Source organism: Mus caroli, unplaced genomic scaffold, assembly GCF_978045245.1.
Source record: "Mus caroli unplaced genomic scaffold, Mus_caroli_1 scaffold_11, whole genome shotgun sequence".
In the NCBI taxonomy this organism is placed as follows: domain Eukaryota; kingdom Metazoa; phylum Chordata; class Mammalia; order Rodentia; family Muridae; genus Mus; species Mus caroli.
This window is the reverse complement of record NW_028227266.1, coordinates 69,648,053-69,720,141: the sequence shown is the minus strand read 5'-3', so window position 1 is coordinate 69,720,141 and position 72,089 is coordinate 69,648,053. Positions and strand designations below refer to the sequence as shown.

Here is a 72,089-nt window from a genome sequence, read left to right as displayed (position 1 = left end):
AATGGAGAGGAAGGAAGGAGGAGGAAGAGCGAAGAAGAAGAAGGCAAGGTAAAAAATATAAGTCACAGCTGGTTCTCCTCCAGTACCTCCTCCTCCCCCTCCCCCTCCCCCTCCTCCTCCCCCCTCCTCCCCCTCTTCTTCCTCCTCCTCCTCCCCCTCTCCCCCTCCTCCTCCTCCTCCTCCTCCTGTACATATCATCTTCCAACATTATGAAAGCTAGCCCCATAGTGGATGAAGCTGACAGGTCAGCACAGGCTTGATTTCTCATGTTCTGTGGCTCATGTGTGTTGTGTCATCGGCAACAAAGTCAAGTTCTGGAAGGTAACTGTGGTGGTTTGAATATGCTTGGCCCATGGGAAGTGACACTATTAGAAGGTGTGGCCTTGTTGGAGGAAGTGTGTCCACTGTGAGCCAGGTTTTGATGGTCTCCTAGTACTCAAGATCTGCCCAGTGCAGAAGAAAGTCCCCTCCTGACTGCCTTTGGATCAAGATGTAGGTCTCTCGGCTCCTCCGGCACCATGTCTGCCTGCACTGCCATGCTTCCTATCATGATAATAGACTGAACCTCTGAAACTGTAAGCCAGCCCCAATTAAATGTTTGCCTTTATACGAACTACCTTAGTCATGGTGTCTCTTCACAGCAATGAAACTCTAACTAATGTAGTAGTCAAGAGCACTGGCAATAGCCTTAATGGTTAGAGATCTATGTGACTTCCTTTGTCAACAGCTCCAAAGGAGGTCACCCATTCCTATGGTGTCTAGTAGGGCATTGTCACCCTGTTATACAGTAAATCCACTAATCTCTTGGTGTGTGTGTGTGTGTGTGTGTGTGTATGTGTGTGTTAAGTTTCTATAGTAGTAGGTTTCCAATATACCACTGCCAGAAGCCAGCAGTGTGAAGTGAATTCATGCTTCATGCAGTAAATGATTTTGAAACCACCATACGATGGACTTTTGCTAAAATGAAGTACAATGTGAAAAGCCTGACTTCCATGTTGGCAGATCAGCCAACCCTCAGATAAAAATGACCTAAGACTGAGCAGGTACAGATGTCTATCTTATTACCACCTAAACAAATGCAGGATACCAGGGTACTGTGATTATATTGGTAATTAGGAGTGCTCCGGAGAAGACTCAAGGTATTTGGAAGAATGTGGGTAAATTATAAGAAGATATTATGGGCTATCTTGTTTCTCTCACTCTTGCCATGATAAAATTAATCTGACCAAAGAAACGTTTTAGGAGAGGAAAAGGCTTAATTCATCTTACACTTCTAAGTCACAGTGCATTACTAAGAGAAGTGAATGCTGAATCCAATGGTGGAATGCTGCTTGCTGGATTATTCTCTAGCTCATACTTAGCTTGCTTTCATCTACTTCCTAGGATCACCTGCCTAGGGATAGTGCCACCCACCATGAGCTGGGCTCTTCTGCATCAATTAACAATCAATACAATCCCCCATAGGCAAATCTGAGCTAGGCAATTTCCAAGTAGAACCTTTCCTCTCAGGCAACACTAGGCCACATCAAATTGACAACTAAAGTTAATCAGGACAGGAGTAGTGGTGGAGCCACCAGCTCAAGCCGAACAGTCCTCTGAGCAGGGAGTGAGGATGGTTATAGGAAAGGCAGAAAGAAGATGCAAAGTCAAGAGTTAGACATGGGAGGCCTGCAGGCCAACACCACAACAGCCTCGAGTTTATTTTTCTTAGCCTTTTTATACTTCACAGTACCGTGGAAAGCCTAGCCATGAGTTAACAGAAACAATTGCTGAGATATGCATGAGACATCTGTTCTCATCCACAGGCCTCCCTGTTATTTCCATCAAGGTCAATAGAATCTTTAGCCTCCTCCATATGACCCTCAAGTGCACCTCCTCTTATTGTTCCATGCCTCATCAGGCCAGGAAATCTGCCAACAGACCCTGACCCACCTTGACTCTTCCTGGCAGGCAGACTGCTCTCTCTCTCCCCTCTCTCCCCTCTCTCCCCTCTCTCCCCTCTCTCCCCTCTCTCCCCTCTCTCCCCTCTCTCCCCTCTCTCCCCTCTCTCCCCTCTCTCCCCTCTCTCCCCTCTCTCCCCTCTCTCCCCTCTCTCCCCTCTCTCCCATCTCTCCCATCTCTCCCATCTCACCTCTCACCTCTCCCTGCTTTTGCAAAAAAAGGCTAACAGCTCCTAACAGCAGAGAGGATATATTCTAGAGCCAATCCCCTGAGGATTCCATGAAATGACTATAGCAATAAAAACCAATAACACTAATGTCCACCATAGACAAAGCATCTATGCTTGCTCGCCATGGTGAGATGTAGCCTTGCTGAGAAGCAGAAGGAGGGAACTCATTCTCACACTGGGATCTTATGACACTAGAGGCGAGGGGTTGACACTCACTCTTTTTCTCCTTTGCTTGAACTGAAAGTAGAGCCACTGCCTGTGTAGACTCCCAGAAGCCTCCTTTGCTATTAGAGCTATACACACAGCCAATACCATCCACACAGGGTGCCATCCCCTGGCTCTGAGCCCCAGCAGCTCCAGTCTCTCACAAGCTTCTTAAGGCCAGTAAGCATCCACAATAACTGGCATGTGTCCACCTCTCTCTTCTTTTTCACAGCGTGGCCTCTGGTGGAATGCTGCTTGGATTCCTTTATTCCTTAGATATCACATTTCCAGGCAATTCTCTTAAATTAGAATCTGGAGGGCTGGTGAGACAGCTTGACAGTTGAGTTCTTGCAGCTTTTGTAGAGGACCCAAGTTTGGTTCCTAGCACCCATGTTAGGTGGCTCAGAACAGCCTATAACTCCAGCTTTAGAGACTTGCTGCCTTCTTCTGCCCTCCATGTGCACTGCACTGACATGCACATGTCTTACCCCACCTTCTCACCCAAATACATAATATTTAAATGTAGTAAGGAGCTGAAAGGTGGCTCAGTGTTTGAGAGTCCATGACCTTCTTCTAGAGCATCCAAATACAGTTCCCTGCACATATCAGGATGCTCACAGCTCCCTGTAGTTTGAGCTCCAGGGGTATCCAACATCTCTGTTAGGCATCTGCATTCACATATATGTATCTCCCCATCCCAAAATGTATATAATTTTAAATTAACAAAATTTTAATAAAAATAAATGGTAAAAATATAAACTCCAGCTCTTCCTCAGAACTTTAAAGCTTCCATCATTGTGTTCAGTGCCAAGATTGATACAATGGAATGCTGAAATCAAAATCACATGAAAAACCAAACAACAGCTTGGGACAATAGTGGTAGACACAATATTAAACCAACCTGGGTGTTCAACAACAGAGGAATGGATAGCAAAAATATGGTGTGTATATACAGTGGAGTTTTCTTTGGCCACAAAGAAGAATCAAGTCATGTCGTCTATAGGAAATGAGTATGTATTTTCCACATTCCTGAAGATGATCACATTAATGAATCAAGCCAGACTCAGAAAGGCCAGATGTTTTCTCTCTAGGATCTGTGGATTCTACCTAGATTTTTATATAAGCTAATTTCTGTATGTCTGTCATGGAAGTAGAAGTGAAACTGCCTAGGGGGACACAGGGGACGGATGGGAGGGACAAGAAAAAAAAAGAGAGGTGTGATAGTCTGGATTGTCAACTTGATGGGATTTAGAATCACCATAGAAACAAACTCTGGGTATCTTTGGAGAGAGTTTCTGGATGGGTTAACTGAGGTAAGAATATCCACCTAGGTGTGCCCTCAGCCTCAGCCTCTCAGCCTCTCAGCCTCTCAGCCTCTCAGCCTCTCAGCCTCTCAGCCTCTCAGCCTCTCAGCCTCTCAGCCTCTCAGCCTCTCAGCCTCTCAGCCTCTCAGCCTCTCAGCCTCTCAGCCTCTCAGCCTCTCAGCCTCTCAGCCTCAGCCTCAATGGGTGGCACCATTTCCTAGGCAGGGTGTTCTGAGCTGTGTAAAAGCAGAGAAATCAAGGTGAGTACAAGCAAGCAGGCAAGTGCATGCACCAGGTCTCAGCTCAGAGGATTTTATTGCACAACAGAAATGAAGCGAGAGCCCCTGCCTACCTATCCTGGGCCAATGATCTTCATTAAACCTGCCAAGTCAAATGTCAGTCTTAACCACATACACCCTTCAAGACACACCAGAAACAATGATTAACCATGGACCAGGGCATGCTTTGTCCCCGTTCTGTTTATATATAAATTAACCAACACAGGTGCTAAAGATTGGGAAAAGGGTCTTTTTCTATTTTTATTTTTCCACTAGACACCCTTCCATATTATTCATTTAAAGCACATTTGTGCTTTATGAGAAGTAATATTTTTGATGTCAATAACCCCTTGCTCTGGGCAGAGATCTTGAAAGGCAATTTTCCTTATCTTCCCTTGATAAGGATTGAGCAATCTCTATAGAATCAGGACTTGGGAAGCATGGGTTCATTAAGCTTTTCAGAACGTGCATCCTTCAGTCTCATCCTGCCTACCCCCTGAGGAGAGGATACAATTAAAAGGCGTGATTGCACATGCTCCTTAAGCTGTTAATATTTCACAAGTCTCTATACGTTTCTATGTCATTTCTATGTATGCCATAGTAAGCCATGTGGAGGCCACAGAGACCCAGAAAATAAAGTTCCTGCCAGCAAGGAATTAACAGTCTTCCCTAGGCAAGCAGACAGGATGACACCACAAAGCCATTTACAGTACATTATCCCAGACTGGAAGGGACCAGAAAGGCAAGGCCGATTACTCTTCATTCATTTCAGCCCCACTGGGCCCCACAGGTAATAAGACCTTGATAAATATGTGTTAATGGAGGGATGGATCAATGGCCTGACAGCCCCTAATTCAGAGGCCAGCCACAGTGGTGACTGTGTGTGCTGAAAGCATCAGACAAGCAGAGGCGAGGAACTGGCTGAATTTAACCAAGGCACTGAGGCGGGTCTGAGCGTGTCACTGACTCTTCCAGAAGGGAAGGTGAGTATGCCATTTTGGAGAAGGGCATGAGGACCAGACAAGAAATGATTCCTCTAAGTGAGAAGAGATTGAAGCAGCTTTCCTGAAAGTAGAGAAGTGAGAAGAAGGCTCTGGGGACCAGGGATGCTCATAGCTTGACCCCATGTGGCAACTGAGCATTCACAGGAAGCAATGGAAAGGAAGTCTTAGAGGGAGAGAGAGAGAGAGAGAGAGAGAGAGAGAGAGAGAGAGAGAGAGATCTGATATCGGATTATCTATCAGTTCAGGAGTTCTAGCCGCAGGCCCTGATGTGTTTCCCTACAGAAAAATTCCAGTTTTCTACGAATCAGAATCAGCTGGAAAATATGTGAGTTGGAGGGTCCCCATTCCTAGGACAGTGCAGTGTTTTATATTAGGAAAGACAGTAAGTTTCATAAGTCACAAAGGGCAAGTTACTTTCTCTGAGCTTCAACACTGTGAAGTCGGCCACAAACAGTATCTTCTCCCTTCCTTTCTCTTTCTTTCTTTCTTTCTTTCTTTCTTTCTTTCTTTCTTTCTTTCTTTCTTTCTTTCTTTCTTTCTTTCTTCCTTCCTTCCTTCCTTCCTTCCTTCCTTCCTTCCTTCCTTCCTTCCTTCTTTCTTTCTTTCTTTCTTTCTTTCTTTCTTTCTTTCTTTCTTTCTCTCACTCTTCTTCTCCTTCCTCTTCCTCTTGTTTTTCTTCTCCTTCCTCTTCCTCCTCCTCCCCCTCACCCACTCCTTCTTCTTCTTTTAGTTTGTTTTTGAAACAGAGTATCCCTATGTGTCCCTGCCTGTCCTTGAAATCTTTTCATAGATCAGGCTGGTCTTAAACTCACAGAGATCTGCCTGCCTCTGCCTCTGCCTCTCTGCCTCTGCCTCTGCCTCTCTGCCTCTCTGCCTCTCTGCCTCTCTGCCTCTCTGCCTCTCTGCCTCTCTGCCTCTCTGCCTCTCTGCCTCTCTCTCTGCCTCTCTGCCTCTCTGCCTCTCTGCCTCTCTGCCTCTCTGCCTCTCTGCCTCTCTGCCTCTCTGCCTCTCTGCCTCTCTGCCTCTCTGCCTCTCTGCCTCTCTGCCTCTCTGCCTCTCTGCCTCTCTGCCTCTCTGCCTCTCTGCCTCTGCCTCTGCCTCCTGAGTGCTGGGACTAAAGGTATGCACTACTACACTCAGCACTGAAAGAATTCTGAGGTGAGACTCCTGCCTAGTAGCACTCAGTGTTAGGGGATCTGAGAGATCAGATATCTCTGAGTGGAGGTATTAGCTTTGATTTAGCCTTGAAAATCAACAAGGTTTCAATAAGTAGAAATGGGTAGACCAGACCACCCCAGGTAGGTGCAAATCCCCAGGGGAAGACTGTGCATAAGGACTCATAGGGATTTTTACTTGGGTGCTGTGTCTAAAAATTGGTAGATGGGACATCCTGTTGTGTCAGTTCCAGGCAATGCAAGACCTTGCATTGCAATCAGTGGGGAGGTGTGAAAGGCTCAAGCAGGAGAGATTGGTGCAGAAGAGCCAGGGTTCTCTGGCACATCTTGGGAGAAGGCTGATAAGGACACGCTGCATGGGGAATACTCTTGCCCAGCCCTCTGAGAAACTCAATATGGATCTTTGCCAATGCGTACATATTCTGCAGAAGACAAGGAAGAGACGAACTTCATGGGACTTATCTTTCACAACTGGCTTCAAAGAGAAGATGGGGTGACAAAGATGAGCTTGGAGTCTGGAGCCAAGGTAATGATTGGAATGACAACTCATAGGTCACGGGGGGGGGGATATCAATACTTTCACCTAATCATTCACTAAGCAGGGGAATTGCCTGACGGAAGTGCAGCTCAACTCAGAGCCCAGATGTGAGATAGTCTTGGGAGTGGGGAAAGCTGATTGGTCCCTGAATGTTCTTCCCAGATTCTGAGATCCTTATCACTCTGGTAGCCTCATCTCCCCATCGGGTATCCAGAGCCCAGGGCCACAGCTAAATGTCCTATATCCCCACAGGCTGGTATGGTTGCAGCCATAGTGGCAATGTTAAGTGCCAGTCCTCAGCTGTAGGAGGTGGGTCAGGTGGTCTCATGAGACCTGTGCAGTAGATGGGATAAAGGTAAGTCTTTACCAGGGGACTTTCTGTCTGAGAGTCTTTGTTGTTAATGCCAACCAAGAGAGTGAAAGTGCCTAGGTAAGGCACTGGATGGAGAGTCCTTGTGAGTCCCTGCCCTCTGAGACCTCTGAGGGCATATGCAAATTCCCCTCTGCTTCTCTTTTCAGGTGATTCTGAACACATGGACTGTTTGCTTATCACATAAAACTCTGTCACAATCTGTGAGGACATCTGAGCTCACGAACAAGGTGAGTGAGGCATTGGGTGAATATTCCAGACACTTGAAAGTGTTCTTGGGCTAAATTGTTTCTCCTCCTCCTCCTCCTCCTCCTCTTTCTCCTCCTCCTCTTTCTCCTCCTCCTCTCCAAAGAAGTTATATGAAATGCTAACATAGGTAAACCAATTCCAAAATTTGATCTGATCCAGTTCATCTTTTGGTTGTCTTGAAGTAAAACATACCTGTGTAATAATAGTTCCTTTTGCCGGGCGTGGTGGCGCACGCCTTTAATCCCAGCACTCGGGAGGCAGAGGCAGGCGGATTTCTGAGTTCGAGGCCAGCCTGGTCTACAAAGTGAGTGCCAGGACAGCCAGGGCTATGCAGAGAAACCCTGTCTCGAAAAACCAAAATAATAATAATAATAATAATAATAATAATAATAATAGTTCCTTTTAAACTCGGCATGACCCAGCATGACTATATTACTTTATTGATTCCAGTATGTTTTAAAAATAAACATCATTGTCATCCCTATCATCATCATCATCATTGTCATCATCATTAGTGTGCGTGTGTGTGTGTGTGTGTGTATGTGTGTATGCCTATGCATGCATGACATACTGCCCATGTGATCAGAGGACAACTATTAAGAGTCTGTTCTCTCCTTCTACCTTGTGGGTTTTAGGGAGTAGACTCAGGTCTTCATGCTTGAAGGCAACCCAGTCTTTACCTGCTGAGCTATCTTGTGAACTTCCAATGCTTCCACCAAATTTTAAACCACTGGATCATGGGTGCATAGGTGGAAGAACAGACTCAGTAATGCTTTTTCATTGGGAATGCAAGAGTCATTCAACATTTCTTCCCACTAATTCTAATTCTGTGAAGCTTTTTGGATAGAGTTTAAGTTTCTGCCTTCCTATTCAAGAGGTGTGTCTATTTAATAATGAATGCATCTGTTGTAACACTGTAGAAGCCATATGTATCCATCATAAATGTGAGAGCCATCAAAGATGTCAGAGGCTCCATGTAAATAAAATTTATTCTTACAGTTCCACGGCTGGGGACTTAGTGATGCTTTCAAAGTTCCGATAAAGGTCTTGAAAGAAAGTGAACATAGTAAGACCATATTGTAAGACATTTTCAGGGATTCAGGCTTGGGGGGTCTTCTTCAGAACCTGGGTACTGTTGATTTTATATGCTGGCGTCAGGGATAAAACTAAGAGTGGACTTAAAGACTTTAAATGCCCAGGTCCTCACCATAATTCTGTTTACCTGATGAGGTGGGAAAGTCATGAGAGAGTCACAGGGCTGTTCCTTTTTCAGAGGAAAAAAAATGTTGCATGAATTCAAGCAGAAAGAGGTTGTTTGGGGGAAGCCTAGGAGAAAGTTGAAAGAAAGAGTTAACCAGAATAACTGTAAGGAAATCAACAACCCAAAGAAGGAAATGGAGGAGAATGAGGAGGAAGAGGAGGAGAAGGAGAAAGAGAAGGAGAAGGACAGGAGGAGGGGGGGAGGAGGAGGAGGAGGGAAGACTGATTAAAGGATAAATCAGAAAACATAAAATATCTGAAATCACTAGCAAACATGAAGTCCAATGTCAAAAGAAAAGGCAACATAAAAGTTAAAGTGTCCTTTCTAAGCAAAATATGAAAATTGGAAATATTAAAAATATAAATTAAAATCATTACAATGAGTTTTCCAGAAGAGGATGCTAAAAGCACAAATAGATCAGAAGGGTGCCAGAAACAGTTTAACAAAAACAGAGCATCTATTAATTAAGGCTGTTATCCAGTTAACATCTGTCATGGGAAAGTGAAGATAATGGAGAGAAGCGACATCTTTAAACAACAGAGGAAAGCCTCTCAGAATGGAAATATCAAACAAGGAACTAGGAAGCGCTTCCTGGCACTGAGTGAGGAGCAGAGCAGCTACCCATGAAAGAGAAGAAGCTGCTGATGCCAAGCTGCTCAAACCACAGTGGATGTCAACAGAAATCAGTAGGCAGTGGCCTTTGAAGACAGATGTATACCTCGCCACACTTTTGAGCAAATGTGATTGATCTAAACAAAGGCATCTTGAAAACATGCTACTTGGGGCTGTACTCCATCAAACATGAATGAGAACAGTTTAGAAAATGAGAGGCACGGGGTCCAGGAAACTGTGGGCATAGAAATGTCAGGACGATGGCCTTTGGAAGAGAGCAGATGCTGAGATGAAGATTGGGTTAGGGTGGGTGGGGATGACCCCCGACCAGAGAAAAACTAGGGTTTGGCCATCGCAGCTGGCAAGGCTTAATAAACTCCAGACAAGGTTATTGGTGTATCCTTCTTTGTCTAGAAAAGAAAGAAAGGAGGGAGGAGGGAAGGTGGGAGACAGATGAGTAAAAGATGAGAAATGTAGGAAGCCCAGAGACTGGCGAGGGTCCAGCACTTTGTTCCTCCCTGTGGGATACAAGGACTCATTGATCGTAATGATGCAAGTGGCTTTTTGTGGCTACTGCTTTTTTTAAAGGTCTTTTTAATTTATTTTATGTATATGGATGTTTTGCCTGCATGTAAGTCTGTGTACTATGCGAGTGCCTAGTGCCTGTGGACTCCAGAAGAGGGCCTCAGGTACTCTTCAAGTCAACCAGAGAGAAGCAGGGAAGCCTTTGTTACAAACGCTGTTTTGGCTGGGTACAAATTCTACAAACATTGACAATGGAAGTCAAAGCTGTGGATCACAACTGCTGCTCTAGATTGATTCTGTAGGTTTGCTTAGATTTTCCATGAAAATGAAATTGCCGAGGGAAAGCCTAAAGCCACCGGTGAGCAATGGGAAGCGTTGAAATCCTAAGTCTGATAAATGTGGAAATTTATTAAGTGCATCAAATCTCACAGAAGAGAAGTGGGCTGTGTCTTGAAAAGGTAAAAGGTGAACAGGAAGGACATAATGGAACAAACAAGAAATAGGCATGTATGCATCGGGTTGAAATGAAAAGTAACAGCAGTGGCAGACTTTAAAGCGTGAGTACAAAACATCCAGGAAACAAAAGGTAGGGACCGACCGTTGGTCCAGGTGATGTAAATCTTCATCGGTCACAGCAGGGAAGCAGTGGAGCATCCTAGAGCTGACGAAATGAAGAAATATCAGGCTCACTACAGCATTAGGAATAATGAAGTATGCTGTAGCAGAAGCTCTGATAAGGAAAAGACCTCCTTAGAAGAGGCTGAGGGCATGGGAGGGGCCAACTAGGACAGCAATGCTTTCTACCCTGTGCTTGTTTAGGCTCATTACTGTATTGTTGTGTATATTAATTCTGTCAATAATATTTTAATCAGGTTGTGTGTGTGTGTGTACCATATATATGTCTAGAGGCCATAAGAGGGTGATGGATCCCCTGAAGTTGGTATTATGGATAGTGCTGGTGACTGAGCCCAGATCCTTTGCAAGTATAGCAATTGCTCTTAACTGCTAAGTCCTTTCTCCATACCCTTACTGCAGTTTGTTGTTGCTGTTATCATTGTTTGTTTTGGGGGTTTTGAGGGAGGCATCATCTCATTGGCCAGGCTTCTTGATCCTCCAATCCAGTATTCCAGGTGCTGGGATTGCATGCATGTGCCACCTCACCAGATTACAGCTTTTATTTATTTATTTATTTATTTATTTATTTATTTATTTATTTGGCAGAAAGCAGCATGTTACACAGTGCTCTTGTGGCGATCAGAGGACCACTTTGTGAAATCAGCTCTCTCCTAACACCTTCCCATGAAATCCAGGGATGCAACCCAGGCCCCCAGGCTTGCATGGTGAGTGCTTCATCATCCAAGCCATCTTGCCAGCCCAAATGCCATTTATTAAGCATCTATCAAGTCCCAGACACTGGTCCAAATGCCTCACTTGGAATGTTATTTTTCACTCCTAAACTCTGCAAGCCCAACATTACCTTCATTTTACGATGTGGAAATGAATTTCAGGAGATGAAAGATAAGAAAATGTCTAAGGACAATAGAATTGCACCCTAGGTCTGGCTGTCTCTAGAAGCTTGACCTCTAACAAGGCTCGGACTAAATCATCATTGGAATGAATGATCATGAGTAAATACATTCATACAAAGCTCAAAACTAAATGCCAGTTATGTAGGCCCATGCCTCAAAATGTTCTATACTATTTTACTGCAAATATCATCATCTAGATACAAAACGCTTTAGGCTCATAAACTCATGTCACCCGAAATAACTAGAAGAGTTTTGTGAAGTAATAAATAAGGTCTGCTGGAAGCCAAGAGGGAAAATTTAAATTCTCAGAAGTAAGTGAAGAGCTTCTGTCTGGTTGTAGAACAAATTGAAATAGTTTGCGCTGATGAAACACCAGCAGTAAATAGAGAGAGAGGTGGCCTCAACCCATTTAGTTTTCAAGATTGGAGTATTATTTTCCTGCAGACTTAAATGTCACAGACATTAGGGCTTAATGCGAAATTAGTTCGCTTAAGTGGCTGTGTCTTTGAGCCCCAAGAAGGTCACACAGATACATTAAGTACATGCTGCCCCAGCAACAACACACGTTTCAGGCTTTCCAATGTTGCATTGACCCTATTGATAAAAACAATGGAGCGCGCCTTCCCTTATAGATGCATTTACAGAGATAATCTGACCTACTTAAGGTGTGTATTACAGCACACAGAACAAAACAGGAAACTTGGGTGTAAAATAAACACAGCATAAAACCAGAAATCCTGGGGCTGGAGAGCTGACTCTGTGGTTAAGGGCCCTTACCAGAGGACCTCAGTTTAGGTCCTAGCACGCATGCTGGACATCCCCCAACTGGCTGTAACGCCAGCTCCATCATCCTCTCTTCTGTTCTCTGTGGACACCAGCAGACATGTAGCATACACACATGTGCAAAAAATAAAAACAAGTCTTTTTAAAAAGTCTATTGCTTTTCTTACTCTCCCATGGCTAGTCTTGTACAACCTGACCTATATCTGACTTCGGACACTGATCTATGATGAATTATCTCACACTGAACAAGCAGTCATGAAAAACAAATTATGTACAAAACAAAAATTATATTATGGCTAGAGCTAAGATATATTGAACACCCCATAATTTGCTAGAGTTCCAATTTGTTTGCATACCTAATTTAATCCTTATCATGCCACAAAGGGGGATTTTTATTAATCCCTATTTTATGAAAGGTTACATGGAGTTACTGGAGCAAAAGTGACTTACACCAGGTCACACTGCTGATATTAGATCCAGGGTCTTTTTCATAGAATTATATTGAAATTATAATTCATGGCGAAGTTTCAGAGATAAATAGAGATAGATAGATAGATAGATAGATAGATAGATAGATAGATAGATAGATAGATAGATAGATAGATTCAGTGAGCTGTCAGGTCCCTCCATATAATTTCTTCCTTTTATGTTGTTTCTTTTAGACAGGGTCTCATTATATAGCCCTGGCTGGCCTGGAACTGCTTCAAGGTGGTCCTTGAACTTACAGAGATCTGCCTGCCTCTGCCTCCCAAGTGCTGGGATTAAAGATATGCACCACCACAGCTCTCCCATTGTCAGTTTGGCACATTTGGCAAGGCCAAGAAACCAAATCAATACATTACTATTAACCTAGGCTTATTTCAGATTCACTGATTTTTCCACTTTAGCCTCTTTCTTTTTTTAAAATTGGACATTTTATTTATTTACATTTCAAATGTTATCCCCTTTTTAGGATTCCCCTCTGGAAACCTCCTATCTCATCCCCTCTTCCCCTGCTTTGAGGATGCTCCCCTCAACTCACCTCACCACTCCGGCATTCCCCAACACTGGAGAATTGAGCCTTCACAGGACCAAGGGCCTCCCCTCCCATTGATTCTAGACAAGGCCATCCTCTGCTATATATGCAGCTGGAGCAATGGGTCCCTCCATGCATATTCTTTGCTTGGTGGTTTAGTCCCTGGAAGCTCTGAGGGGTCTGGTTGGTTGATATTGTTGTTCTTCCTATGGGGTTGCAGACCACCCCTTCAGCTCCTTCAGTCCTTTCTCTAACTCCTCCATTGAGGACCCTGCCCTCAGTCCAATGGTTGTCTGTGAGCATCTGCCTCTGTATTTGTCAGGCTCTGGCAGAGTCTCTCAGGAGACAGCTATATCAGGCGCTTGTCAGCAAGCACTTCTTGGCATCTGTAATAGTGTCTGGGTTTGGTGTCTGTATATGGGATGAATCTCCGGGTGAGGCAGTCTCTGGATGGTCTTTCCTACATCTCTGCTCCATACTTTGCCCTCATATTTCACTTTGATCTTCCTTCTTCTTGCACTTCATATGGTCTGTGAATTGTATCTTGAATATTCCGAGCTTTTGGGCTAATATCTGCTTATCAGTGAGTGCATACCATGTGTGTTCTTTTGTGACTGGGCTACCTCACTCGGGATGGTTATTTGCCTAAGAATTTCATGAATTCATTGGCTTTTTTTTAATTAGGTATTTTCTTCATTTACATTTCAAATGCTATCCCAAAAGTCCCCCATACCCTTCCCCCCCCCACTCCCCTACCCATCCACTCCCACTTCTTGGCCCTGGCATTCCCCTGTACTGAGGCATATAAAGTTTGCAAGTCCAATGGGCCTCTCTTTGCAGTGATGGCCGACTAGGCCATCTTTTGATACATGTGCAGCTAGAGACACAAGCTCCGGGGTACTGGTTAGTTCATATTGTTGTTCCACCTATAGGGTTGCAGATCTCCCCAGCTCCTTGGGTACTTTCTCTAGCTCCTCCATTGGGGGCCCTGTGATCCATCCAATAGCTGACTGTGAGCATCCACTTCTGTGTTTGCTAGGCCCCGGCATAGCCTCACAAGAGACAGCTATATCTGGGTCCTTTCAGCAAAATCTTGCTAGTGTATGCAATGGTGTCAGCGTTTGGAGGCTGATTATGGGATGGATCCCCAGGTATGGCAGTCTCTAGATGGTGCATCCTTTCATCTCAGCTCCAAAGTTTGTCTCTGTAAATCATTCCATGGGTGTTTGGTTCCCAATTCTAAGAAGGGACAAAGTGTCCACACTTTGGTCTTCGTTCTTCCTGAGTTTCATGTGTTTTGCAAATTGTATCTTATATCTTGGGTATCCTAAGTTTCTGGGCTAATATCCACTTATCAGTGGGTACATATCATGTGAGTTCTTTTGTGATTAGGTTACCTCACTCAGGATGATGCCCTCCAGGTCCTCCACTGTATAAATGTACCACATTTTCTGTATCCATTCCTCTGTTGAGGGGCATCTGCATTCTTTCCAGCTTCTGGCTATTATAAATAAGGCTGCTATGAACATAGTGGAGCATGTGTCCTTGTTATATGTTGGAGCAACTTCTGGGTATATGCCCAGGAGTCATATAGCTGGGTCCTCAGGTAGTACTATGTCCAATTTTCTGAGGAACAGCCAGATTGATTTCCAGAGTAGTTGTACCAACTTGCAATCTCACCATCAATAGAGGTGTTCATCTTTTTCTAAATCCTTGCCAGCATCTGCTGTCACCTGAGTTTTTGATCTTAGCCATTCTGACTGGTGTGAGGTAGAATTTTAGGGTTGTTTTTATTTGCATTTCCCTGATGACTAAAGATATTGAACATTTCTTTAGGTGTTTCTTGGCCATTCAATATTCCTCAGTTGAGAATACTTTGTTTAACTCCTGTGATGGTTTGTATATCCTTGGACCAGGGAGTGGCACCATCTGAAGGTGTGGCCTTGTTGGAATAGGTGTGACCTGGTTGGAATGGGTGTGTCACTGTGGGTGTGGATATAAGATCCTCAGCTAGTTGCCTGGAAGTCAGTCTTCCACCAGCAGCCTTTGGATGAAGACATAGAACTCTCAGCTCCTCCTGCGCCATGCCTGCCTGGATACTGCCATGCTCCCACCTTGATGATTAATGGACTGAACCTCTGAACCTGTAAGCCAGCCCCAATTAAATGTTGTTTTTTATAAGACTTGCCTTGGTCATGGTGTCTGTTCACAGCAGTAAAACCCTAACTAAGACAACTCCAAACCCTATTTTTTCTTTTTCTTTTTTCTTAATTTCGAGACAGGGCTTCTCTGTGTAGCCTTGGCTGTCCTGGAACTCACTCTGTAGACCAGGCTGGCCTTGAACTCAGAAATCCGCCTGCCTCTACCTCCCGAGTGCTGGGATTAAAGGCGTGTGCCACCATGCCCGGTCAAACTCTATTTTTAAATAGAGTTATTTTGTTCTCTGGAGTCTAATTTCTTGAGTTCTTTGTATATATTGGATACTAGCCCACTATCAGATGTAGGATTGGTAAAGATCTTTTCCCAATCTGTTGGTTGCCGTTTTGTCCTACTGACAGTGTCCTTTGCCTTACAGAAGCTTTGCAATTTTATGAGGACCCACTTTAGCTTCCTTCTATTCCAAAGTACTGTCCTGCATCTAATTCTCCTCTGCCCATGGTCTCCTCATATCTGTGAGATATTTTCATTTTTTCTTTGGTTTTCATGACTTTGAGATGTATTCCAGTCATTATATGTAGATTTCTTATTCTTGCGGGAAGTTCATCTGATGGTTTATTTTTTTCCTTGGGTTGGAGTAAAGAGGTTTTGGAGACGTGACTATAGAAGTGGCATGTTCATCCCATCACATCTGAGCAACAGAAGGAGGCCCCAGGTGTATGCCTATCCACCCACAGAGCCCACTTACCCACCCATAGTTTACAGTCCCCTAATCCACCCATGGTTCACACCCGCCCACCTACAACTGTAAACGCAGCCCAGAGGCTAATATTATGGAGCAGGCAGACTTTTCAAGATGTAGCAAGGGTCCTTAGCCATCCCAAAGGGTCATGACCCACAGCTTGAGAACCACTGCTCTAATCCAATCTGCACCCCAACATCAAGATGAGTCCTGCTGCTCTGCTATCAATGAGATACACAGCTACTATTTAAAGGCCACTGGGAACAGCAGTAAACCAAGTTTGACTCCCCCAGCACCCTTGTGTGTCTTCAGGAAATCCTCTGCTAGTTTCCTGCCAGAGTTTGAGACCTCTCAGAAAAAAAAAAAAAAAAAAAACCATAAACTCATCTTCCTCAAGCTGCTGAAGGAACTAGCCAGGAGTGATGGGTGTTACAGGGTGGGGTTAATTGCTGTGGCCTTTCGATATTCTCTTCTCTGAGGCCCTCCCCAGGATAAGAGGAAATGCTGCATAGTGAGGAGAGAGCCTTTACCAAGGTCAGAGCCAAGTGACCTTGAGCAAACAGTTGGCCCTGACCTGCAACCTCATTTACACACAGGGAAGAACACAAGAGACAAGCCCCCTCTCTCTGCCCTGCCCAAGTTCAGAGCATCAGGTAGGTGAGAGCTTAGACCATGGGCTGAGATAGAGAAGAAGCAACCACAAGCAACTATCGGCCTTGGGAAGCTGGTCCAGCCTTGGCAGAAGGCAATGCCTTTTCAGGTCTTTCACTTTTAAAATATGATTTATTTTAATTCCAAATTAATGATTGATTGAATTAATTAAATTAATTCCATTTAATTTTGATTTTTGTGTGTCTGTAGGTCTGTACGAACATGTAGACGTGGGCACCTATGGAAGCCAGAGAGGACACTGAATCCCTGGGAGCTGAAGTTAAAGGCAGTCATGAGCTGCCTGAAATGGGTGCTGAGAACTGAACTGAGGTCTCCTGCAAGAGCAGCAAGTGCTCTTAACCACTGAGCCACGGCCCACCCTCTCGGAGTTGGGTCTTTAGAGCCACCTCCATGTTACGGATTTGATAGGTAAAGGCAAATGAGAGTCGGTTTGTGTTGAACCAAATTCACTGTGTGGAGTAGAGGCCAGCTGACTTTTCTTGCAACAATTTTGGTGCTCACCAAAAGCATCCCTGGGGATCTGCTTCTTTGAGAATCTCCTCTGACGTACTCCACCTCGGTCAACCTCTGGACTTAGGTGACTGTTTCACATCCCACATGATTTCCCGGGCAGAAGCCCAAGGCTTTGCCACTTGGCAGAAGTTTCCAAAATAAAAGCAAATCTTGGTATGCTCTTCCCTCCCAGAACTCTTAAATCTCTTGCTCATAGCTCAAGGGTTCCTTGTGTTCACATCAGCCCACAGATGGGTGCATTTTTACAATACATCAGACCCAGCATTTCATTTGTTGAGAAGGGAAGCGTTCTGCTAACTCACTGTATTGCTGGAAACAGAACTGATCAAGCTGGCTTATTTTTAGCGAAAGCTAATTTCCGGATCGGATCGCTCTGCACCTGCAGACCTGAGCCAATTTGCATGAATGTATCTTCCTCTGCTGAGAAAAGAATTTCCAAGGAGGAAAACCAATGGGCTTCTGTCAGAGACAACCAAGATGCACACCGCCTGCCTGCCTGTCCAGGGGCCCCAGAATGACGATTTCAACCTACTTTGGAGCTATTATTATGTAAATGTACAGATAACAACTTATTTCTAGAGAACGAAGCTTCTTATGAGTTATGAGGCAAACACTAACTATATTATATATGTCTCCTCAATTTTCACAGCTACTCCCTTAGGGAGGTGTTACTAGCTTTCGTTTTACAGAAGAGAAAATCAAAGAGAAAAATGGTAAGAGGCTTGCCCAAAGAAAGCGGAAGAAGCAGAAGGCCTTTGGGCCCCGGAGGACACACCCAAAGCCCTGTTATTATGCAGTTACTGTTGGAAGAAAAGCAGCCAGTGGTAATTCACCTTCCTGAAGAAGTTAGTTCTTGTGGCATGTCCAGAAGCATCCTTTGTGGTTCTGAGCCTGAGCAAGCCTGTTAGAAGCATCCAGGGAGTCTATTCAAAACGTTCCAGAAGGGTTTGTGAGGTTGGCTCTGAGAGTAAAGACACTTGTTCCCAAACCTGAGAAGCTGAGTTCAACCCCTCGGACCTACATGGTAGAGAGAGAGAGAACAGACTCTCACACTTGTCTTCTGACCCATGGGTATATATGAAGCACACACGCACACATACACCACCTGACACCTTTCATGTGTGGAGAGTCTAAGCTGTTTGGTCTGGAGTAGGGTCCCCACATCTTTACTTGGAGAGAGCTGTGCAGCCGTTCTAATGCACCAGCCTCCTAGGTGAACCAGGGCACCTCTCCCCACCATTTGCTTTCTCCACTTCGTTTCTTTTGGAACACTTGATTGAGTTCAGCTTCTCAGAAAAATCTGCACCAGGCAAGAAAGAGAGTTGCCACATCAATAGTCACATCTGAATGTCCCCGGGAGAGTTCCTGAAACTAAGCCTTGGTCCTTCCTATGCAAAATGGCCATCTGGGTTAGTGTGGGCATTTAAGACAATTATATTTCTAGGTGATTGTTGAACAAGCCCAGCTTATTTTGTGTCAGAGCTCTGTATCGAGAGAGCATAGAGCTCTCTTAAAGTGGGCAAGTGGATTTCTCTCTCTCTCTCTCTCTCTCTCTCTCTCTCTGTGTGTGTGTGTGTGTGTGTGTGTGTGTGTGTGTGTAGAAGCCAGAGGTTAGTGTTGGATGTTCCCACAAGACCTGGAGCTCACTGATTGGCTAGATTGATTGGCTAGTGACCCCCAGGGTCTCCCTGTGTGTGTCTGCCCAGCACAGGGGCTATGGGACCATGCATTCTGTGCCTGGTTTTGGTTTAAGTACTAGGGATCTGAAGTCAGGTCCTAATGTGTGTTCTGAGGGCATTTTATCCCTAAACCATCTCCCCTGCCTGTCATAGGGTTCTCCCTGGCTTACAGACGTCTGTCCATATTCAAGTTTGGAAGCAAGTGCCACCACAAGATCTTGTCACCAAAGAGATTCCAAATGCTCTCCAACACAGGAGACCTTTGATGTTCTTTCCTTCCTAGATTAAATGCTTAAGAAAGGTTAAAAAGTATGTTTGAACTGAGAAAGGGCCACAAAGGGACTATTAAAGACCTAAAAGTAAGTGAGTAAATAAGTAAACAAACAAAAAGAATCCTAGATTGAGAATACCACCTTCCTACACACACATGCGCTCACACACACACACACACACACACACACACACACACTCCCAAGCCCTTCTGTCAAGGCTAAGGAAGCCATCTGGATTGAACAAGCTTGATTTTTAGGAATCTGGCTTTGTTGGGTCTGGCTGAAAAGTTCCACCAGAAATGTTCCTGGACAGCAGAGCATCTAACTACGCTGGGCCTCTACAGCAGCAGCTCTCTCTCCCGGGCTGGTCCTAGCTCCGAGCAAGCACCATCAGCTCAGTCCTTCCAGTTAGCGCCTCTGGCCTGAGTTCTGCACCACACTGGATCCCTTCTGAGATGTAAAAAGCCAATCCCTCCCATAGGCCCCAGCCAATAGATCTGTAGGCTTTGCAGGGCGCCATGAGTCTTCTCTGTCTATACATAGTAACTTCCAGCCTCCGGGGGTGGGAGTCTAGGGCAGAAGTGAGTCCATATGCCATTTCGAAGGTGCCAGAAGCATACACTGTTCCTAAGGACTTTTGACCAATCACAAGCCCTGATTCATAGATAAGACTCATCCTTTCTGGAAACCCCTGAGAGGCAACTTCCCCCTCACACACCAAGGTTCCAGCCTAGCTCCAGCTCCCACGTCTCTGAGCTTCCATAGCTAACAGGAGACATCATAGGTTCTTTTTTTTTTTTTAAATATGTTTTTATTATATGTGAGTACATTGTAGCTGTCTTCAGACACTCCAGAAGATGGAATCAGATCTCATTACAGATGTTTGTGAGCCACCATGTGGTTGCTGGGATTTGAACTCAGAACCTTCGGAAGAGCAGTCAGTGCTCTTAACCGCTGAGACATCTCTTCAGCCCAACATGATAGGTTCTTAATGAGGAATGAGATATTTTTATATTGTTTTCCTCACAACAGTGGCTTTTAAGCAGAGAGATTCCCAGATGTGCTTGAGGAAAGCCCCTGGGAACTGTGGGAGAGGAGGTGGAAGGTTGGAGGGGGCCTGGCTCCACATCAAAGGAGCTAAAATGCTTACAGTTACCTGTGTCTTGCAAGAGCTTGCCACCTCTAGAGCACCTGGCAGGGACAGCTCTTCTGAATGCCATGTGCAGAATTTTACATGTGCCCTCTGTACCACTTTCCTACAGTCCCCAGAACCATTACATTTCCACAGATGGAGACACAGACACTCGGAGAGGTGAGGTAACCCCTCCAACAGCACACGGCCAGAGAGCGGAACTGCACACAAGTACAAACAAGCCCTTCCACAAACCTGGACTCTTTCTGCTGTCTTGTTCCGCATCTAGAGAACTTAGCAAGTTCTCAATGTAGTTGCTTCTTAAAACAATTAACACACGGACATTTTTAAAGAAAAGGACTAGTAGGAGCTAGAATGAGGGAAAAGGCCGAAATGCCAATGGTAGAATCACCTGGGAGGAAAGCACCAATGTCTACATTGGATTGGCCTCTAAACATGTCTGTGGGGGTTGTCTTAAGTGATGTGGGAAGAGCCAGTCCAGTGTGGGTGACACCATTTCCTATGTAAGAGTCCTGAACACTCTTAGAGTAGGGAGATCAAACATCGGTGAGCAGCCTAGTGAGCAGGCAGTGCACTCATTCCTGTCTGCTCTTGACTGTGGTGTGATGGGACTAGCTGTTGCACTTCCTGCCTTGACTCCCCTTCTGCCACAGACTGCAACTGGAATGTAAGCTAAAATAAACCTTTCCTCCCCTCAGGTTGGTTTTTGCGAGGGTATCTTTTTCTCACAGACTCAGAAATAGAACTAGGTCATGACCCAATGTCAGCTTTTCTTACTTTCAGTTTCACTCTTTCCATAAATTATATTGATTTGGAACAATGGCACCTCACTCTCCACATGGTGGATATAACAGTTCACACAACACAGTAACTTTACTGTTGAGACAGTGCCTCTTGAACTCACTGTGTAGTGGAGGACGAGCTGAGCTTCTGATCCTCCTGCCTCCACCCTTCAGGCGCTGGGTTTCTACCTCCACGATGGGTCTATATAATGTTGGAGATCAATCAACCCATCCACCCCAGGCATTCTAGCCACTGAGCGCCATCCACAGCACATCGCTTTGGTAATTCATTTCCTCACTTTGTATCTTCGTTTTATCCTCATAGTAAGAACCCATATGTGCTCATATATATAACGGGGCTTATATATTGTATATTCTCTTTTATCTATCTTCATTTAATCTTTCAGTGGCTAATCGCTGTTGTCATCTCCCATCATCATGGAAGCTGTGTCCCATAGCATAGACCCTTCTTCAAAACTGATGGGTCTCCCCAGCTGCTGGAAAGGTTGCCCACAGACAGCATTCAGAGTGGTTCTGCCCTTTCTTAGGTGAAATGAGACACCTCATTCCGGGTCACACCCATCTCCAGGGAATATGCTCTCAGTGACATGGATGGATGTGGATGCCAAATCTGTGGCATTCTCAGTTTAAATAGAGCTAGTGTGCAAGGGCCATCCTAGCTCCAGAGCTCTTGGTGAAGCCCAGTTTCTTCTTCCTCTACCTAGCCTTTGCTCTCTCTTTCCCTTACCAGTGTTGATCTGAGAAGTTCAGTAGCCTAAAATGATTATTGTATCCTAACCTCCATCTCAGAGTCAGATTCCTAAAGAACCCATGTGCAAGCCAATGCTCAGAGATATTAAATAACTCCCCTGTTTTGGGCTAGAAACAACAGGAGGGTAAGACCACAGTCTTAATGTGCTATTAGTGGCATGGTATTGCTCACATGAAGGTCTCTGCCTCAGTTCCACAATGAAGATTACATATTCTGACTCACTGGAGTTTTCATGTGGATGTAAGCTAACAGAGATCGAGGTAGCTATGCCAGCATTTACCACAGTGTAGACAACCCACTGCTGGCTTGTGTCTGAGCTTCCCAACAAGAACTGAATGGAAGACACTATGAAAGTTCACGATTTTAAGTATACACCTTAAAGGTTTTAATTTGGGGGTCAGAGCTTCTGGATCCCCACCCTTAGCAGTTCCAGGGCTTTTGACAGCTGATGCTGATAGAAGTACTTTTCTTGGGGGATATGGTTGCTGGTAGGTTGCTGGTGTCCAGTTGGTTGACTCAAAACCTATGTGCATATAGTTAGCACTAGTTTGACTCAGAAGGTTATTAATAATAATAGCTTTAAAAGGAAAAACAGGGAAGGAGGTTGGTTGGAGGGTCTCGGGGTGGACAAGATCAAAATATGTTGTATGCATTATGAAATCTTCAAAGGATGGGTAAAATACTAAAATAAAACATTTTAGTAATTTATTTAAGTCAATTCAATAGCCAAACTAGGTCATCTCAATATGCTTTCAGTGTGCACATTAATTGCTGTGCTTTTCTCTGGATGTGTGTGGCTTCCACTCACAGCACATTCCAGCTGAGAACAGCTACAGTTCAAATGCTGTACTGTTCCATGTGTCTGTGGCCCTGGGACACCAGCCCAGCTTGGCAAATCTACATCACTCTCTCCCTGTAGGAAGAGCTCTGCTCCTTCAGCCCCTTCCTCACATCTCACATTCCCCATGTCTCCCCCCTCTCATCTCTCCTCCCCTCTCTGTCTGTCTGTCTGTCTGTCTGTCCTTCTCTCTGTCTCTCTTTGTCTCTCTTTTGGATCCCAGACCAGAGTCCACAGGGCTGACTCCACCTGCAGTGCCCTCACACACTGAGGTTCATGTACACCAAGGACATGAGCGAGAAACAAACCAAGAGAGTAAATGGCTCAGGTAGATCGATGCTTGGTTGATGCAAGTTAAAACCAACTCTGTCTGAAGCCCACTAGGAGTAAGGATTTATCACTAGCATTCTGAAAGAATTAATAACCTCAGGCTTTGGAGCATTTTTGTCTCAGTAAGAAAAACATCAAGAACTCAGTACTGTTGGAAAGTGAGCAAGGGGTGTGGGTGGACAAGTCACAGATAAGGAAATGGCTTTAAAATGTATGGGGAGGTGTTTGGCTCAACCAGTCACCCCAGAACTACAAATCACAGGGACAAAATGCCACTCTCCTAAAACTCCCGAGCATGTGGGAGCAAGGCATAGCAGCTGTGCTCCAGGAGACAAGGCGCCCAACAACTGGCACCACAAACCCTTGCAGTATTCAGACTCTACACAGCAAAGCCTCTTCCGAAAGCTTCTGGAGAAATAATCAAAAATGCAAACATAGATGTATGGGCACAGATGCTAATCAGAGTCATTTATTTTTGCCAAGGCAGCATGAATGCCTAATCCTGGGAGCTGTGTGTGGATTAAAGCACAGGCAAGGAAGTTTCTTTAAAATGAGAGGTTATCAGGCAGGGGGATGTCTCTGTCTGTAAAGTGCTTGCCTTGCAAGTATGCAGACCTGAGTTCAGTTTCCAAACCCAATTTAAATGCTGGACAAGCATGGTAGCACACACTTGCAGTAGTCAGGATTGGGAAGATGGAGGCCGGGAGATCTCTGGGGCTCATTGGTTAGAGTCTAGCCTAACTGCTGATCTCCAGGAAAATTAGAGACTTGGTCTCAAAGGAGGTGGTGCTCCTGGAGATGACACCTGAGGTTGTCCTCCATCGTCCCTATGTATGTGTCACAAACACGCGCGCGCACACACACACACACACACACACACACACACACTTTTTAAAAGTATTATAAAAATGACACTGATAAAAACATTAATAATAAAAAGGAATATTTTAGTCATATCAATTTGGAAAGGAAAAATGATGTGTGTGTGTGTATGTGTGCGTGTGTCTGTTTCTCTCTCTCTCTCTCTCTCTCTCTCTCTCTCTCTCTCTCTCTCTCTCTCTCTCTCTCTCTCTTTCCCTCTGTGTGTTTGCAGCAAAATGCCCAAAACAAGTAAGACAACACAAAAATGAAAAATTCCTGCAGACTGTCTTCTAGTGGTGGGATTGAGGCTGGGGTCACAATGTTCTTTGCATGCTTTTAGGGTAAGGTTCACATACCAGGATTAAAAACTTTCACTGTCCAGTTCTGACAGGTGAGTACTCCTGTGTAAGTCAGACCCCTCTCCCAGAACAGAGCATCATCTCCCCAGGAACTTGCCCCAAGGCGCTTCCTAGTCATTGCTTCCCTAGAGGAGCCCACATCTTGTCTTCATTGTACGTGGGTTGGCTTGATCTTCAACCTCAGACCAGAGGGCTCGTACAGTGCATTCTTGTGTCTGGCTTATTTGGCTCTGCATTATGCTGTGAGCGTTATGTTTATTTTAATTATCTAAGTTCTGCATTTTGTACTTGATGGCTTCTAAGAATTAGAAGAGAGAATGATTTTCTGAAAGCAGAAACCTCATTCTTTGATGGGCCACGGTTGGTCTACGTATACACCCTTGAAGGAGTTCTTCAAGGTCTTTGCAGAGCTCACCCACCAATTTCTCTAGAAAAGAACTTAAGACAGGGTAACATAAAGAATAGAGATTTAATTTGTGTTGCTGAAGACTGGGAAGTCCAATATGTCAGCCTCTAGTGAGGTCTTTTTGTGGTATCAGAACATACTGGAGAGAGCATCTCATGGAACAAAGGAACGAACTTGCCCATGTAGGTCTCTCTTAAGACATCACTGATACCATCTTAGTGGCTCCACCTTCCAGACCTCATCTAATAATTATTTTAAGACTTCAGATTCTATCTATCTATCTATCTATCTATCTATCTATCTATCTATCTATCTATCTATCTCTCTATCTCGTCAGTTGTGTGTGCTCATGTCAGGGCATACGTGTGAAGGTCATAGGACAACTTTCGAGAACTTTCGAGAATTGAATCTCTCCATCCACTGAGTGGGTCCTGGGGATCAAACTCAGGTTGTCAGGCTTGGAGGCAAGCACCTTTACCTCCTGAGTCATCTTAAAGACCCTCATCTAATCCTAACACCTCTCCAGTGGCCCACCTCCAAATACCATTGGTGTGAATTTGGTGATCCAGTATCCATCATGTGAACTGGGGCAGGGGTGTGGGGGTGAAGCACTTTCAAACTATGGTATTCCTTTTGCTGAACTGTCCAACTGAGAGGCTGAGCTCCTTACTGTGACCCAGCACTGTCTTCTAGTAACTACTGTTTTAGAGAGTGGTCCTAACCAGGAGACCTTGCACACCGCCATACGCTGCAGGGAAACCTTGACCTACAGCAGAACCCTGCATCCTCCCAGACATAGGAGCCTACCATGCTTGTGAGAAACAGCAACTAACTCATCGCTCAGCCACTCACTCCCTACAAAAGTGTCAGGAGACCATTGTTCACTCCCTAGGCTCTGGTAAGAGCTGGGGCTTTCTGTCTCCCAATGCTACTGCAGGCTGTGATGCTACTGTGGGCTGTGATGCTGCAGCACTCCTCATTTGTTCTCTGTCTTAGTTTGCTTCTGTTGCTGTGATAAGGTGCTGACAAAAAGCAACTTGAAGAGGCAAGTCTAGTTGTGGTCCATCCTGAGAGAAATCAGGGCAAGAACTCAAGGTAGGGACTGAAGCAGAAAGCCATGGAGGAAGGCTGCTTACTGGCTTGCTTCCCAAGGCTTGCTCATCTTGGGTTTTATATATCTTAGGCCCACCTGCCTAGGTGATGGCACCACTCTCAGTGGTCTGGGCCCTGACACATCAATCATCAATCAAGAAAATGTCCACAGACTTACTTACAGGCCAATCTGATGGAGGTGATCCCTCATTTGAGGCACCTTCTTCCGGGATGACCCTAGCATGTGTCAAGTTGAAAAACTAAGCCGCACGCCCCCATAGCAGAAGCCTCACAGATCCTATTATAGGAGTCTCTCCCACTGTTACTGTGGGGTGCTCCTGTGCAGGAGCCATAGGGAGTTTGGTGGGTTATCCATCCTCTAACTGTGTTTGTGGATTTGAAAGGTCTGGTGTTTCTTTGCCAACAGAATCCCCAGTGGCCCTGGCCTTGCCTTTGCTTCTTGGGCTTCATCTCCACATTCCTATTACTTATCAGGGGCTTCTGGGACAGATCACTAAATCCAGTGGCTTAAACAACAGTGATGTATTGTTTAATGTATTGGAGGTTGGAAGCCCAAGGACAAGGTGTCAGGAGGATTCGTTCCTTGTGAGGACTATCACAAGAATATGATCCCACTCTTGGCTTGGGCATGGTCATCTCCTCATTTCTGTTTCATGACCTTCCCTCCTAGTATCTGCCATTTAGGTACACATTTAATGAGATCCACAGTCAATTTGGATCAGGACCCATCTTCATGGCCTCATGTTAACTAGTTATGGCTATAACAACCCTACCTCCATACAAGTCTCATTCTGAGGAGCTACAGTTAGACTTCAACTTCAATTTGGGTGGGATACAATTGAATACAATAAAGACATCTTTGTTCTCAGCTATACTATAAGATGCTGAATGAGGAGGACCTCAGAAGAACTAAACCAGTGTGCGGAAGGTAGGGAAGAGAAAAGAGGGAGTTGTCACAACAACCCACAGGAGGACCAGGGTGGCACTCATCCAGAGCTGGTCCCTTAGCCTTGGCAGACATTCCTACCAATCAGGGCTTAGAAGTTCATTACAAGTTCCTGTGAAAGTCTCAGGAGGTGGCTATAATAGCCCCCCCCCCCCCCCCCCCCGCCCAGGGGTCATTCATCCAGGTCCCACAGAGGCCTGAAGAAACAGCAGAAGCGATAAGCTCCTTTCTCTGGTGTTTTAGGAGAGTCTGTTCTTATCAGACTGACAGACTATCAGCTCCAGAACACAAAAGTGGGAGAAGCCAGGTTCTATTGACATCTTAATGACTAAGGGCTTTTAGTCACCGATGTTTTCTAGTTAACAGCCTATAGAACACAACAGATTCCTTCATGCCCTGTCACATGGAACACTGCTTTGAAGCCATACATGTCCCTATCCTCAAAAGCCAACAGTCTCACAGAACCAGAGAGATGTTCTAATACCCCATCTTTAAGGGTATCCCTGGCTCCAAATCTGGGAAAATTCCTGAACACCGATTATGTTCAGGCAGAGGGCTTGCCATGACCCCTACACACTCATTCTGACACTCACTCAGTACTACTTCTATGATTTACTCACAATCTTTAAAGTTAAGATCATGGCTGCAGAGACAGCTCAGGTGGTGAAACGTTAGCCTTACAAGCGTGAGGACCCGAGTTCGAGCCTCAGAACCCACATTTAAAGGGCATGGTAGCAAGAACCTGAGATTCCATCACTGGAGAGATGCAGAAGGGTGGATCCTCAGGACTCTCTGGCCAGCCAGCCTAATGGAATCAGCAAGTACCAATCTAATGAAAGACCATGTGTCAAAAATGTTTTTAAGATAAAAGTATAAGGTCGATGTGGTTCTGAGGACCAACTCCTAGTCTAATAGGCAAGTTTCAGATGACTGAGAAATCCTATCCTCAAAAATCAACCAAGTATGGGGCTAGAGAGGTGGCACAGCAGTTAAAAACATATGCTGCTCTCCAAGGAGTTTGGTTCCAACATGCAAATCAGGTGGCTTGTAACCTCTTGTAATTCCAGGGGATCTTATATCCTCTTCTGGTTTCTGTAGGTACATGCATACACACACACACACACACACACACACACACACACACACATACACACACACACTGAAATAGTAAAATAAATCTTTCAAATGTGAAGAATGATTAGCGGGTAAGTCAAGTCCTCCTGTTATACAGCAAGCATCATATAAGCCACCTGAGCCGTGTCCCCTGCCTTATAGACTAGATTTCTAGCAAGATCTGGGTGATGCCTGCTGGGGTCCTGGCTACTGCACTGATAGTGCATTGATACTGTTGATACTGTTGCTGTTGCTTCTGCCTTCACAACTTCTACTTTGTGACCTGATCTTGAGAAGTTGTCCAGACCCTTCTGGTTTTGGCTACACTGTCCATGTCAGGTTCTTGTGATTGACACCTAATTGTGGTGCAAGGGAGACAACAGAGATGTTAGCAGGGAGATTTTGAAAGGGCAACCCAATCCTGACCACAGTTGCAGCCGTTGATTAATTTAAAGTTCAGGCTCCCTGTAGGACCTCACAAAGGCTCTCCCTTCCCTCCCCCATTCCACACTGTCTTCAGGCAAGAGGAGTTTGCATATCCTCACAGCTCCAAGGAGAGGCTCCTGGCCAGTGCTGAGCATGTCTGCCACCTCCTGCTGAACTCTGGCAGGCTCCTGCTAGCTCCCAGCTCTGCCCTTTTCCATCTTCTATGGATACACACTCATATGTAAAATCAGGGGTTTGGTAGCCATCCCTGCCTGACTTGATGCCATCTTACATCTCCATGGCCTTATAGAAACTCTGAAGGCCAGTCATGTCCCTCATTTGGTTACCTGACATCCCACAGTGGCCACTAAAGGGAGAGGCTTTGTTCATCTGCAGGGGCACCTGAGAACTTTCAAACACTTCAATACTACACAGGAACTGAGACATTTGGGGTACCTGCTTCTGTCTCCTCTCTTCCTGAATATACCCCTACCATGCCCACCTTGTCTAGCATAGAGGCCTGAGCAGGAAGGGCGGTATCTACCCGCCCCACTCTCTTCCAGAGGCGAGGCTCAGAGGCAGAGAAGAGCCCAGGAAGCCACTTCTCCCCTGGACTCTGAATCCCACACTCCTAGGAAAGGGCCTGCTTCCCATTGCCTGCTGGAAATTGTCTCACTCCTTAGCTTTCTTCTTCCTCACTCTGTGTCCTCAGATCCCTTTGTCCTTAGAGATATCCACCCACCCCTCTCAGAGCAACGAACCCCATCATGATGGAAAGGGAAACATTTTTGCTTACTGCAAAGAAAAGCTAGATTTAAAGCAAGCAAACAATACTCTTATTATCTACCGGCTGCACATACAAAGGAGGCAAAGTGGGTCCCTGCTACTCCTTCCCTTGGTCCTTGGCAGACATTGCCAATCTATCACATTACATAGCTTTGGAAACCTTCTTCACACAGTGTTCCATTCAGCCAGTAACAATAAGAGCTGGCTTTAGAGATGAGTCAAGGCCAAAAACAATGGAAAGGAACAGAATCTGTGCTTCATGTCCAAATAGGCAAGAATCGATGCCTCAAAGCTGACCACTATGGAATAGGAAATCACTTTGAAGTTTTAAATCATCACTATATACCCATACAATGGTCACTGGGATCCTGACTGCTCATCCCTTGGAATGGGGAGTTCACAGTCCCTTGTAGTGAGTTGTATTTGTAGATTGTTTTACATCATGGGAGGGCAGATATGCTATACTAAAATCTGCTCCTTGAGTACTGCTCCTCTAGGGGGGGTTTCCTTTTAATACGTGTGTGTGTGTGTGTGTGTGTGTGTGTGTGTGTGTGTGTATATGCGTATGTATATATGTGTGCACATGTACACTCATGCTTGTGTATGTATGTGTACCTGCTTGTCTGAGGAAGTACAACCAGCCATGTGAATGCCACACCATGATAATGGAAGTCTGAGAACAGCCTTGCTCACTGCTGTTTGCTGCTGCACGCATTAGGCTTACTGGCACCCAAGCTTCTTTCGTCTCTGTCTCCCATCCCATCGCTGGAATTACATGCCTGTCCTTATAGCACCCAGCTCTGTATGGTCTCTGAGAATTTGAACTCATGTCCTCATGTTCTCTGAGCAAGCTCTTTTCCCACTGGGCCATTTCTATGTTCCTCTAATTCACAGCCCTTTGGACACTCAATAGCAGACATCGTTTGCCCACCTCTTTAGCGTTTCTCCTCCCGGTCCTTTTCAGTGAATGGCCTCCACCCCACTCATTAGCTTGGCTACTTATTTGCCTCAGGATCTTTTCCCTCTTCATAAGTTATTAAAAGCCAGGGATGTAACTATGATGGCAGCTCTGGTTTGGATAACTGTCCCCTAAATGTCCATGTATGAAAGCTTTGTCCCAAGCTCATGGCAATACTGGGAGTAAAGTTTTATCCTGGCTGAAGGTTTTAGCCTGGGGTCAGCTGTTTCTGTTGTTTCTGGGCCTGTGTGAAGCAAAGCACCAAACAGAACTGCTCACGCCATGGTAGCCAGATTTACATGCACATACACACATGCACACACACGTGCTTTGCATATGTGTGTTCTGCACCTTCACACTCTGGTTCCTCTCCCTTCATTCTTGAGTCATGCAGATGTTCAATACAAAGGAAATGTAGAACATGTCACCAGCTGAGTTGCAGCAGGGAGGGTGTGGTTGAACGAGAAGAGGAGGCAGCTCTGGTGGATTCTTTTCCTTTTGTTCTTCTGGAGGCTATTTTTTTCAGGCTTGATTTGACGCATTACCCCTGCCCTCCCCCACACACATATATACACCCTCTGTTGGCCTGTGGCCCTTGAAGGTGGGTGGGGTCTCCCAGGAAGACTGATTTCAGACTTCCGTTTAGGAATGTCAGACACTTCCATTTAAAATTTATTTTCAATTATGTTTGGGCAACTCTGTGTGTGTGTGTGTGTGTGTGTGTGTGTGTGTGTGTGTGTGTGTGTGCACACGCGTGCACGCGCTCAGGTACTCATGGAGGCCAGAAGAGGGCACTAGCCTCCTACAGCTGGAGTTACAGGCAGTGTGAGCCACACAACGTGGGTGCTGGAAACAGAGCTCGGGTTCTCTGAAACCTCAGCGTATACTCATACTTGCTGAGCCAATAGGATGTGAACATGTGGTACTCAACCAAATCCCCCTCCCCCTCCCCTCCCTTTCTCTCCCTCTCCCCTCTCCCTCTCCTTCTCCCCTCCCCCTCTCTTTCTCTCTCTCTGCCCCATGAATCTAAATGAACTATGGGAATCATCTGAGCTCATTCATCCACATGTAATGTTATTTCATGTGCCACTTCCCTAGGAGGCTTTGCCTGACCTGGCAGCCTCATGAATGACTCTCTCCTCTGAATTCCCATGCGCCTTGCATGGAGTCTGCTACAGCTTCTTGTAGAACACATTATAATTATTTGTTTGCACATCCATATCCTTTGTGGCTCCTGAATGCTGACATCATGTCTTACTCAAGCTTGTAAGTCACCCTGCCTCCTAACAGAGTTCCTGGCCAATAGTAGCCTGCAAAGCTGCGTGATTGACATTCTTCTGCAGAAGAAGCTGGGGAAACCGAACACAGGTAAGGTACCTTGAGTAAGACAGCATCTGTGCAGCTACTTTTATGATTTACTATAGGAAAATACAAGAGACTGAATAAACAGTGAAGCATATTCCTTTCATTTCTACATAGGTGGCACGTTCCTAATCCAAAAGTGGGAAATCTGAAGTGCTCTGAAAGCTGAAACTTTGTGAGTACTGTTATAATGTACAAGGAGAAAAATTCTGCCTCTGACCCCTGACCTCGAAGACATGGCACAGTGCAAACATAGGCTCACTACAAATACAATGGAGAACCACCTGTAAGCTGAGTTTGTGAGATGCCTATCAAACATAGATGAATTTTATACGTAGCTTTGGAGCTCATCCACAAGATGTCTCATTACATATGCAAAAATATTCCCAAATTCAAAATACTTCTAGTCCCAAGCATTTCAGAGAAGGGATACCCGCACTGGGTTAAGTCTCTCTCAAACACAAGACGTGAGGCCAAAGGTTTCTAGCTGTCCTTATGTGTTCTATGGCCATTCTGTTTGACGTGGCTTATTCTGGGTAATGTTGAAAAATCTATCTCCTACCTTGGTCTCTGTGCCAAAGCACAGAAATTTTTGCTGAAACTTCGGGCTGGTTTGGCCTGATATTCTCATTCTCTCTTCTTCCCCCCAAAAAACTGGAGTTGGTTGAGAACTCTCAATAATTTCCTAAGCGTTGGGCTTTTTCTTTTTCTGTTTTTTTCAAAATGCCACTTCCTCAGTAGATAACTCATGAGGTTCACCAGACTATGGACGTGGGCATGACACATTTTGAACTCAAAATCTTCAGCTGTCTCTTGCAAAAGATGAATAAAGTTCCCAACATGCTGTTGGCATTAACAGTTGGTGTCAGGACGGTGGGTACGGGTGTTCTCAGCTGTGTAACTAAGCCAGGGAGGCAGTATCCATTCCTGAATGTATTAAAGTGTTCTGCAACGGAGACTGCCTGGGAATGTGCCACCATTTCTAGCATGAGGAGGGCTGAGCTTTCAAAGCGTCAGTGGCTGGGTTGCACAGTCTTAGAGCAAGGGTGGGTAGTGAACACCCCAGGCTGAAGTCATGGGTAAAGGCTAGCTCCTGGTTTTCTGTAGACCTCTTTTTTAAAATCTTCCCAAAGAGATGAATTTACTCTCCAGTCTGAGAAGATTCTCAGACTTGCTGGGAATGTCTCCTCCCACCTCCATCCTTCCTCTCATTTGACACTCATTGGTTGAATGTCTAACTTGCATGAGAAGTTATAAATGACCTAATGGGGACAGACACAAGTGTCCATAAGACACAGACTCCAGGCTACATTACAACTTCTGTGGGTACTACTCACTCTCCTCCACTTCCCTCTCTACACTCAAGAGATGTATATTTATATTGGTATAGAGACGAATTCAGTCCAGGTTGGACTTAATATAAAATCATTATTACTTATTCATCTTCTCCTGATTTAAAGGGAAACTGAGGTTAAGACATTTCTGTGAATCCTTGAAAGTACTGTGGCTCTGTAGCACCATTGCAGAAGTCGGTTGTCAGTGTAATGCCTGCCCTCATGGAGTCCGCTGTCTAATAGAGGAGGTGCTTTGAACATACACCCACACTAATCACAAATTATCTCCAAGTATCTTTGCCAGAAGGGAGGCAAAAAGAAGGAATAAAATGTCTTCCACTACTGAAGCCAGTGCTGGCAGCTTAATAATCAAAAGGAGATTGGCGAGATGGCTTAGCGAATATAACACTTGTTATACAAGCATAAAGACCCAAGGTAGGAGCTCCAGCACACATGTAAAAGTCAGACCTAAGCACTGTGAGTCCAGTGAGAGAGGCATGACCTGGAAGTTGTCTGATCAGCCAGTCTAAGCATAAAAATGAAATTCAGGCTCAGTGAGAGACACTGTCTCAAAAAATAAGATGGGTGTGACAGAACAAGACACTCAACATTGGTGTCTGATCTACACATATATACATGCACATATACACACATATATATACACATACACACACATATATACACATATATGCATAGATACATACATATATATAAACACAAATACACACATACACAAATGTACACATATACTCATATATATAAACACATACACATGATACACATACATACACACATACATAGCTGTACACATGTATACACATATACATATATACACATATATACACATATACATATACACACATATATACACGTACACACATTCATACACACATGTACACACATACATACTTACACATATACATATATAAACACGTACACACACACATATATATACATACACATATACATACATATATATACATACAGAATACACACATACATGCATATACATGCACACACAAATATACACACATATACATGCAAGTGTACCCCAAATCATGCGTGCACACATGTATATACAATGCACAATGATAATCAGAACATGCCAAGTAACTAGAAAGAGAATGAAAATTGAAGAGATTAAACAACTTCTCCAACTCTGCACAAATTGATAGGGACACAGACAGGACTTTGGCTCCAAATCCATCATTAGTCAACAACACCCAGGAAAATCGGTTTGAAAGGAAGAAAGGTTGTGTCAGATCATGTCTCCAGATGTCTCAGTCTTGACTGCCTTTCTATGGTCCTTTGAGCTTGCGGGAGAGGCAGAAAGAATATCATGGCAGGAACATGTTGAAGAATACTGTTCACATCATGGTAGCCAGGAAAGGGGTGGGAGCTGAGGTCCTGATATGTCCTTCAAGGGCATGCCCCCAATAACCTAATTCCCTTCTACTAGGCCCCACCTCCTAAAGCTTTCATTAATTCCCAACACCCCTACAAGTGACAAAGCCTTTAACTCCTGGGCCCGTTGGAAGATGTTCAAGATACAAACTAGGGACTGGAGAGGTGGCTCAGCAGTTAGGAGTGCACGCTGCTCTCCTAGAGCACCAGAGTTTGGTTCCCAGCACCGATGTGAAAAAGCACACAACCACCCATTACTCCAGCTTTAGACAATATAACACCCTCCCTGGCTTCTGCAGGTACCTGTATTCATGTGCATGCATATGCACACATCCTTACATACATGCATATAAAAACAATAAATGTTTTTTTAAAAAATCTAAACAATTGTTGTTTGAGAATACTCATTCTCAATAGAGAGAAAAAGGCCCTGGGAGTCTTAGCAACACCAGGCTATAGGTAATCCCCTGGATCTTGGCCAACAGCAGTCGCATCTATAATATGGAGAGAGACTATGATGTTGTGCATTCCTCACACATAGCATTGTGGTCAGGACCAGGTCACTCGAAGACACAGACATCTGTCAGCCAGAAATATTCTTGAAGGAACTCAAGTCTGTGTGTTTGTCTCCAAGTGAGGTGTTCTCTCCATAGATGTCCTGTAGCAATCCCAAAGAGATGATCACTGCAATGTCTGCCAAGTGAGGACTACCAGTCAGTAGATCACTTTCCAAACACTCTTGTGTTTAGCTTTTTCTGGAAACATCAGCGCCAGCCCAGTCCCAGCCTCTGCCAGGCATTCCCCTTGTGCTGGACCTGCCAGAGCCATACCTGGGCCCACAGCTGGGCCCGTCTTGATTGGGAACTGGAGTCCCTCCATTGCTCCACCCTTAAGGAATATAAGTTGCCTCAGTTTGAGCAGATACCAGCTTTGTTACCAGGACTGAGATGCTAATTTCTGCCATGATTCTGTGCTCAATACCCTTCATGCCACCTGACAACGACTGTCTGCCAGTAGCCTAAACTGGGTCTCCCTGCCACCCACCTAACATCCCCACCTATCAGGGAATACCCTAGCCCTTGCCATGCTTCCTGGACCCCAAATCCTCAAACATATGTTCCTTGACATCTCTCACTGCAGAGACAGAGACTCTGTCCCATGTATAGTCTGAGCTTTAACAATCTCATCTCTTCTTGGAGTTTCAACTAATGTGAGGGATGCCTGTGGGGTATACAGTTCATCTTCAAGTAAGAATCAACTGTGTGGTGAGCCATGGAGCAAGAAGAGTAAGAGAGAAGGAAGTGGGGGGCCTGACTGAAGGCTGTCCCCAGCCCACTCTCTATATTAGAGGGCAAAGCCAAGGTTCAGTGGAGCCCTGAGTGCAGAGACAAGCATAGACAGGCACAAGGTCTCTGCTGGATGAATGAATGAATGAATGAGCAGCTGTGCTTCCCACTCTGGGTCCTGGTGTGCTTTCTGAAGTTGTTCCCCCTCTTGGTATAGCACACACGTGGGGTCAGAAGAAGAAAAGGACAGCTTCGAGTTGGGGAGATGGCTCAGTTGGTTAAGTGCTTGCCTTTCAATTACAAGCATCTGACCCACTCTCAGAACTGACATTTTTAAAAAGCTAAGCATGGCGAAGCACATTTGTAATTCCAGTGCTCAAGAGGTAGAGGCAGGCAGATCCATGGGAACTTACTGGCCATCCACCCACCTTGTCCTATTTGGTGAGCTTTAGGCTTGTAAGAGACCATATCTCAAAAAAAAAAAATGGTGGACAGTATCCCGAGTAAACACCACCTACCATGCATGCACATACATGTGCACTTGCACACACATGGCCACACACGGAGTCAGAGAAGGAAGTAGCTAAAGCCAGCCAAACCCCAAGGGGGATTCCTTTCTTGGAGATCTACCCCAGAGCTCATCCTGAGATATCTAGGGGATGCTCCCAGTACCTCCAGGAAAGCAGAGGAAGGGAGAATGGATGGGTAGCCACCCAGCTCCCACTGTCTCCTTGAGAGAGCTGCGGCCCATTAGCTTCTGTTTCCTCCTAGATGCGCTGGGTTTACTTGGCCAGCAGTGCTGAGCAAGCCCTGACCCTCGCAATCCAGTTAAACCCGCCAGAGCCCCTGAGCTAGGCAACATTACCTCACTCACTTCACAAATGAGAAAACAGGTGTGGGGTTAAAGATGGTGTCAGGATCAACATCCAGCTAAAAGCCACAGAACAGAGGTGTGATCTCCCCCTTTTATACTGAAATGGTGCTACTTCATCTTTAAAATATCAGCAATTTTCTCACATGCTCTGTTCCCCCAGAATGTGTTATTTTTGAAACTAGCAAGGAACTACAGGATGGTGGAAATGTAAAGGCCTCAGAGACATGTTGGTCCAGCCCAGAGTGGGAGAAGAAGAGAGAGGAGGCTGAGGAGACAGGCAGTAAATCCTCCCCTCCCTGTTTGCTCGGCTCCTAAAATAAAATAGAGCAGAAGATGGCAAAGTCCATGCTTTTGAGACTCCAGCATCCCCCTTCCCATTTCCCTGGAGCACGCAGATGCTTAGAGCCTCTGCTGGGGTCTGTGATTTAGAAAAGGACAGGCCTGTTGTGGTTCCTCCCATAAGACCTCATTCGGGGTCCCTTTCCCATCACACTGCCAGAATTACTTCAACTCCAGCAGCCCGAGCCTCCTGGGGATTGGCTCACGAGGATAACTGCCCCACCCTTCCACACATCGTCGCCTCCCATCTGTGTCCCCAGCTGGCATCTTCTGTTGCTATACCAGTGACTTCATTTTTCACTCTTAGCTAAAAATGGACTTCTTATGATTTACCCCATCCTGGTGTTGACACACTCACCAAGTTGGGCGGGGCCCACTGCCAGGCATCAGGGCCACCAGCCTGACTCACCATCCAGAAGTGTAGGGAAACTGGATGCTGAGAATCCAGTGACAACAGTCACTGTTCCTCCTATCAACAGGACTTTGTCCTTCGTCCACATGGCACCTACATTCCTGGAGAGGAGATGTGAGTGACAATCTGGAACCCTGTGACAGACAGAACAGGAAGCCCACGGGTTTGTCACAACCAAGCCGATCTAGACTTGTTTCTCAAACTCAGGGCCAAATGCTTAGTACCATTACAAAGCTGTCTGGAAAGGAGGGAGCACAGCCCTCTTCCATTCTCCCTGATCCTAAAAAGCCTTGGTACTGAGAGCATAAATGCTTAGAGATAATTGGTCCCAATCTTCTTATTTTATAGAAAAGAATTTGAGGCTCAGCAAGGCCAAGTGACTTGACTAAAGTCACACAGTGAGCAAGGGCTAGATCCGGATCTCCATCTCCCTTGTGTCCGGTCTACTCACCACAGTATCCTGAGAATTAAGCTAACCGGACCGCCTCTCTCCTCTGTAAAGGAAACAAGAAGGGATAATAACCTTTCAGTAGGGATGGCTCAGCTGAGATTTCAGCTTTCCTCTTTGTGCTAGTTACATTTCCTGTTGCTACGGCAACGGTGGAGTCAGGGAGGATGGGTTTATTATGGCTCACAGTTTAAGGGTACAGTCCCATCATGGTGGAGACAGCCGGGCAGCAGGAGCTTGAATGGCTTGAAGCAGATGTTGGGCTCAGCTCACTCTCTCATTTCTATTCAGTCTAAGAGTCCAGGCCATGGAACGACGCTGCCCATGGTCGGCTGGAGGAGGGGGTCATCTTCCTATAACATTTAAATCTGTCTGGATAATCTCTTACAGACATGCCCAGAGGTCTGTTTATGTAATTGACAAGATTAACCATCCCAGTTCCCCCAGCCCTGCTACAGATGGCCTGTGTGTTTGGTAGGCAGTCTCTTCTGGTCTGCTGGTGGGATGTGGAGATACATGGAGTTTGGTAAAGAACTGGTGTCTGGGTCTGTGCACAAGCTAAAGATGATCTGCCTGCTGTGTCTTGGTTTAGACAAGAGCAAGTCACCCTTGTAAGGCTTTCTGGCATTCCATATGGCTATTAACTAGTGCCCCTGTATCTCTCTCTTTCTCTCTTCCCAGTAAGAGGTGTGTTACCTCAGGACAGATTTTAAAGCCATGGGATCAGTAAATGAAGGGGGATAACACAATTATCTAGATTGGACTCTCTCACCCAGCCCAGAAATCCCCTCTTTAGCTTCCCGAAGTGTTTCTGCCCTGAGCTGGGATACTGGGGAAAGCAAGCAGCCTTTCTGCCCTTGGTAGCTGCACAAATCCAGCAAACGAGAACCTGCCAGACTTCAGTCAGCCTCACCCTTCAGCTGCAGTCTAGGTAAGTGTTTTGTCTTTTCAAGGTCACAGCTTTGTCTTGGCTCGTGACACAGCGATAGCCTAAAGCAGACGTAACCATTCTTGACCTTCTCCCAAAGATGAAACTTCAGAATAGGGACAAACCAGGCTCCTCTCAATTTCTTTTCCCATCTAATTGCTGTGAATGAAGATGCTTGATATCAGATAGATAGATAGATAGATAGATAGATAGATAGATAGAAGATAGATAACAGATAAGAGAGCAGATTGATACATACATACATACATACATTCATATATACATACATACATTAGTAGATAGTAGTTAGCTATCCAGGTAGATAATAGATATAGGTAGATAGATGATAGATCTGTAAGATAGTAGATGTATGTATGATAGATCAATAAATAGATGACAAATATTTGCCTATCTATTAGATATATAAATGTATCCATTAGATAAATGATAGATAAATAAAATAGTAGATGTAGATCAATTGATAGTTGATAGACAGGCAGGCAAAAGTGCATCCACCTTCTGTAGAGATACTGAATAAGGAAAAGTATACAATTCAAACCTGTCCATCCACTTCTCGCTAATAATTTTGCCAAAGATCTGAGCAAGGCAGAGGCGAGTCCAGACACAATTGTCAGTCTCCTTTTTCCTCTTATTTTAATAAAACAGCAGAATGCCTATTTGGGCTCACTGTTTCAGAGGCTTCGGTTTACGGTCACATAGGGTCTGTGGAATATTGCACGCTCCAGTGAGCCCCCAAATAATATTCACATGCAGAACTTTCCTCCTGCTCTCTTAGGCAAGTTAGAGCCACCCCCCCCCCCAATCCCACTCCTGAACTCGTCAAATCATCGCCCAAGAGAATTTGTATTCAGAACTCTTTCTTTGTCTGCTAAGAAACATAACTCATTTTGTAATAAAATATTCCTGGGATTAAGTTCTTAGACACACATGAGATATTAGCTCCCATAACTATTTAAAAGTAAATCTTCATAGCACAAGAATCAAGTGCAGAAAAATAAGAGGCTAGTTCTCTCTCCCAGCCACCTCAGGTTTTAGCAGTTTAAGCATCACTGTCAGGAGCCCATTATATGGCTCAGGTTTCTTCTGTGTCCATCCCTCCAAAGCTTCCATCTCGCACAAGTAGTGCGTCTGCAGAGAACACCACTTACATCCCGACTACTATACGGAAGATCTATGATTTCTGTTCTATTTTTATTTAGTGTGTGCACATGTTTGTGTGTGTACATGTGTGTGCATCTGTGTGGAGAACAGAGAGTAACAGCGAGTGTCTTCCTAAGTTGCTCTCCATCTTTCTTTTGAGACACTGTCCATCAGTAAATGGAGAACTTGCCGATTCACCTAGATTACTTGGCCAATGAGCCCTCCTGTCTCCTCCTCCCCTGTTCTAGGATTATAAGTGCACATCGTTGTACCTGGCTTTTTCTGTAGGTTCTAGGGTTTGAATTCAGGTCTTTACTCTTGCTTGGCAAAACACTTTGCCACTGAGCTATCTCTACCTCTTCCATTTCAGTCCCTTTTAAACTAAAATCATGTATACAAATCTCATTTGTCATGCAAATATTTTGGCATTTACTCAGTTCATTTCCAGCTTCACACAGTTATCTCTGTTTTACAGTTTAAATAGTTTGAGTCTCTGCTGGCTAAATAACTTGCCCAAACCCTAGCTGTTCTCTCTGCTTGCCTTCCAAAGCTGGCACCAGGAGATCCACGTTCTGCGCCGAATGGCATTGCTAAGAACACTGAAAATTAGTTCAGTCTTTTCTGAGACTAACTTGGCAGTGTTTAACAGCAATAAAATGGTCCATGCCCTTTTGAGCAATGATGTTAAAATTTATTCTAAGAGAATAGATAATATATGTGTACAGAGAGGCTTGTGAGAAGCATGGTTATGACAGAGAAGAATCCATGAAATTAAACAGCCACCTCAAAATCTTCATTCACAGAACAAACATTTATTGAGTGCCTTCTCTGTATTAAATATGATTCTTACACCAAGGGTTCAACAGTAGAAGGGAAAAAAATATATGGAGAGAGGCGATTTCTGCTTTCTTGGAAAGGTTTTTTGTTTGTTTGTTTGCTTGTTTGTTTTTCGAGACAGGGTTTCTCTGTGTAGCCCTGGCTGTCCTGAAACTCACTTTGTAGACCAGGCCGGCCTCGAATTCAGAAATCTGCCTGCCTCTACCTTCTGAGTGCTGCGATTAAAGTTGTGCGCCACCACACCCGGCTTCCATGGAGAGGTTTTATACCCAACTATCTTTACCCATTGGGCCATCTCTCCAGCCCCTACCCTAAAGTTGCACTTATCAGAAAAAAACATGCCTGGTATGCTTCAGCTTTTCATTTAGATCAAATAAAGAATCCCACTCCTCAGTCATCCTGGCCACATTGGAAGCAATGAATGCAGCTGTGCTCAGTGTTAAGCTGTACAGCTCTGGGTAGAAGGTGGAGGCGGCCTGGTGTTTCCCTGAGGCTGTGTGAGTTTGAAGGGAGAAAAGAAGCCTCCTCAGCAAACCCTCGTCCCTCACTTCGATCGAGGTTGCCCATGTGCAGGTTTCATTTTCAAATGTTTATACTCATATTTGGCCATATGTGTCTAAGATCTGTTTCCCGAGAGCTTGAAAACACCAGGCAGGTCTCTGTTCCCTTGTTTCTAGGAGTTGTAGACCATCACTATGTTGTCACCCACTGGCTGTCATGAACTGGTTAGAACTGCTGCCTGGGCTGCCAAGATGGCTCAGCAGGCAAGGCACTTGCTGCCAAGCCTGATTACCTGAGTCTGAACATGGTAGGAGAGAGCTCACTCCAGAAAGATGACTTCTCTGCATGTACCTACACACAAATAAAAAGTAACAACAAAACCAACGTCCCCGGACCGGGTTGTTCATGCACAAACTGGAATTGAAGAAAGGCTGGGCTACATGGTTTTCACCCTCCAGAACTCCCGTTATATTTTCTTTCTTTGTTGCTGTGGCAAAATAATTGATAAAAAATATATCATCTGTCATGAGGAGAAGGTATGGAAGCAGAAGTGACTGGCCGTGGAGGCAGGAGCGTGAGGCAGCCGGTCACTCTGCATCTCCAGTCTGGAAGCAGGGAGATAAACGTCAATGCTTTGCTGGGTTAGACCTTTCTCCCCTTTTAGTCAGCCTAGAGCCCCATCCCATTCAAGAACACTTATGTCACACTCATGACATACTGAGGTGTGTCTCCTAAGTGGTTCCAAATCCAGAGTCTAATGTTACCCATCACAGTGACGTTCTCTATGAATCTTCTATACCAGGTATGTGCCTGGGCATGAGCACATGTGTGCACGTGTGCAAACACACACACACATGATTTAGTCAGCTTATGTGTATTTCCCCCAACTTCTAGTAAAAATAATAATAATGCAGCTGCCCACACCATTTTCCTCAATTCCCTGTATCTGGAATAGAAGAGTTTTTCTGCGTCACGAGGCCCATAAGAGGCATTCAGAACAGTTTACCGGATGAGCCCCTGCATGGATAAACAGATAATGGATCTCAATAGGATGCTGCAATACCCACAGAGGCCCAGAAGGCCTGCACTCCAGAGTTTCCCAGGGCATTAGAATCCCTGGTCCCTCTGTGAGGCTCAGCTTTGGTCCCTCCTCCTCCTCCTGGCTCTTAACCTCGGAGCTTTCCAAGAATCATTTGAGTGTAACCTCAATAAATGTTTTTCATAATTGAAGATATTCCAAACTTACAGCCAGCAAAGCTCCCAGCATGAGCAGAAGCCAAGTGAGGCTTTGTGCTCATAAAGTCAGGAGATTAGCATGCAGAGTGAGCCAAAAATATAAACTTAAAAATATGAGAAATAAGGCTACGGACGTTTTTCTGGAACCTTAATGTCAGCTTATTAAAAGAACATCCATCATCCCTGCTCACTGCTCTTCCCCAAATGGCACTAGTCAAATTCAGCTGTGATTTCCTCTAATGGTCCAAGGATATCTCTGTGTGTGTCTCTGTATCTCCCTATCTCTCTCTGTCTCTATCTCTCCCTGTCTCTGTCTCTGTTGTCTTTGTATCTGTCTCTCTCTGTCTGCCTCTCTCTGTGTCTCTCTGTCTGTCTGTCTCTGTGCGTCTCTCCATTTCTATCTCTCCCTGTCTCTCTGTGTGTCTCTCTCTGTATATCTCTGTGTCTGTCTGTCTGTCTGTCTGTCTCTGTCTGTGTCTCTCTCTCCCTTTATCTTTATCTGTCCCTTTCATCCCCTATCTCCAGGTCTCTAGGAGAATATGGTTGTCTAGTTCTAGGAATCTGATGGCAGGGAGAAAGGGGGCACATGGAACAGCTCACCTGTTCATCTTTTCTGAAACATCTTCTGGGGAAATTCCTTCACAGACAGAAAACCCTGATACCTCTCAACAAGTTGTCTCCAGCCAATCACGCAAGACCATGGAAGTGGGGAGTCAGTAGGAGTGTGGGAGAAACTGAACAGAACAGGGCAGATTTCCATAGGATGGGAAGTTCATCCAGGCTTCTGGACGAGGTGTGTCCCAGGAGAGATATTCAGAATATAAATTCACTTTGTGAGCCTAGGAGAAATCTACACAATTGGTATTTGGCCTTTTTTGTTGTTCTTGAATGAAAAAAAAATCCTCCCTTTTACCCACAAAGTGGAGGAAACCTTATCCTATGTGATTTCATACGGCACACAGGGAGGCTGACTCCAGGGAGATCCACCTTTGCTCAGAAAGCCTCCGGATGGAGAGATGTAACTGAAATATGCTCTTGAAGAGTCTCCCTCCCATTCCTTGCAGGCAGTGCCATCTCTCTCCCGATGGCCGTGGAGAACAAGATTGTAGCCTCCCCTCTGTGTTCTTCATTTTCCATTGCTGCAGCAGAAGTCTGAGAGAAACAACTTAAGAGGAGGAAATCATCTGCATGCGTCCACTGAAGAAAATAGGAAGGGAGGGGGCTGCAGAGATGGCTCAGCCTTTAAAAGTTCTGACTGCTCTTCCAAAGAGCTGCTGGGTTCAGGTTCTCACACCCACATGGCTGCTCACAACCATTCTGAGTTTCAGTTCCAGGGGAATCTAACATTGTTTTTTAGCCTATGTGGCTGCTGATATATATATATATATATATATATATATATATATATATATATATATGCAGCCAAATACTCATAGATACAAATAATTAAATAAATAATTTTAATTATTATATATTAATATGTGATATAGTTTTAATTATTATATGTTTACATACTATATGTTTATATCTTATTGTGTTTATATATTTACATTGTGTTATATAATATGTATTTATATATTATTTATATATTACATATTTTTGTATATACATCAGGAAGGGTCAGTGCAATAGAAATAGCAGGTCCTTTAACTAGAAAGCCTTGCTTAGATTAAAAACAAGAAGTGGAGTAAGAATAAGAGCTGTTTATTTCTGAGGCATCCACTTTCCCCTTAGACACCAGTTAGTGAGAAAGACCGTGGTGTCAGTAGCCCCACCTTACAGAAAAGGAACATCAAACAAAGTAGCTGCATCTGCAGTAACACTTAGGAACTATGGGTACTAGAGGCCTCTTCAGCTTGCAGTTAGAGAGTGAGAATCAGGGGGAACAGAGATGCTGACTCTGCCTTGTGGGTTCCCACCCACGCCCTTTGGCCAGCAGCAAAGACAGGCATGGCCCTATTGCATAGACACAACAGTCTTCCAACCTCAGTACAATGTCACCAAAAAGAGAGAGCATCCTGACCAGTCTCAAGGCCAGTAAGGCACAGCTCTGGGCATCACACTGTGAGGCTGTTGCAAGAGCTATGAAACTCCATCCCTTTGGGATTAGGAGAACAGTCCTCCAGAGCCTCCTGACAGGACCACCGCCAACATCAATCCATGACCAAACGAATGCAGCCAGGGATACAGGATTTTCTTTGTACATTTCTCCACACTTCTTCTAGCAGCCACACAGTGTGTCCTATTCTCTTCTTTCTTTTTAACAAGTGGAAAGAGTCCAGACTGGGAGGCTGTTCCTACTAGTGGCAGGTCATGGATGTAAGCCTGGGGCTGAGAGGCTTGTTCAGCTGTGTCTGACAAAAAGGCTTATACCAGATCTCAACACCAGAGCTGCCCAATACCTAAGAAACAAGATCAAGGCTATCCACCACACCAGGCAGATGGAAGCTGCAAATCAGGCTCCCATGGTTACCCACATACTGTAGGCACAAGGGGGACTCCCCTGAATCCCACAGGTGCCAGAATGTAGAACTCAGCATGTGTTCCGAAGAACTCCACCTCCACAACCCCAACTATGGTTTACACAGAGCTCATCAAAGGAGGGCACCCTGGAGATTTTAGACATCTCACTGTTAAAACCCCCTGCAAACACTGGCTTATCTGATCTGAGATCACCCTGAGGAGTATGTGGAAAACTTAGGATTCTTGTTGATATCGGCATCTCTACCCAAACTACCTAGCAACAGAGACTTCTCAATCCAAAATTTACATTACATATATCCAATTTGTTACCTTGGGGGTAACCCGGTATCCAAGTCTGAACATGCAATTCATTTATGTTTTGATACACCTGTGCACATAGGTAGACAGTAGCTTTATGTTCTATTTTTACCACCTACATCTGAACTGTGATCTGAAGCACGAAGCCAGGTGTAGCAGGCATTTACACTGATATCCATATTGTTCTTTACTGGTGATAACATCTGTATTAGTGCTTTACAGAGGACTTTTGGTGGACATAAAAGTGGCCAGGAAGTCAGTGCTATATCATCTTGGTCTCTGTTCATTAATGATTGAAGATCATGGTTGGCATTGTTCTATAGGGACTAAAGAACGATCTAGGCCAGGGATGCTTTCTGTTTGGAATGAGTGAGTTTATGAAGCATATAGCAAGGAAAGTAAAGAAAATGATGGTGTGTGTGCATGAGCTCTGGCAATATCTGACAAGGTAGTGCAAGCTGGCAGTCCTTCTGATGTCCACGTGGGAATGACCTTCTGTGACATTTTCTAGGGCTTTTTCAGCTTTCCTGGACCTTGGAGTCATATAGGTCCCTTTTTGTAGGGATGACACAAGATGACCATGACGACGACGTTGATGATGATGATGATGAGGAGGAGGAGGAGGAGGAGGAGGAGGAGGAGGAGGAAGAGGGACGTCCAGGTCCTGAGTCGATAACACATGGTGAGAGACTATGAGAGGGGCAGGCACAGCAGGACTCAGTGCTTAAGTACCCAGATAGTCACCGACCAGGATCTTTGAGGGGGTCTTGGAGAGTCATGCAAAGCCTGGATCCCCCAAACCAGCTTCAGCTTGGGGTCCCAGGGTCCCTTTCCATAGGTTGGATGGTATATGACCCATGACTAGAGTCCGAGAGCACAATGATTTTGACTCGCAGTTTCCCCAGAAGGTCTAGGTCCCCTTCTTCAACCCAAATCCTATTTCAAGATCATCTCTGTGACCAAGATCACTAAGTCAGATGAGACAGTGGAGGGACGCTGCACTGTGGTGGACAGTGACAGAGCCAACCTGTTGGTGAGCTAAGACAACACATGACAACTTACCAATATGATGTGAACCACAGGTACTGAGACAGTTCATCTAGATTATCAGTTTAATCAGGCTGACAAGTATATAGGAGAATATTGATGCACATGTGTGTGTATGTGTGTGTGTGTGTATGTGTGTATGTGTGTGTGTGTGTGTGTGCCTGGTGAGATAAAGCGGGAAGAAGAAAGCTAGCACAAGCAATCTTTCTCTCTCTGACTCCTGGTCACTAGGAAGTGAGACTCCTCCTTTCTCCTCTTCGCTCTCTCCCCCCACCCCCTCACTGCCACCGTGGACCAAGCTCTTCCTTTCATCCGTCACACCTGGAATGCTGTCCCAGGGTCACGAAAGTCATGTAAGTGACAAACAAACACAGGTGACGATTCCAAGTGTAAAGGCATGTGAGGTCAGTTCCATCCAAAAGAAGCACAGCTGACTTGAGATGTCCCTCTGGGGCCCTGATAAGGGACAGTAATATAAGTCAGATCTAGAACAAAGACAACCTCCCTATGTTTGCAAGTGAAGTGAGGCTACTGAAAAAAAAGTAGGAGATGATGTTGCCAATATGGCTAACCCAAAACTCAGAATGAAGCTATGGGGGGAAAAAAGAGGTTTGTTTGTTTTGTTTTTGTTTTTTGATCCCCCCCTATAAAATGGCTTACATTTAGGTTTAGGACTCTTAAGTTCTAGGACCCAGGCTTGCCCCAACATACCATTGAAATCCTACACACACACACACACACACACACACACACACACACACACATACATTGAGAGAGAGAGAGAGAGAGAGAGAGAGAGAACAGCACAGCACAGCACAGCAGAGCAGAGCAGAGCAGAGCAGAGCACAGCACAGAACAGCACAGCACAGCACAGCACAGCACAGCACAGCACAGCACAGCACAGCACAGGATAGCACAGCACAGCACAGGATAGCACAGCACAGGATAGCACAGCACAGGATAGTACAGCACAGCACAGCACAGCACAGCACAGCACAGCACAGCACAGCACAGCAAAGCACAGCACTGGACAGGACAGGACAGGACAGCACAGCACAGCACAGCACAGCACAGCACAGCACAGCACAGCAAAGCAAAGCACAGCACTGGACAGGACAGGACAGCACAGCACAGCACAGCACAGCAGCACAGGACAGTAGTGTCTCAGACCCAAAGCTGGCTCGTTTCTTCTGGACGTTCAGAGAGCAGAGCAGAGTCAAGCTTGTTAACAGCTTGGGTGTTGCTCCCCTAAGTGTAGCTGGTAAAAGTTTTGCCATGGAGATTCCATGCAGCCCTAGCACTTCCTTGTCACAAAAACCGAAGCCTCCTGGCTTCCAGAAATACTGCAGCACTGCTCTTGATAAAACCATTTAACTTGTGGTCAGCCCTGAAGAGGAAGCCGTTAGTCACCCTCAGCACCCACTGTCCTTCTATAGGACTGGCACCTACTGTCCAGTCTCCTTTTCATCTCATATCCTCTGTGAGAGGACTCTGCATGACACTTCACATCTCTGGGACTTTGCACCACAGGAGGCAAATACAAAGCCACAGGTTTCCCTTTGCCCTGTTATTTCATGACATAAAAGAAAGCACCCACCCAGGGAGGTAGACTTTGAAAACTGCATTAGCATGCCTTTGATGTGCATAGACCACAGAGGGAGGCATGGATGTAGACTAAGCTGGCAGCTGGGCCTTTCTGCTCTTCTCTGGTTCACTGCCCCTTTCTGCTTGGGAGCACAGAGCCCCACAAATAGTGGACAGCCTGTAAACATCTGGGGCATATCTGGGGTGGTGAAACAGACAACTTCCTGAAGCACATCACCTGACAAGCCCAACATCAAACCTTTGACATCACAAACACAAGATCGGAACTGGCTCCTCCAGCTGGTACCAAGCTTCCAGTCTTTTCATTGTCCTAGAATGGAAGTCCTGGGGAAATCCCAATTTCTTGGAGTTCACTGCCTTAGTAGTTTGATTCTCGGTGGTTCCACTCAACAGAAATCATTCTGGAACTTTCAATGCAGTGATGTTCAAGAGGTTCATGTGGCTGCATATTCCTGAGGGCTTCAGTTTCAGGGTCTGTTTCTCGCTGTGTGATTTTTCTGACTGGCTGCATCAGAACCACCTCTTCTTATCCCACCACCCTCAGAACCTGGAGCAGAAAAGGCTGGAGTCTGCTGTACAGCTGGTGTGTGTGGTCCAGAGGCCATCAAAACAAAACAACCACAGCTGTAAGCATCCAGCGGAAATGTTCCATTGAGACACTTGTGCCCCAACTTTTGGCTGTCAAACTACTGAGGCAATGAACTCCAAGAAATTGGAATTTCCCCAGGATTTCCATTCTAGGACAATGAAAAGCCTGGAAGCTTGGTACCAGCCAAAGGAACCAACTGGGATCTTGTCTCCAAGAGATTGACAGCTTGTCAAGCAGCTTCCAACTGAGACCAGCTGAGACCAGCTGAGACCATGATGAAGGGCAGGACCTCACCTTGACCATGATTGCTTACCTGTACAAATTTGCCCTCTATTTTAACCCCAAGTTTCTCTTTATGATCTGAAAATGGACTTGGGAGGAGCTCTCTGGACCTCTTTGTTTCTCTTTCCAATGCATAAACATCATTTTTCTGTGTTTTACTGGTATGTCCACTAAGTCAGCCTGGATAACAGCAGCAGGGGCAGATGTGCCTAGTTGTTAGGGCTGCCAGGGTTTGGGCTCCCACCCTAAAAGTTCTGATAGTGTAATCCCTGCAGTGTTAGAGCAGAATCTGAGCATCACCAAGGGTTCCCTCTCCTCTTCATCTGCTGGTTTAACTGTTTCCAGCAAACCGAGGGAGATCACTGTACCCCAACTCAGAAATGTCCTGTACTGACAGAATTTCTGTCAGCTTGACACATGCTAGGGTCATCTAGGAAGAAGGCTCCTCAGTTGAGAAAATGCCTCCAACAGATTGGGTGGTAGACAAGTCTGTGGCGACTGTCTTAATTAATATTATATTTGTTTCCTTTGTTTTCTTTCCAAGGGCAACTTGAAAAGAAAAAGATTTATTTGGCTGACATATCCCCGAGTCACACAGTCCATTGAGGGAAGTTAAGGCAGGAACCTGGAGGCAGGAACTGAAGCAGAGGCCATGGAGGAGTGATGCTTATTGGCTTGCTCCTCCTGATTGGTTGAGTTTGCTTTCTAATGCATCCAGGGACAGCACCACCCACAGTGGGCAGGGCCCTTCTATGTGAAGGAGTGGAAAGTTCGTGAGATTTTGTGAAGTAGACAAAACTTCACAAATGTCTGGGAAAGCTGAAAGTTACAAAATTCTCAAGAGCTCCTCCCTGTCTTGGGGTTTCTGTTGCTGTAAAGAGACACTGTGACCAAGGCAACTCTTATAAAGGATATTTAGTTGGGGCTGGCTTACAGTTTCAGAGGTTCAGTCCATTATCATCATGGTGGGAAGCATGGCATCAAGTAGGCTTGTGCTGAAGGAGCTGGGGCTTCTACATCTTTATCCAAAGGCAGCCAGAAGGAGAGACTATCTTCTGCAGGTAGCCAGGAGGATCTACCCTGGGCAGAGCTTAACTACTGGACCTCAAATCCCACCCCTGCAACAAAGCCACGCCTCCAAAGAGTACCACTTCCCATGGGCCAAGCATATTCAAATCACCACACACCCCAAACTTCCCACGGGCCAAGCATATTCAAATCACCACACACCCCAAACTTCCCACGGGCCAAGCATATTCAAATCACCACACACCCCAAGGTATTAGAAGCAGCAAAACAACTTCAGAGGAAGATTCTGACAGCCAAGCTGCAGAGAGGAGACTCCCAGATGGTTGAACTGCCTGCAAGTTGTGCAGAAACTTTGAGTAGTGTGGCTTTTGTGAGTTGTCAGTGTTGAGTTGGGCTTTCTCATGATGCAGCTGCTTTGAGCTGTCCCTGCTCCTGAAAGTAACCCTCACCCATTAACTTTGCTAAACACTGCTGTTCCCATTCAGAAGAAATATCTATATCACAGCTTGATGAGTGGATTCCAGCAGTATCCCCTCCTGGTTCAAAGCCCAAGCGCTACACTGCTGGCAGGAACCTGTCCCTAGGTGGTCTGTTCCCAGCCACCTGTATGATTCCCATTTCTGCCCTGAATATTAATGAGCTTGGGGATTCTGGAGACAAACTAGCCTCAGCTGCAGTCCTCAGACTATGGATAGCTTGGTGTGCAGCCTTGAATAATTCTTTGATCTCTGTAAGCCTTGATTTCCACAATAATAAAAGAAAAATGAGACCTATTTCTTAGGTTGCATTGTGGACAGAGATGCAAACACCATCATATTTACACAGGGGTGCTTAGTAAACGGTGGCTTTGCTATCCTTCTATGTGCTCTTAGACAAACGACAGAGGTCCCCTTCATTCAGAAACTAGATGAAACACACAGAAATATTCTTTACCAGGCATTATTATAAGTACTGATAACACACAGGAAGAAAACAAAATCCTTGCCTTCCTGAAACAGATCCCTAATGATAGTCAGGGCTGGAGAGGACTGAGCAGGTAAGAGCATTTGCTGTTCTTGCAAAAGAATAAAATTCGGTTCCCAAAAACCACATTGGGCGGCTCACAATCACCTTTAACTCTTTCCCCAGGAGACCTGACACCATCTTCTGGCCTCCATGAAAACCTGTACTCATGTGTGTGCATGCATGCACAAACACACACACACACACGGTTTTTTTCCCCCAAGTATAACAGTTTACTAGGGTTGTTATGACAACATATCATATAATGTGCAGTTTAAACAACAGGCTTGTCTTGCTTCTCTGGAGTCTGCAAATCTAAGGTCAAGAGACAGTAAGGGTAGTCACAGGGAGGGCTGTAGGGAGAGTCTGTCCTAGGGCCTCTATGCTATCACCCATGGCTAATGCAATGTTTGGCATGGCTTGCCTTGTGGCTATATCACCTTTAGCTCCAGAGTGTATACTTTGTGTTAGGTCTATCTCTGTCTAAATGCTCCAGCACCCTCACCACCTTTGATAAGGACAGGGGTTGCACAGCATTAGGGCTTATCCTAAGAACCTCATTTTAATTTGATTGCATCTATGAAGACACTGCTTAATAAGCTCACATTCTGCATGCTGTGGTTTGCTGTGAAATGTCCCCCACAGGCTCATTGTTTCCCAGATTGTAGGATGGGCAGTTGTGGAACCTTTAGGAGGTGGAGGCCCACTGAAGAAAGTGGGTCATTCAGTGCAATGGTCCTCTGTAAGAGCAGAGAATCCACATTCAGTTCCTGTCATCTACATCGGACAGATCATACCTGCCTATGATTCCATCTCTGGGAAATCTGATGCTCTTTTCTGACTTCAGTGGGCACTCACACACATATGCATGCCTACACTCACACACATGTGCATGCCCACACCCCATACACACGTGCATATCCACATTCATGCACACATGTTCATGCCCACAGTCATGCACACATGTGCATGCCTACACTCACACACATGTGCATATCCACACACACCTGTGCATATCCACACTCACACACATGTGCATGCCCACATTCACACACATGTGCATGCCCACATACATGTCCATAATCACATACACACATGTGCATGCCCCCACTCACACCCATGTTCATTCACACTGCCCTTGCCCACGTAACCATAAAGTTTTAAAAATAAAAGCAAAATCTTTCTTTTAAAAAGCTGTCTCTCCCCTGTCACTTGTCTGCCATGTGGTGATATAGGCAAGGGAGAGATGCTCTACCCTTGCCCCTTGGCACCTAATGCAGGCAGGAGAGCTGGCCCAGAGGTGATGAGAATGGGAGAACTGGCCCTGTGCTTCACCAGCTGCAGTACTTGGGAGACTGGGCTCTGTACCTCACCTGGGCAGCACAATAGAGCTGGCCTTGTTGGCGTGGGTGCTGGTGAGTCCACCTGAAGAGCAGGAGGGAGAGCTGGCTTTGCCCCTTGATGGATGTAGCATTGGGTGAGACAGCCCCAGCAGAGCTGGAAGGCTCATTCTAGTGGTGTGATTGGGGAGATATGGAAATATGGAGATATGGCAGGCTGACCAGCTCAGCCATCACCCAGGCCTTTGAGTTGGTCCTCCCTAACATCTACCCTATCTACAAACTGCTGGAGTGAATGAAGGGGCCTGTCCTACAGATCCAAAGCTGCAGGATCTCCATGATATCAGGAAACAACAAGATATCCATGAGGAGTCCCAGTGAGGATCCAGTACTGATAGTGTAGCAGAAGCCAGAGGCCTGGAACCAGACCGCTGACTCCCCACAAGGAACACTTGCAAGTAATGAAGGGTGGACGGAAGGGTCTACTGTGGAACGCACTATGTCACACCACAGCTTCCACAACAAAATATTTTTTCTTCTGGGGGGGAGTTGCAAGGGCAAGTACGAAGGGGCAGGGAGATGAGTGGAGTTGGGGTGCATGATGTGACATTCACAAAGAATCAATAAAAAGTTAAATAATTTTTTTAAAAAGCCAGTTGCTCTTCGATACCCTTCTCCATTCTCCTCTCTACACTCTAGAAGGTAAAGACCTCAATAGAGGCTTTTTCCCTTTGAAACAAAGAGGACATGATGTTCCCACAGGCATGAAACCACAGCTCTAGTTCCTCTCTATGGTCTTCAGCTTGGCTATGTGCCAGTATCAGTATATATGGTGGCATCTGGTACCTGTGGCCTAACCGTGAGCATGGACAAACGGTTTCACTCAGTGTTTCCTCTTTTACACAGGCAGCTCATATAAACAGAGAAAGCATCTCTTTGTGAAATTGACTATCTCCTGCAGCTTACATTGGAAGAACATTTACTTATCTGGCCCCAGGGAATCGTAAACATCCTGCAGCATGTGTTCACAATCACTATATACCACCATTCATTTTTAGTATCAAAAATTACAAAAGGTTCCACCAGGATTTACCTCCATGGTTAACAAACCAATGGGCTCAGATTTCCATGTCTCAAGCCTCAGAGGAGTGGTACCATTGGTTCTGGTTGGTCCCTTTCAAATGCATAATATCTCTTGATGGGGGAAAAAATAGAGAGCAGAGAGCAGCAACAAGTTTCATTGTTCCCCAAATAGATAAAAACAAATCCTCAAATAGAGGAAAGTCAGTTACTGAAAAGGCTCCATGTTTGCCAAGTGGAGGTGTTGGGGAGGGGTGGATAGACAGAGCACAGAAGAGGGACAATGAATGCCTCCGTGTGGTCCTGCACTGGAGACCATATGTTATCTCTAAACCCAAACAGTATGCAACACTGAGAGTGAGCCTTGGTGTATGCTGTGGACCTTGAGTGATAAGGGTGTGTCCATATTGATTTGTCCGTTCTAACAAATTGTAGCCTTTGTGTGAAGTTTGAAGGAGAAGAAGGTTGTGTTTGGGGGTGGGGTGTGGAGGTGTGGATGGATGGGAAAACTGAATCATCATCTCAGTGGGGTGTGTGTGTGTGTTTTCATAGGGGTGCTCAAAGGGGTGAATATGTATGCACATGTACTTGAAGACCAGAGGGACAATCTTGGATGCCATTCATCTTGGGCTTTTTTGAGACAGAACTTTTCCTTAGCCTGGACCTCATTAAGTAATCTAGACTGGCTGGCTGGTGAACTTCAGAGATCAGCCTCTTTGCCTTCCCAATGTTGCAGGGATGTTTCACATGGGTGCTAGGCATCAAACTTGAGTCCTTGGACATGTGCCTGATTGTGCTACTTCCCCAGCCTGGACACTGACTTTCAAGACTGGTAAAGAGGACACTTCCCCTCACCTCCTCACCCTGATCATCTGCAGATTCCACTAATTCTCATGGCCATCTAGCCATCTGTCCCATCTCTCTCCACCCCTGATCCTAAACCCCATCCACATCCCCTCTCTTATCCAGTCCCACCCCTTCATCTGCTTCCTCAGACTGTTTTATTTCCCCTTTTAAGTGGGATTCAAGCATCCTCCCTTGGGCCTTCCTTCTTGTTTAGCTTCTTTGGATCTGTGGATTGTAGCATGGGTATCCTGTGCTAATATCCACTTATAAGTGAGTACATTCCATGCATGTCCTTTTTTGGGTCTGGGTTACCACACTCAGGATGATATTGTCAAGTTCCATCCATTTGCTTACAAAATTCATGGCTGTCCTCTAGGAGGCTCCATCCAGTAGCTGACTCAGACAGATGCAGAGACCCACAACCAAACACAGGATGGAACTTAGGGATTCTTAGGGAAGAGCTGGGGGAGGGGGGAAGGGGAGATTTCAGGTTCCAAAGGAGATAGGAACTCCATAGGAAGACCAACAAAGTCGACTAACCTGGACCCTTGGAGGCTTTCAGAGACTGAGCCACCAAACAATGAGCATACACTGCTGGACCTAGGGGACCCCTGCACATATGTAGCAGATTGCAGCTCAGTATTTATATGAGTCCCAAACAACTAAAGTGGGGCTATCCCTAAAGCTGTTGCCTGTCTGTGGAGTAAGTTCTAGCTGGGCTGCCTTGTCTGACCCCAGTGGGAGAGGATGCACCTTCCCCTTCAGAGACTTGGCGTGCCAGGGTAGGGTAATATTTGGGGAGGGGATCTTCACTCTCTCAGAGGAGAAGGGGAAGAGGCATGGGGGAGGGGGAGATGTTGGAGGGCAGTGATTGGGATATAAGATAAATAAATTAAAAAAAAAGAAAAAGACAGCTACACACGGAGTTTAGCAAGTCCCAAGATAAACACGCTCACATGCTACCTATCTCTTAAGGGTGAGCTCACCCAGGTCCCAGAGCCACTTGCTCCAGGCCCCTTTGACCTCACGGGCACACTCATGTCACCATTCCTACAGGTCTGTCTGTCCTGGCCCTGACACTCACTGCCTTTTCCCCGTTGTTTCTCTCTGTCATGCTCTCATCAGGTCAGACACTTCTCAGAGACCCCCACACACATTGTGCTTTACTGACCATTGTCACCATGTTTCTTGTCTGTCTCCACAGATGACCATGAAGGTCGACAGAGACAAGCCTTTTCTCCTGTGGTCCATGTCCCTGTTGCCTGCCTTCTGTGATCACTCACTAGGTAAGGTCACTCTAACCCCTACCCTTCACCCTGAACTCTTAGCCCTATTGTGCACTGTCACTAACAGCTTCCTCATTCTGACTTTCTGTTCAGCAGAATGTTGGCTGCACATCCACGTCAAACTCCAGTAGTCATATATGTTTCTTACAGTGCTGGATGGAGGAGCTTTACACATGCTAAGCAAGTGCTCTACCACTGAGTGAGACCCCTAACCTCCATCAACCAGAGCTGAGTCCTCAGCACCTCTACTTGAGTTGACAAATTGTGAGAAATGAAGCAATGCAGGCCGGAGCCTTGACTATAGGCCTGCTGCCAGCCCTCATAAGCCTGGGGTCCTTAAATGTGTACCCACATCATAAATACTAGGAAGGTGGTGATCTCTTCCAGGAGAGTGGGATGGAGGTTGGGCTGGTCCCATGGAAATCAATTTCTAGAACTTTGGAGATTAGCCAACCCTGCCCATATTGCTGTAGTAGAGGGAGGAGGGAGGAGGGAGGAGGGTGGATGGGATCCTTTCTCAGAGGCTGGGCTGTTTGAGGAAATCTCTCTACTCAAGATCCTGAGGAGGACAACTCTACTCTTTCATCATCAAACAAGTGAGTGCATTTGGAGCTTTAGAGAATGTTCATCTTTTGCAGTTTGAGTGTGAACTGTCACCCACAGACTCATGGATTTGAACCCTTAGTTCCCAGATGATGGTGTTGTTTTAGAAGATTGTTAAACCTTTGGGCAATAGAACCTCACTGGAAGAAGGACAACCCTGGGAGAGGGAGGCTCGAAGGCTTTGCAACCAACCCAATTTCCTGTTCAAGCTCAGCTTACCGACTCCAGATAGAATATGACCAGCAAGCAGCTTCCTGCTTCTATTGCCACGCTTTCTCCACCATGGTGGACTCTGCTTCCTGAAACTGTGAGACAAAAATAAACCCTTCCCCCTTAAGTTGCTTGTCAGCCAGGTATTTTGTCATAGAAACAAGAAAAGTAACAATTACTAATACACCATCTCCACCTCTCTCTAGATGAGGACACAGTTCCTCCAGCTGTCACTATTTTTTCCACCTAACACTATCTTCATATGGACCACAGGGGAAGTACTGGAATGGGTCATGGCAAGATGGTGGGGACTATTTCATTATTCAGTTGTTCAGAAACACCAAATTCTCCGGCTATGTCTGCCTTCACACCTAAGAAACCCTCTGACCCCTAACCCATCCAGCAGATTCCTGAGCTTCATATTGCTAGTCAATAGTCTATCTTCAAAGGAGAAGTCACAGATCTGTGTGAGTCTTTTGAACCCACTTCAATTATCTGTTCTGTTCCTGAGTAAGATTTCATTTGTGGGAGGAGAAGATAAGCCTAGGCTTTCAAGTGGCCCAAGTGGGACCTTACCAAAGATTAGCTTTCATCTGGACCAAAAACAGCACCTTCAATTTACTTAGCCTGTTTTGATAGCCAAAGCACTATTTCTGAGGTTGTCTTCATATTCTTGTAAGTTAAGCAGGGAACAGAATTAGTTTTCCATTCAACAATTCAAGGTGGGGAAGAAAAATGCTATACCAAGATGAAGAAATTAGCATTTTCTATTTTGATAATTCTAATTTGATTATTTCAAATTTACAAATAGTTGTAACATGATGAGAAGAAATTAATTTACTGTAATTATTCAGGAGTATGGTACAAATTTAGATAATTTAAATACTTCAAAATATTGTAAATTTGCCCTGACAGCCATGTGAAGTATTCAAAAAGGTAAGTATGTTAATTTATAGCTGGAGTTAGAGATTGTTAGGGACGGGCAATGACCAAGTTGGTAAATGGGACTAATTTTAACCCTTGCTCATGAGTTAATTGATGATCAATGAACATGTAAAAGTATTACCCTTCCCCTCCGGTGGGTTCCATTTCTTCTCGTTTTCCCTCTGCTTTCCTATTACACACATTCCATCACCATCTCTATTCTATCTCTTCCTCAACTCTTCTGATCTGCTTCCTGACTCTGGCTTATTTCACTTAACATAATGACTTCAGCAGATGCCATGAGTTCAGTTTTTCTTCTGCTGAATGAAAATCTATTTTGTATACATACCAATTTTTTTTACCCATTCACACATTGATGGACATTTAGACCTGTTCCATCTCTTGGCTTTTGTGAATACAGCAGATACAAATGCATGTGTAAATGTGTCTTTGTGCTGCACTGTCTCCTTCAGTCTTGTACCCTCACGTGGTACAGCTGGATCATGCTGAAGTTCTCTTTGCTTTTTTAGGATCTTTCACACTGATTTCCAAGGTGGCTGTACCAGTTGACACTGCCATCATCAGTGAATAAGGGTCCTTTTCTCCCATATTCCTGCCATATTTGTTGTCATTTGTTTTCTACATTCTGACTGGGGTGAGATGGAACTTCAATGGAGTTTCAATCTACGTTTCCTGTCACAACAGCCAACTCTGCTTGAACACTGCTGGGGAAAGAGGCCTTGGGAGGCCTGACACACAAACCCTGGGGTTATCTAACTCCACAGAAGCCTGAGCCTCAGTTCTGCCACAGCTGCTTCCTGAACTTGGAGAATAGGAAATACTTGGAAACATTAGTCACTTCCTAGGACATATGTGTCTATTTTTATAGGGAAAGAATCCACCAGTTTTATCTGCCTGTAAAAGGACTCACTTAAGGTTCATCATCCAGGATCAGACATTTGTCTATAATGTTCCATTATAATTCTCTATACATAGCTTCTTGACTATTTCTCCACAGAGCAAGTTTATGTGAATTTAGTCAATACATTATAATGTCAATTCTCTTTTTTTTTTGTTTTGTTGTTGTTGCTGCTGCTGCTGTTGAGACAGACTCTCACTATATAGCCTTAGTTGACCTGAAAGTCTCTACATAGACTAGGGTGGCCTTGAGATCACTGCCTCTGCCTCTGCAAGTGTGATTGTTGAGATTAAAGACTTGTGCCACTACACCTGGCTCAAGATTACAATTTTTTTTACTGATGAATGTAATCAGTTCTTCCATTTTTAAATAATTTTTAATTGATCCAACCCTGGCCTAAACTTTCTTGGAACATCAGGGTTTTTCCCCATTGGCAAAACAATCCTGCTATTTTCATGGAATAACAACATATCCCATTAGAACTCTAGTAACTCCAGCCTGTTCTCCCTATTAGAGAATATGGTAACTACTCTTGGTTATCAACTTGACTGCATCTGGAATTAACAAAACCACAAGTGGCTGGGCATATCTGTGAGGGATTTTTTTTCTTAATTAAATCATTTGAAGTGGAAAGATGCACCTTTAATTCAGATCTTTTGAGGTGAGAAGATCCACTACATCTTCTGCTGACAACTTATATAAAGAAAATGGGTGTAGGGAGTTTTTGCTTTTTACTTGCTTGCTTGCTTTCATTATTAAGCCCATTCTTTCACTGGCATTAGAACCCACTTCCTTGGGGTTCTGTTGTATACTGAAGACCAGCTGAGACATCCAGCCTTGTGAACTGAACAACTATTAGATTCCTGAATCTCCCATTGGTAGTTGGATGACATTGTTGTACTAGCTGGGCCACAGCCTTTAAGCCATTTTAATAAATCCTATATATAGGATTTTATGTTTTTATATTATTAATATTATAATACTTATTCTATTAGTTCTGTTCCTCTAGATAACCCTGACTAATCCAGAGAATATGGATATTTTTATGTCCTTATGGATATCATCATGAAAACCCATTTGCTTTTTTCCCTTCTTCAAGTATAATCGTTAATTCTGCCCTCAAAACCCTTTTGTCTACTGAAAGAGAGAGATACAAATAAACAACAGTCAGATGTCCTAAGTACTTTCATGGGTAGAAGACTGAGAACAGCATGGTGCTTAAGGACAGGTTCTCAAACCCTGGAACACACAAATTCCAATCCTGCCTCTGTCATTGTTGAGCCTCACAACCTCCCACATGTTACAGTATTTCCTCAGCTACCATGGAGACAAAGGAAGTGTGGGTTGGGTATGGCTTTTATAAGGACGGAATGAGACAGAGTCTGGAAGGTATTTTGACAACTCAGCACAGTAAGAACCCCTAAAGTGGCAGGGTGCCCTCGGTCATCATACAGTAGAATCACCAAGATCTAACGCCACACTAACAAGGGTGAGGAGGCTTTTGTGGAGATGATACAAGACCACTCCTTTCCCAATATAGAAGCTGAGGGTGGGTGCTCCTGGGAGAGGAAGTGAATAGCCAAAGTGCTGTGAATGAAAGCTCCCAGAGGGCAGCCTAAGCTTCCCACACAATCTTACTCAAGGCAAACTGACTAATTAGGATCATGGAGAGGTTGGAATGTTTCAGGTTCAGAGCTTAATTACAATTTATCTTGAGCTATCTTTACACCCCTTAGTAGCTAATTCTTGCCCACCTACATATCTTATGACTAACAGATAAAAATCCTTTTAAAAATTATTTTATTTTATGTGTAGTTTTGGACATGAGTGTATGTACATATCAGGAACCATCTAGGAAAGGCTAAGCCTAGCAGGTGATTTTCTTGAGATAGTTTCACTGTGGAACTGTGATGAATGAGCCCTTGGGGGCAAGACCCAAGGAACAACATCTCAGTGTAGCATGGAGTTTTTACTACCCTGCTTTAAGTTCCAGGCTGATCACTCTTCTAGCCCCCTCCCCGGTTTCCTCAGATCCATGGATGAAACACACACACACACACACACACACACACACACAATATCTTATTTTTAATATGCTTTTTAGCTCAGTGGCAGGACACTTTTAAGCCTCCCTCGGCTAACATGCTTTCTTTACTCCCAGGTTAACACCTTTAAATCTGCCCTCAATGTAGCTGCTTAGTTATCTTTAGTCCTAGCTCAGTACCCTGAATCTGCCCTCAACTTGGTTAAGGTTCTAATCTCCAGTCTGCTACCCAAGCCCAGTCGGGGAAGCAGCCAATGGCCACTCCACTCAAGATATCACATGGCTGGTGGCTCCTTCTCTCTCAGAAGTCCCACCTCTACCACTTAGCCATTGGCCACTAGCATCTTTATTGATTGATCAAGAACCAATTGGGGAACAGGACCTTCAACATTCATTCCCAATCACAGTATAAGAACCATCCCCTACATCTCAGGATTGACTCTTGCTATTGATATGCCTTTCCTGTCATTATTAAATTAATATAACAATCCCTGGGCATTAGCCCATCCTATTGGGCAGACTTTCTGCAAACCAACATAGGTGTACTGTCTTGTAATGATGCTATAAAGACAAATAGATGATTTCTTAACTGCTAGTGAAGATTCTATATGAATTCCTAAGTTTTTACTAATAATTATTAAGCCCTTTATAATAAGGTCTGCAATTAAGGCCCTCTGTGATATGAAAACTACAATCAGAACTCTGTCAGTCTTCATGTGTCACAAGTTAATTGCACTGAAGTAGAAAGCAGGCATTGATACAGATTTACAACTTAGGAATACATTCCTTTAGCCCGTAAAACCATTAACTTAAGGTCATAAAAGGAACTATTTATTATAGGTGCAAGTACAGAAAATAAAATATTGACTGGATTTATCTATAAAAAACTTCAATATTAATTTGTCTCTTGACATACTCTGTTAACTTAGGCACAAGAATTATAGTTTTAGACCCTCAAAGGACCCGTGGAGCTAGTGAATGTCTAGTTAGATAACTACTCTTAATGAAAACTCATATAAACATCTTTGTTATATTCATTTATGATGAATTTATGGTTCAATTCATGATTCAAATTTGTGTTTGAACTTGTGAACTTTTGGAATACCATGTGATCTGTTTTCCTGAAGAGGTTAAAAAAAAAAAAAAAGAACCCCCTAGCCCCCTAGGAATGATGACATTAGTCAGGCAGAAGGAGAATAAGAAGTTAGAAGCATTGAGCAGAGGAGGAGAAACAAAAAAGAAAGCAGAATTAATTAGATGCAGGAGGAAAATAGAAGGGAAACAGAGTAGAAGCAATATAGAAACAGCAGAACATAGCAGAAGGGGCTCAGGAGAAAAGAGATGAGACTAAGAAGAGAAGGAGCTGCAGAGAGAGCAGAAAGCAGCAGGCAGGCTTTTCTTACAATGAGAGAGGTTTTTAAAATTCATTTAGTAATAAAAGGGTAGAAGATTTTCTTTCTCTAGCAATAAAATCTGAAGCTTATATTTCATCCAGAATGAGTGAGTTCTTTCTGGGCTGATGCTTACTCTACGGAACTTACTCTATGGAGGATAGTTGTTTCATCCATCATAAATATATGCATATGTAAGTATAGGGGCGTGCATGTGTGTGTGTGTGTGTGTGTGTGTGTGTGTGCATGCGCATGTGTGTAAGTATGGGAAGTATGAGACAAGCAGCCAGGCCCAACAAGAATGTATGACAGTATGTATAAATATGGGTTTATGAATGCATATATGAATGTATGTGTGTTTATACATATTTGCTTGTGTAAAATTTTTTTCCTTTTATGATTGATCATGACTCTTCTTCTCCTGGTTTAAAAAAAGTTAATTGCTCAAGCCTCCCTCCCATCTGGACAGCAGGAGGCAAGGATTCTGGGAAATAGAGAAAGAAGTCTTAGCAATAAATCCTCCACTGAATCCCCGCTGTTTAACAACTGGGTATTAATTAACCAGAGTTCAGTAGCTTCTGACCTTAGAGTAACTTAGGGTTAAGACAGAAAATAATCAAGCAGGAGAATTATAAAATAAGTAAGAGTTTTCTAGTGCTTATCAAGCAGAGAATTATAAAAGTAAGCAAGAGTTAGGTTTTCTTGCACTAACCAAGCACAAAACTTTATAAAGTAAGTAACAGAGTAATAAGAAAGAGTAAAGGCCTCAGTGCTTAATGAAGCACAGGACAAAAAGGAAGAGTTAAGTTTTCAGCACAGAACAATAAAAGAAAGAGTTAAGTAGTAAAATGAAACATAGCGGGCTATAGAGAAAAGAAGCCAGTGCTTTTCAGCCACAGAATAAGCAAGAAAGTGTTTAGATTTTCAGAAAGTATCAGCTTTAGCATCCAATATAGATAGAGAGTTACAAGGTCAGAGAACATCAAATTATTGACCTGTGTTCATCTGACTCTATGCCCACTTCCTCTAAAGCTGAGCAAAGGCCCCAGGCATATATGTATGCTGTGTGTATGTAAGTGTTCCTGGGCGTCAGAAGAGGGTGTCAGAGCCCCTGGAACTTGACTTCAGTCGGTTGTGAGCTGTGAGATCTGGGTGAGCCCTGGAAATGAACCCTAGGTCCTCTGGGTTGGGCGGGGAGGGGGAATCCAGTAAGTGCTTAAACCACTGAGCATTTCTCCAATTACCCCCCCCCCCAATCTTTCAAAATGTATTAACTCATCTTTAGTTTTGCACCAGCCAAGAGACTAAGAATGTTATTATATGGTAGCTAAGACCTATAGCAGAGACCTCCCCCTTCACTTGGACCTGCTTACCCAATTCAAATAGACTCTAGCAATCTATTGGAATCATGCCTTGATTTAGGGCTTTCTTTGTTCTGATATTATAAACCTTCACCAAATCATCACCACTTGGATGGAGTTTGGGGCAACCTAAATCTGTGTTTCTGGCCCATGATCACTCATATCCACTTCATCAGAAAGGATGTTTTATCTCCTTTGAAGTGAGTGCTGTGTTTTTATGTCAACAGTGTCTCTAGGCTGATGGAAGCCAGTGGGAATTTTTGGTAGCAAGACTCTGGCGGCAGAGCCGGGCTTTGGCAGAATCTTGGGTAGCCATTTTCTAATGGATTGGGTCTAACTCTCAAGGCAGGGAGATGAGTTAATGGTGCCATAATGATGATGGTGGCTTGGATGAAGCGTGGGGAAAGAAAGGAAGCTATAAATAGCTTCACAGAGTTAACGACTTGCTGGATGAAGCTGGGAGATGATGAGAGCATGGAAACCTTTGTCGCTGGGATCTCCCAGGCTCCTTTCTCAAGGCTGGCTACGGTCTCACCAGGCACTGTCCTGCAGCTGGTATAAGAGTATACTTAATAAAGGGCTTCTGAGCTGATGGTTCTTCAAACTGACTCCCAGAATAAGAGAAAGATTAAAGCCCTCCTCGAACTCAGGGTAAGATAAAGCCTGTCTGGCAAGAGCAAAGACCACATCCCTGGTTGCCAGGACTCTGCCTACTCAAGTCCGATAAATATTTGTGAGATATAATTGAACTCAATTTCTGGCCCAGGAAGGCACTGTAAAGAAAGAGAAAACCTAATATATCATAAATCTAGACTTCCCCCAGTCCCAGCTTACTCCTTTCCCGTCCCTCTAAGACTCCAGAGGAATTACTCTGTTTGCAACAATTCATTGCCTGTGTCCATCATGCATGATCGGCTTGTTAGATTTTAAGAGGTTTGTTTTGCTTGTAAACCTAAGACACAGAACACAAAATAATAACATTATACTTTTAGATCTATGCTTCCCTGCTGTTGTCATGGGTTCCAGCATTTGTATGTACTACATACACAAATCTTCAAATGTCTGAACATTGTTCCTCTGAGTACAACGATCCTTCAGAATTCAAAAAAGGCTTTCATTCTAGATTTTTTTGTTTGATGCTTAATGAATCCTGAGACATGCTAAAATAAATAAAATATGTTTTCTGCAGGGATGACGGTCATCTGAGCACTGGGAAGGTTAAAGATGTTGTTGAAGAGGCACCCCTCTCTACCACAGCCCACCTCTTCCTCTCTTCCACCCAGCAGAGACAGGTCTGTGGCATCCAGGGAACTGAATGTTCCAGCATTTTACAATGTTAGTCTCAGCAGCTACTCTTTTTCAGATTTACACACTCAGGCCAGATTCTAGAATGGTGTCTTAGTTAGAGTTTTACTGCTGTGAACAGACACCATTGACCAAAGCAACTCTTAAAAAGAACATTTAATTTGGGCTGGCTTACAGGTTCAGAGATTCAGTCTATTATCATCAAAGCTGAAACATGGTAACATCCAGGCAGGTATTGTGCAGGAGGAGCTGAGAGTTCTACATCTTCATCTGAAGGCTGCTAGCAGACTACTAACTTCCAGGCAGCTAGGATGAAGGCCTTAAAGCCCACACCCATAGTGACACAACTACTCCAACAAAACCACACCTACTCCAACAGGGCTGCACCTTCTAATAGTGTCATTCCCTGGGCTAAGCATATACAAACCATCACAAAGGGCTTACAAGGAATTATTTAAAAACCAGTCAAGGCATATACTAGAGATATCTGCACACCTGTGACTATAATGGCACCTGCAGCCTAGTTGCCCATTGGTAGATGAATGAATAATAAAACTGGTATGAATATTATTCAACATGAAAGAAGAACAAAATCATATTGTCTGAAGATAAATGGATGTCATTATGTTAAGAGAAATAAGCTAGTCTTAAGAAACACTGTATTATTTTCTCTTATTTGTAGAATCCCCAGGAAGGAGAGATTTCAAAGAAGAGGGACCAGAAGAAAAAAAAAAACAGAGCCAAGGGAAGGGAAAGGAGATAAGAGAGAGCAATAGGGAATGAATATGATAACAGTACTTTATAAGCATATATGAAAATATCACAGTGATATTATAATGTGTAGTTAATATGCATTGACAAAAATGTATAAAATATATGTGTAAATATAGATTTATATGTATATATGTGTCTATGTATACATAATATTCAGTTAATATCCACAAGTAAAAAATACATAAATTAGAATATATGTGTGTTTATCCTGGTATATTAAATATGTGTGTATATACACACATGATTAAAAATAAAACATAACTTCAAAAAGAGTTAATCTCATAGATATGATACTGATGGCCAGCATGGCTGGCCTTTTCTTTACCCTGCTCATACTAACACTTCATGGCTGTCCCAAGCCTCCTTCACACATTGCTTTGGGGATATACTACAGCTATCCCACATTCCCCTCTTCTGTACTCTCCATCCTCCTAGTCTGCTGTTGTTGGAACTCAGCAAACTGCTTCTCCAGACCTGGTTCAGGCAGGGGTGCTTGGTACCCTTGTACAGTGAGAAAGGATGAGTTTGTAGTTGAGACCATCCAGCAGTATAGACAATGAGTCCTAGCGACTCCCACCTTTCAGCATGACTTACTACAAGCAATGGATTTTTGGGTCCATCATTTCTTTATCTCTGGTGATGGGATAATAAGAGCATCTGGCTCAGGGGAGGAAAAGCAGACGATGTCTGAAAGCACATTAGTCAAGCATCTGGCAGAAAATGAACATTTCATGTGGGATTATTATTATTGTTGTTATTATTGTTGCTATTATCATCATCATTATTATATCTCCACTTGATCTCAAATTCTTCACCTATAAAATAAAGATTTGGATTCCAACACCCTTTGCTCACTTCTGATCCAACACTACTTTAATTCATTAGACCCAAAGTACATTCAATTTATACCAGCTTTACTCCACAAACAGCAGTGGACACTAGGAACTGAAGGGCTGGGGCTGATTCTGAATTTGGCCTTGAGATCACAGGCCAGCTACAGCAGCCAGTTCTAGGTGGTGACAATGGTGTACCCCTAACCCAGAATTGACTATGTCTTGCCTCTTGTTACAACTAAGCTAATATTGACTCTCAGATTCGGTACACACTGAACTACTATTGACTGTCACCTGTGTCCAGGACTAGTTTTTATTGCGTTATCCATCCATCCAGGAACAGCTCGCTGAAGCCAGCATACAAAGTAGCCTGTTGGCTCCCTGCAGACTTTAGAATGTTTTCAGGAATGTGAACATCTTAAAGACTCGAACAAATCCTTCAATGAAGAACTGCCAACTTTCATCGGACACCAATGTTGAAGAACTAAGAGGAGGGTCTTCAGAAGCACCTGACTCCAGGGACATCTGCCGCCTGTGATCAGTTGCCTGTGACTCCTGATGCGTGAGTCAACTCAGTAATAAAACTGGGAGAAGACAGAACAACTGTGTCTCTGATTCCCCCGCTCCTCGGATCTGCTATTAAGTATGTCCAGGGCAACAACAGATTATGAATTTGTTTGGAGAACCATTTAATTCGCCAACACTCTCAGGACTCAAGTGGGATTTGGAAGTGGAATTGGACAGAAGATTTGTTGCTAGCTAGTCTATAGAGAGAGCTGAGACACATGGCTGATTTTCTTCCCTTAGTGAACCTTTTCATACTTGAAAAGGAATAATTTCTCATGAATTGCACTCATCTGGGACAAAGGTCAGAGAGTCTGTACATTCTCTTCCCTATCATATACCTCGTCCAATGGGAGAGCTACCTCTTTTTCTAATAAAGTTGGCATCAATTTCTCTATGGCTCAATTCCCAGCCAAACAAAGAGCAAAATGAAACAGAAAAATTAGACTGCTGAACATGGATGCCTCCCAGTTTAGAATCAAATTGTTTACAACTGGGTCGTGACTCCCAACTAGTCAGTGACCCCTGGGAGCAGCCATGCCTGAGAAGCCAGAACCTTCCACATACCTAGAGCAGGGTGTCTCCACCAGGACAACTTTGTCCCCCAGATGACATTGACAGCACCTGGAGTGGTCAGATTGTCACAACTGTTCTGTGGTGGGTACTGGGAGGCATAAAGTGGACGGAAGCCAAGATTCTGATCAATATCCAGAGCATCCCCACTGTGTAGAATGATGGGTGCAGTTTGGATGTGAAAGGCACCTCCAAAAGGGCCATGAATGGAAGGCTGGCTAGTTCTAAGCTGGTGGAGTGGATCATTGAGACACAACTGGACCGTGATGGCTCTGCTCTGATCAATGGGTTAATCTAATAACAGGATTGTACATTTGTGACATTATTGAGAATCGATGGAAACTTCACAGGGAGGGTCTGCTTGGAGGAAATGGATCACTGGAGTATCCTGAATATTCTCTCTGTTTCTCTCTGTCTGTCTGTATCTCTGTCTCTCTCTTTATCTCTGTCTCTTCCTTTGTATGTCTCTCTCTTTCTCTCTGTCGCTTGCTCTGTCTGTCTGTCTATCTGCCTGTCTCTCCATCACTACTATATCTATAATGATGTTCTGCTTTATCACAGATCCAGAAACTACAGATCTAGTTGACCATGGACCGTAATCTCTGTAGTCAAGAGCCAAACCAAATATTCCCTCCAAATACTGCCATGAGCTTCCATATATGGCCCTTTGTGGGGAGCACTTATCCAAACCAGAGAATCCACCAAAGTTATTTCCTTGTCTCATCAGTGGGCAAGGGCTTTTACTGAAAAGGACTGGGCAGATTGAAGCCAGAGAAGAAAAGGGGGTTCTCATGGTTTTCATCAACCCAGTGAATAAAGAGCTGATTGGGAAAACATGAAGAACTTAAGACTCCCAACCCACACAAAGCTGGGCTCAATAGCCGATGTCTAGAATCCCAGTGGTGAGGTAGAAGGCAGAGCTCCAAAAGCTTGAGGGCCAGCTAGCTTGGCAGACACAAGGCAAGTACACACATGAGTGCGCACACACACACGAACACACACATATGAATACACAACATATAAGACAACATCTAAACCTATTACGTTAGAGGCTGTATGGGAACTTAATCCCAGGTGACCTGCATGGAGGCTGAAGTCTGAGAGTTAACACATTACATAACTGAATGCGACCAATGCACCTGACAATTCTATAAGTTCAAGAATAATAACGATAACTTCCTATTGTTTTCCAGACAAGGAAGATGAAACCCAACCAAGTTCAAGTGTCGGCAACTGGTAGAAGCAGGAGACCAGCCCACAACCTGAACCCAGATCCCATCCTCCTACCACACTGAAAGCTCAGGCTTCTCCATGGGTTTGCTTCAGGTCAAGTATATTTATAATCCTGCGGATGCCAGCCTGGAGTGTTTCAGAATGCTCTGTGGAGACATGGGAACGACAGAACTCCTTTTCTGCTTTCCAGGCTGAAATGCCACATGGTCAAGAGTCAATCTGTACCTGTGTGATATACCCCCAGTGCATTAAGGTCCAGGCCATTCATGGCTATCATGTCTAAATGGTCTGCTTGTTCTAAATTTGCTCTGCGTGTGCGCCTTTCAAGAATAGCTCTTTTTAGCTGATCAACCCCTGTTTTCAAATGTAAATGTGCTTTGAAATAAATCTGCTCAATCACTTCTCCCTCAAAAAAAAAAATCATAGGCTAGCTGAATTACTCCAGAGAAATCCACAGTGAAGCATAGAATGTGCAGCCTTGAGCCTGGGGTGCTTTTCATCCAGAGGGTGACTAAGGGCTTGCATAAGCTTATAACCAGACTTAAAGCTCGGATCTCTGTGCAGCTCGCAAAGGGCACCGAGAGAGCCAGCCAAGCCCAGGAAATGTAAATGCCTCCATGCCGGCTTGCCTACCAATCACGAAATCGGTCTGATTTAAAATCGCCATAATTCATTTCAGCTTCACTACCTTTATTTTCATGACAGTGAGCCGAAAGGAAAAAAATCCCTCTGTTAACAAAAAAATAATAATAATAATAGATGGGTCCTATCTGACAAATGTTCGTGCAGTCTTGTGATGCATCTGAGAGTTCTGTTGTTCCGTGAAACTCGGTCACTATCTGACAACAGGCGGATAATTACTAACCCATCTGAACAAATGAAACCAACGGCAGGTAGTTTTGCATCTTAGATGTCCAATTTTGTGACTTGGAGGTGACATATTTCTATTCTAAGTTCCTCTGAGGGGATGGAGAGATGACTTGGTGGTTTAGAGTCCTTCCTGCTCTTCCAGAGGACCCCAAGTTCACTTTTCACCACCCACATGGAGCAAAACTCACAACTGTAACCAAGTATAACCACAGCTTTAGAGTCCAATGCCATCTTCTGGCCTGTTGGGAAATGGTTTTGGGCTCTGTGTATTCAGATCCTGCTTACTGTGCCTGGAGATCTGGTTGCAGTCAGGATGCTGGCATTGTCAAGCATCTCCTGTCTCAATGTTGAATAAAAAAAGAATCGTTTTCCATCACCTCTGATTTGTCAATTAAGAGATGACCAGCCGACAAGCCTCTTCCGGTCAGAAAAGCACCTGAGCAGCTGGGGCGCAGGGTCTGCTGACACTCGCCAACTGCCCACAACACCCGCCACAGGATCTTAAGACTTCTGGTGAGGGGAGCACAGCTTCTGCTCCAATCCAATTGCGCGGGACCTGAGACTGCATTAGTTAGGGAAGCAGAAACCAGCCTGAGTAGGGCCACAGGCCTCACCCGGCCGGATCAGCGCCAGGGTAGCGGGAGCGCAGGGTTGCCTGACACCCGCCAGCTACCCACGACCCCCGCCGCAGGATTTTGGGACTGCTGGTGAGTGGAACACAGCTTCTGCTCCAGTCCAATCACGCGGGACCTGAGACTGCTCTGGTTGGGGAGAGAGAAATCCGGCCCACACAGGGCCACAAGCCTCTTCCGGTCAGAAAAGCACCTGAGCAGCTGGGGCGCAGGGTCTGCTGACACTCGCCAACTACCCACAACACCCGCCACAGGATCTTAAGACTTCTGGTGAGGGGAGCACAGCTTCTGCTCCAATCCAATTGCGCGGGACCTGAGACTGCATTAGTTAGGGAAGCAGAAACCGGCCTGAGTAGGGCCACAGGCCTCACCCGGCCGGATCAGCGCCAGGGTAGCGGGAGCGCAGGGTTGCCTGACACCCGCCAGCTACCCACGACCCCCGCCGCAGGATTTTGGGACTGCTGGTGAGTGGAACAAAGCTTCTGCTCCAATCTTTAAATAGTGACAACGATAACAACTAACCCCAGAGATTACCAGATGGCGAAAGGTAAACGTAATAATCTTACTAACAGAAACCAAGACCAGTCACCATCATCAGAACCCAGCACCCCCACTTCACCCAGTCCAGGGCACCCCAACACACCGGAAAAGCTAGACACGGATTTAAAAGCATATCTCCTGATGATGATAGAGGACTTCAAGAAGGACGTTAATAACACACTTAAAGAAATGCAGGAGAACACTGCTAAAAAGGAAGAAGACAATAAAGAGGAAGCACAAAAATCCCTTAAAGAATTGCAGGAGAACACTGCTAAAGAGTTACAAATCCTTAAAGAAAAACATGATAACATAATCAAACAGGTAGAAGTCCTTACAGAAAAACAGGAAAACACATCCAAACAGATGATGGAAATGAACAAAACCATACTAGACCTAAAAAGGGAAGTAGACACAATAAAGAAAACCCAAAATGAGGCAACACTGGAGATAGAAACCCTAGGAAAGAAATCTGGAACCATAGATGCAAGCATCAGCAACAGAATACAAGAGATGGAAGAGAGAATCTCAGGTGCAGAAGATTCCATAGAGAACATCGGCACAACAATCAAGGAAAATGGAAAATGCAAAAAGATCCTAACTCAAAACATCCAAGAAATACAGGACATAATGAGAAGACCAAACCTACGGATAATAGGAGTGGATGAGAATGAAGATTTTCAACTCAAAGGACCAGCAAACATCTTCAACAAAATTATAGAAGAAAACTTCCCAAATCTAAAGAAAGAGATGCCCATGAACATACAAGAAGCCTACAGAACTCCAAATAGACTGGATCAGAAAAGAAATACCTCCCGACACATAATAATCAGAGCAACAAATGCTCTAAATAAAGATAGAATACTAAAAGCAGTAAGAGAAAAAGGCCAAGTAACATATAAAGGCAAGCCTATCAGAATTACACCAGATTTTTCACCAGAGACTATGAAAGCCAGAAGATCCTGGACAGATGTTATACAGACACTAAAAGAACACAAATTCCAGCCCAGGCTACTATACCCAGCCAAACTCTCAATTAACATAGATGGAGAAACCAAAGTATTCCACGACAAAACCAAATTCACACATTATCTCTCCACGAATCCAGCCCTTCAAAGGATAATAACAGAAAAAAACCAATACAAGGACAGGAACCACGCCCTAGAATCAACAAGAAGGTAATCCCTCAACAAACCTAAAAGAAGACAGCCACAAGAACAAAATGCCAACTTTAACATCAAAAATAACAGGAAACACCAATTTCTTTTCCTTAATATCTCTTAATATCAATGGACTCAACTCCCCGATAAAAAGACATAGACTAACAAACTGGCTACACAAACAAGACCCAACATTTTGCTGCTTACAGGAAACTCATCTCAGAGAAAAGGATAGACACTACCTCAGAATGAAAGGCTGGAAAACAATTCTCCAAGCAAATGGCATGAAGAAACAAGCTGGAGTAGCCATTCTAATATCTGATAAGATTGACTTCCAACCCAAAGTCATTAAAAAAGACAGGGAGGGACACTTCATACTCATCAAAGGTAAAATCCTCCAAGAGGAACTATCAATCCTGAATATCTATGCTCCAAATACAAAGGCAGCCACATTCATTAAAGAAACTTTAGTAAATCTCAAAGCACACATTGCACCTCATACAATAATAGTGGGAGACTTCAACACACCACTTTCACCAATGGACAGATCATGGAAACAGAAACTAAACAGGGACACAGTGAAACTAAGAGAAATTATGAATCAAATGGATCTGGCAGATATCTACAGAACATTCTATCCTAAAACAAAAGGATATACCTTCTTCTCAGCACCTCATGGTACCTTCTCCAAAATTGACCACATAATTGGTCACAAAACAGGCCTCAACAGATATAAAAATATTGAAATTGTCCCATGCATCCTATCAGATCACCATGGACTAAGGCTGATCTTCAATAACAAAATAAATAATAGAAAGCCAACCTTCACGTGGAAACTGAACAACACTCTTCTCAATGATACCTTGGTCAAGGAAGGAATAAAGAAAGAAATTAAGGACTTTTTAGAGTTCAATGAAAATGAAGCCACAACATACCCAAACTTATGGGACGCAATGAAAGCATTTTTAAGAGGAAAACTCATAGCTCTGAGTGCCTCCAAAAGGAAACTAGAGAGAGCACACATTAGCAGCTTGACAACACACCTAAAAGCACTAGAACAAAAGGAAGCAAATTCACCCAAGAGGAGTAGACGGCAGGAAATAATCAAACTCAGGGGTGAAATCAACCAAGTGGAAACAAGAAAAACTATTCAAAGAATCAACCAATCAAGGAGCTGGTTCTTTGAGAAAATCAACAAGATAGATAAACCCTTAGCCAGACTCACTAGAGGGCACAGGGAAAGCATCCTAAT

The 72,089-nt window shown here is 44.5% G+C and overlaps 1 pseudogene; it reads left to right on the top strand.

The window, feature by feature from the left end:
- Positions 1-45,285: 45,285 nt before the first annotated feature.
- Positions 45,286-57,233, top strand: LOC147002064 (HCLS1-associated protein X-1 pseudogene; annotated as a pseudogene).
- The last annotated feature ends 14,856 nt before the right edge of the window (positions 57,234-72,089 follow it).